Source organism: Enhydra lutris, unplaced genomic scaffold (assembly GCF_002288905.1).
Source record: "Enhydra lutris kenyoni isolate GAN:26980312 unplaced genomic scaffold, ASM228890v2 scaffoldscaffold64, whole genome shotgun sequence".
NCBI classification, from domain to species: Eukaryota; Metazoa; Chordata; class Mammalia; order Carnivora; family Mustelidae; genus Enhydra; species Enhydra lutris.
In genome coordinates this window covers 1158332-1230420 of record NW_019154148.1, presented here as the reverse complement: position 1 = coordinate 1230420, position 72089 = coordinate 1158332, and the positions used below count along the sequence as shown (strand labels likewise).

The 72089-nt window shown below is 38.7% G+C and overlaps 1 protein-coding gene and 1 pseudogene across 1 annotated transcript; one reads left to right on the top strand and one right to left on the bottom strand.

Moving 5' to 3' along the window:
- Positions 1-45044: 45044 nt before the first annotated feature.
- On the bottom strand, positions 45045-46563 carry LOC111158883 (tubulin alpha-1A chain-like). Its single transcript, XM_022521181.1, has one exon. The coding sequence runs from the start codon at positions 46465-46467 to the stop codon at positions 45112-45114; it is 1356 nt and encodes a 451-aa protein (XP_022376889.1). The 5' UTR covers positions 46468-46563; the 3' UTR covers positions 45045-45111.
- Positions 46564-68184: 21621 nt separating this feature from the next.
- Positions 68185-70143, top strand: LOC111158871 (annotated as a pseudogene).
- The last annotated feature ends 1946 nt before the right edge of the window (positions 70144-72089 follow it).

The following is a 72089-nucleotide window of genomic DNA, read 5'->3' as shown; positions in this document are numbered from 1 at the left end:
ATAGGGAGTTGTTTTTATTCTCTGCTTTGGCGCTTTTTAGGCGAGTTTTAGGCTGGAGGGTGTCCCTCAGTTCTTTGTTCTATAAACAGAATGCAATCACTCATTGACAGGCCTTTGTTTATGCTGTAAACACGTTCAAGCACTTATTGAAATAATTACAGGAGCCTTGGAAGTGTAATCCTTTACCTTAAGATCTCTGTTGACTTTTGGATGGTCTGGCTTGTTGCCAGTGTCCATCTATTTTGAAAAAGAACTATCTTTTAAAGACTAGTATTGTAGAAAGAATTGGCTTGAATAGTTTGACTATAGGCATGTATAAGTACTTGTGGAGTCATCTGAGTTTCTAGACCTTCTTAATACCTTCAGAACTTGCCCTAACAATATATATTTAGTATGATATATAGTATATATAATATACATACTTATAACATAATTATATATTACAGTGTATAAATACATATTTTATATATATTTATATTATATATATGTATATAGTACATTTTGAACTAGCTGTCAAAAATAATATGTTAAAATCTGAGAGTGCCAAAAAAAAAAAAATCTTGGGCACTTGGGTGCCTCAGTGCGTTAGAGCCTCTGCCTTCGGCTCGGGTCATGATCTCAGGGTCCTGGGATCAAGTCCCGCATCGGGCTCTCTGCTCGGCGGGGAGCCTGCTTCCTCCTCTCTCTCTGCCTGTCTCTCTGCCTACTTGGAATCTCTGTCTGTCAAATAAATAAATAAAATCTTTTTTAAAAAAATCTGAGAGCACTAGTTAACTTAGTCACTCAAAAAGTCTGTTCTGGACTCCATGCGAAATTGAAAAACTTTTCACATTAATTCCATTTCAGAGAGGCATCTGGAACCTTTGTCAGCACTTCCCACTTCCCACAGTCACCTTGGATGCACGACTGGAACATGGTGCTACAAGAGGAAGAAGAGCAAGATCAGCCAGGAACCAGGTTTCCTTTTATTATGACATTGATTTCACACAGTGACAAGGACACAAAACCATCTTCTTGTGCCCTTTGGGTTTGGGGCCCTAGATTTTTCTGTCTAGCAAGACATTTATTTATTATTTAAAATTTAAGGCTTAATTTCAGGTTGAGTGCTTTTTAAGGAGACCGAGGTTTTTTTTCTCTCTCTCTCTCTGAGGACTACTCAGCTTTCTTTACCACGTGGATGACCTTGCAACAGGCCTTCCTCTTAAATCTCCCTGTGCTTTTGTATTCAGCATTAGTTGACTCCCACCGTAAATTCAGTGTGGCCAATTACTATTCATAATGAAGTTCATGTAAATTGAAGGAGAGCAGAGGTTTTATTAATGAGACTGATCTATTATTAAGACTGATTCGATCATCCTTTCTGTAGAGTGAGATAAAAGTCAAAAATAATATAATGTCGCTTGTCAACAGGCTTGATGAAGAAAACGAAGTTAGGAAAATTTACACATCTCAGTTTTTCTGGGGGCAGTGCAAGACAGAGCAATTTATTTTGAATCCTAGTCCAGTTTTTTATAGCTTCTACTTTCAAAATCAAGATTGGGGCACCTGGGTGGCTTGGTAGGTTAAACGTCTGCCTTCGGCTCTGGTCATGATTCCAGGATCCTGGGATGGAGCCCCACGTTAGGCTCTCTGCTCTCTCCTCCTCCCTCTCCTTCTGTGTTGTCTCTCTCTCTCTCTCTCAAGTAAATAAATAAAGTCTGTAATAAAAATCAGGATCTTCCGATGGTATAGCAGTTATACATAATGAAAATTTTACTCACATACTACATGGAGCTGAACGGTGGTATCTTTCAGATCCATACGTGGTTGATTTCCTGGATACTTATACATTCATATTTTCTTTTCTGCTTTTTCCATGGATATGCTCATGGATGTCCTGCTACGTATCTGGATTTGTAGTGTGCAAAACATGGTCTGGCCAGGGTGTTTACTACCCAGCTTGCATTAAAAACAGCAACAATAAGAAAAACAACACCCCCCCCCCAAAACCCTCAAATAGTAGAATTCGTAATGGTGGTTTCAAAGGAAGTAGGACAGACAAGGAAGTGACACAGTTTGGGGGTGAGGGGGGCCCTTCTCAATGCTCCTCAATCTGTAGAGCGATTTGCTTGGCCTCTTTTAGAATCACCAGTGTTTTGACTATAGTATGTCAAAGCCCTCGTCAGGACCTTTTCACTTTTTCTTGTAAATTATTTCTCTCTCTATATTTTTTTGTGTTTCTATTAAAAAGGATTTAAAAAGTTACAGCCTATTTTAGGAAATGGGAAACAAGCAGAAGGCGTTGAAACTCATTCAGGGATGGATCAGTTAATCAACATTTAAAAAAAATAAAACGACATTGCCGAGGGCTCTGGCCTGGAGAGAGAAGTAGAGGGTAATTGGAAGAAAGCCCGAAAGTGCTTCTTGCTTTTGTGGATGGAAGATCTACACTGGGATGTGGAAAAAGACATGATTCTGATGGCTGCCGAGGTGGGGAGGAGGAGGCCCATGTTAACACTCACGTTTGGTCAGACAGGAAGGCAGTAGGAGAGAGTGTGGTCGTCCTTGGCGCACCAGATACAAATCTTCCCATTTGCAAAGGCCAGAAAATCAATTCAGACTGACTGAATTACAAAAAGGAAAGAATTTATTGACTTATCAACTGGCTTAATTAAGAAAAATTATTGGCTTTAATAATTTAAAATCCAGAGGAAGTATCTCTGGGCCCAAGCTCACAATTAATTATATCAGGAATCTTTCTCACCTCCTGGTTCTGCGGTCCCGTATTGGTTTCCTCCTCAGGGGGGGCTCTCAGAAGTTTCGGGGCCACAGCCTTCCTGTTCGGCAACCCTGATGGGAAGAGAGCACCGTTTCTAAGGGTTCCCACCAGACTCTGCACTGATTCTTGTGAATTTAAATTCATTCATTATATCACTATAGTCAGTGACTACATAATGACCTGACTTCACAGGCTGGAGTGGTACGCCCATTTTTGGCTTAGGTTTTCGGGTCTCCTGAAGGTGTGGGAAAAGGACGTTCCCCAAGGGAAAATAGGAGGCTGGCAACAGAACGGGCTAGAAACAGGATAGGCAACCAAAATGAAACTGAAAAGCAAATGAACAATTAAGAGGTCCACTGCTTATGTTTATAAACAATATAAGGATGGAGAATGTTCCATCCTGAAGGGAATAAGGGTTTTAGGAACAATATAAAACAGGCGTTGATGTCACTATAGGAGAAGCTAATGAACGTTATTTGAGAAATTATAATGTTAATACTCGGTTATGGTAATTAAGAGAATAAATAGCTAAATCAAAGAACATATTTTCATGCAGCTGTCCCAAATAATTAGAAAAATATGTGGGAAGATTGATCCAACTAAAGGATTGTCAGAGTTTTCTAGGGGAAACTTTTAGGTCCAAATTATGATCATTCTTCACATTTGTGGATGATTCTGTGAAAACAGAAAACATCCTTGTAAAACATTTTCTTTTGAGCCTCTAGTTCATACATGTGCCCATCATTAAACTTGCAAAGCAGGCATGAGTAGCTTCATTTTACTCACAAAATGCTGCCTTCTTCGTCAGAATAGCACAGTTTGTCTAGGAGAGAAAAAGGTATTGTCACCAAATCCCTCTAACTCGAACTATAGACACATACTTGTCTTTCTAATAGGGGTGATGTGGTCAACATTTCCAAGTTAAATATTGTTTGTGCATTTACTCTAGTTTTATTTAATTATTTTCTCAATGGTTAAAAATAAAAAGGAATTTCCTGCCAAGTTATAGAAGGATACATAATGCACAGCTTTTGTGTTTTTGATAGTCTCTGTTTAATGTTAAAAACAATGTTGCCTGAAAATTTGATATGCATGTCAGAAAATTCAATGTAACCGGATATAGTTGAGAAGTTATTAAAGATAGATGCTGTGGAGCATAAAACAGAACTTTTCCTGTTTTAAAGCAATCCGAAATCTAACACGGCAAAAATTTCTGTATTTTATGATCATGATTATAATATATTTTATTATATATAATAGTGTTATACTTAAGAATTAAAAACATGTGTGGCCCATGACGATAATATGTAATACATAATTATAATAGTGTGCAAGTCTGTTAGAGTGATGTAAGTCAAATATTCAGGTGAAGGGAACATTTAGAGGAGAAGAAGAAAGAGAGGGAAGTATTTGAAGGAACTTGACACTTGTCCTAAAATTTGAGGGCTTTTATTTCCTTCTTACAGATATGACTGGTCGGCAAGTTTTTTCCATTACAATAAATTGTTAGGGTCCGTGATCAAAGGAGCGAGACTGATACAAAACAAAGGTCAAGCAAAGCTTTATTTTGCGCCAGCACCGAGAATCAAACCGACTGGTCGGGGTCACCTCTTACAGAGAAAGCGAGGGACTCCCAGCCTCACAGACTAACTTTTATAGAGCAAAAGCCATGCGGTTGAGCCTGGCCACAGACAGGTGGCCAATGAGATTGTAACACACAGAGAAAGCTGCACAGTCATGCTAGGTCACACCCGGGTGGCCAATTGAATTATAATTCACCCCATAGTAGCTATTTGAACTAGCCTATCACCTTGGTCAGAATTGGTGCCCAAAAGGCGGGGGGGGGGGGGCACATTCTTTAGGGAGATAGTGATTGGATGTCTCCACCTGGCCTGACTCATCCTTCTATTTGGGCTCTGTTATTTCCACCTGACCTGACCGGCCCCTGTATTTGGGCTCTGTTATCAGGGACTGGTCGACCATATTTTACTGGTTTCCTGGACTTGATTCTAAGTAAGTTCCTCTTGTGGGGGGGGGGAGGGGTGTAGGGTCAGTTTAAGTTTTACTGCATAAACAACAAAATCACTGTTTCACTGAGATGGAATCGCTCTGGCTAAATAGGCCCTTACAAAATAATGTAGGGGCAAGGCATGTATTAGATTCCAAGAGTAGGTTGAAGATCACTGAAGGGAAGGAGTGGCAGGGGAAGTTGGAAGCCCACATGTCTTCACGTGTGATACACAGTGATTCACAATCTAGATTCCGTGTTCAGCAACAGGTTTCAATATGGGGGTTGTGGGGGAGGGTAGGAAAAAACATCTGAGGTGGTGATCATGGTAGAATGGGAGGGAGCTGACAGCGTTCACAGAAAAGGAAGTCAGTTACTGTGACGATGAGGGTATGTTCAGTTTCAGAGGAATTAATATTAGGTGGCTGGGGGATATCCAAGTAGCTGGGGCTGTAACTTAAGAATAATGTTTAAAAAAAAAAAAGAATAATGTTTAAGTAGAAAAAGACTTGCATTCTTCCACTGAGAGGTGATGGTTGAAGGAAGGCTTGAGAAGAATGGATGACATTATACAGTGAAGGGTGTTTGAGGGCAGAGTCTTGGAAGAAAGAAGAGTGAATGGTGGTCCATAGATCGGTGGAGTTCAGTGAGTCTGTACTGGTCTCTGATCTTGTTACCAATCCCTTCTACGTGTGCTTTCTGTCAGAATTTACCACCTTTCTCTCCCATCCCATTGTGGACTTCAGTGTGCACTGAAAGAAGCATGGAGGAGGTTCCTTCTTCAATTGGATCTTCTATCAAAATCAAGTTCTCAGCATGGCACTTAGATTGCTGGTAACTTGATTTATTTTTTGCATTGCATTTCAGACTTTCTACCCACCCCTAACTCACATACATACTTCTTTTTCTAAAGATTTTATTTCTGAGAGAGAGCACGTGCATGCAGTGCAAGAGCAGGGGGAGTCAGGGGCGGAGGAGGAGAAGGGAGAGAGGGTGAGTCGGAGTGGGAGGAGGAGGGGAGCAGAGACACCAGCACATTTCCCGATGAGCAGAAGCCCAATATGGGACTCGATCCCTGGACCCTGGGATCATGATCTGAGTTGAAGGCAGATGCTTAACTGACTGAACCACCCAGGTGCCCCATCACATACATACTTCTTAACTTGTAACTTGAATTACCAGTTAGAGCCTGTGCAGCAAACAGATGGCAAAATCAAAGGGATTAAGGAAAAGTTTAGTAAAGGGAGAAGGTGCAATGGCTTTGGTAGGCTTAAGGGAACTGACACAGTGTGAGGAAGTATGCCAAAGTGGGACCTGCAGGGACAAAAGGAGGTGGAAGTTATGAGAAGGTGGGGAGTTATAGCCGTGGGAGAAGGTCTATAAGAGTTGCCACCTTGGGGAGAACATGGCCATGGCCAAGCATCACCAGGGACTGATGCAGTGGGGTAAATTCTCCGATCTCTCTCTTCTCCCACCTTCCTGCCAATGTCAACCATTAGTAGACCAATATGAAAGCCAGACAGCAAGGGAGGCCTCATGGTACTATCAGTAGGGGTCAGCTTGCCGGGAGCAAATAGCCCAGTAGTAAAGTGTGGAGAGTACATCTGAAAGGGTAGAAGGGATAGGTGCCACACTTGATTTCCTGTTTTATCTTTTTTTTTTTTTTTTTTCCTACTCCCAGTACGGACATGTTATTTTACCCTTTCTTATACTACTTAGACACTGGCTTCTTTTTGCTTTTTGTGATCTCTAATAGATAGGAATGGGTGTTTTAAAGGCACTAAGGACTTGCCAAAAGTGTCTCACCTTTTATTTCCTTTTGTTCTTCCTCCTTCATCTTAAGCTGTGGATTGTTAGAAGAACTTCAAGGGAAGAAAGGCAGAAGGCAAAAAAGACAGATGCTTAGACTAGGAGACTTCCTCTTAAGTCTGTGCACAAGAAGCTGATCCTACACATGATTGAGAGTCTGGCTATTAAATGGGATCAAGAATTTAGCTTGAGGAGCTCTGTATTTTCAGTCAGGTTTTTCCCTTAAAGCCACCAGTAAATATCACATTGTGGTAGACTCTCCTGGCTGCCTACCTAACATTATTACCGTATTTTCCCCTTGGAATCAGACTTCTTTTGTTTCAGTATTTGTAGCCAAGGGCTTTTGGAAAGGCTGGTCCTTCGCAGCACCAGGAGTGAATTTGCATGAGTCTAAGAAGCTAATTGATGTGTGGCAGGATGCTAAGTACTGTATTTATACTTTAAAGACAGGCTGTAGATCATCCATGGAGAATTTCAAATGATTGATATTCAAAACAAATATGGTAACTCTGAGTCCATTACCCACATCAAGAATATATAAGAAGAAGCAAGGATACTCACAGAGAGATTTTATTGGAGAATATATTTGTCTTTTAGGGCTAGCATAACTATATACTACAGACTAGGTGACTTAAACAACAGGAATTTATATTCTAACAGTTCTGGAGACTGAAAGTCCAAGATAAAGGTGCTGGAGGGCTGTTTTTTGGCAAAGCCACACTTCCTGACTTGTCGATGGGTGCCTCCTTGCTGATTCTGCATATGGCCTTTCCTCTCTATGCATCTGGACGGTAAGAGAGCTCTCTGGTGTCTCTTCTTATAAGACCAGTCTTACTGGATTAGTGTTCCACCTTTATGACTTCACTTAACCTTAATTCCCATTCCAAAGGCCCCCATCACCAAATACCATCAAATTGGGGGTCAGGGCCTCAAACTATGAATTTTGGGCCACACAATTCAGTCCATAATAGAGAAGGTTCCTAGTGCTTTACGTCGGCTCACCTCAAGCTGCTGAGTAGAAACCTTGAACAAATTATTTACAGAATGTTGGGGGTGTTTTCCAGGAGGAGAAACAGAACTACAGAAGTCACAGAGGGAGCAAAGTGATCTACATAGAGTAGAAGAAGATAATTCCTGTGAGAACCTGATTAAGGTACCCCCTGATTTGGGAAGCCAGGGACTTCAAGTGAGTCTCGTTGGAGCTATCCAATAAATTGAGTAGAGAGTTTTCATTGGGTATAAGTAATTTCCCAGTGAATCAGTCTGCCTATCATCCATCCATCCATCTACCTATCTATCTATCTACCTACCATCTACCTTAACCTTTGGTGACACCATTGACTATTGGTAGTGAGAGAACCTGGCACTCATATCTATGACAATACCTGAGTTAGTTCCTGGAAATGCCTTTCAAAGACAGAATCTAATACTGAAAACATAAAGGAAAATTCTGATATCCCCATGTACACAGAAATTTACAACTCAGCAGTTGCTGGAGGAGAGGTGGATGGCAGGATGGGGTAACTGGGTGATGGGCATTAAGGAAGGCACTTGATGTAATGAGGACTAGGTGTTGTATGCAATTGATGAATAACTGAACTCTATGTCTGAAACGAAAGATACACTCTATAGCGATTAAATGAATGTACATAAAATAATACATAAAAAACACAAAAACCCCTCTGCCAGTCAATATCAATGATGACTCTAAAAAAATTATAACATAAGAAAACCAAAAGTTTATTATCTGTAATGAATCTCCCCCCAAATGTTTGAAAGACAGGCAAAGTTGATTCACAAGAAATATAAAAAAACTAATAAGGATGTGAAAATATGATTAAACTTGGGAGTGAGCATTCTTCTACACTGCTGGTGGGAGTACAAATTGGTAAAACCAATTTAGGAATAGGTATCAAAGTATGTACCCTTTGGTCCAGTATCTCCAACTTTGCCCAAAACAAATGATCAGAGAGCACCCAGAGAAATTTATGAAAGAATGTTCACCATTGTGTTGTTTATTTTGATGAAAAATGGAAAAAAAATATATTTCCACAGAATATTTATGTGGTAAAATACTATGCAGCTATCAATCATATTTTAATAAACCTTTAGTTTAACAAGACTAATTAAGGTTTACCCCAACTAAATCTCAACTAGAAGGTTAAAAAAATATAGAAGACACACACAGGACACGAAAGACACCACTCATAAGAGAAAAAAGTAGTAAACAGGACTTCATCAAAATTGAAACATTGTTCTCATCTTCATCAATTGAAAAATTATTAGTAAAATGAAAAAGGAATCATAGACAGGAAGAAAATAACACAATATATATATCTGACAATTGCTACCGCTCAACAACAAAAAGAAAACCAACTCAGTGAAGACATGCACTAAAAACTAGGACACTACTTTAAAGAAGATATAAGAATGGCCAAAACACACATGAAAAGGGACTCTATTTATCAGTCATCGGGAAAATGAAGTTATAATTATAAGAAGATAGTACCACTTACCCATTGGAGTGGCTAAAATTAAAATGACGGATAATGCCAAATATTGACAAAGATATGAAAGTGCTGGAACTCTGATGCACTGCTGGTAGGAGTATGAAATTGTATGACTATTTTGGAAAACTGTTTGGCAGTTGCTTATAAAGTTAAATAGACACTTCCCTTATGACCCAGCAATTCCATTCCTAAGAATTACCCAAGAGAAACGAGATCATCTGTCTACAAAAAGACTTGTACAAGAATACACGTAGAAGCTTTATTCATAATACCAAAAACTGGCAGCAAGGAAATGTACACCAACAGGAAAATGGATAAACAAATTGTGATACATATACACAAAAGGGAATATTATTCACCAGTTGAAGGAAATGAACTACTGAAAAAAGCAATACACTAAATGAACTTCAAAACTATTCAGTTGCACAAAAGAAGTCAGATACATAAAGGCTATACGTATGATTCCCAATATGTGAATTTCAAGGACAGGGAAAACAAATCTATGGTCACAGAAGTCAGAATAAATGATTGCCTGTGTGTGGGAAGGGCAACAGCCTGGAGTAACGCATGAGGAAACTTCTTAGCATTGATACAATCATTCTCCTGGTTGAAGCGGAAATTATATGGGATTATAAGATTATCAGAATTCATCAAGGTGTATGCTAAAAATCAATATAATTCATTGATTCTCAATTATAATTCAAGTTTTAAAAAAGGACTCAAACATGTACCATCTGGGTAGGCTAGTCCAAAGGGCCAGAAGTACTCATATTTTCCTTCAGCTGAGCTAACACAGGAAGAGACCACTCACTAGTTGACTCTGTGGGTGTTTCTCTATAGGGGAGATAGAAGCACAGACAGACGATTCTTGTGCCCCAATGATATCCAATCCAACCAGTTCCTGATGCACTGACTATATGCTCACTGAGACTGTTCTCATTGTAGCAATTGTTTCCCCTAGTAGATTTTTTTTGTTGTTGTTGGGGAGGGTAGGTGTAAGTTTCTAGCTAAAAGATGACTAATGTGTATTTTGCTTAGTTCTGCTTAATGGCTCCTCCTTAGAAAAATGACCTTCAACTGACTTCTTATCCTGATTCTGCAGTATCCCTAGCATAGATGCCTACCTACTGAGGCCCTACCTGGACGTCCATGGCTTCTTCTAAAAAAGTCAGTCCTCTGTCTATTTGACAGCTTTGTGAAGAAGTGATTTGATTGTGGTGTACACACACCTTCTCTGATCTCTAATCTCTTTGAGAGGTTTTGGTTTATAATAAGCCAGAATAAGGTCTGTCCCAGTTGTGATGCTGATTTTAAATTTAAGTAGGATTCAGAGCAAGATGCGGGTGTGGGGTGGAGAAGCCTGCCTTCCAATTTGAGATCTATCATAGTTTTGACAGCACATGACTTTTCTGTCATAGTGAGCTAAAAGCCTAATATTTCTATTATTCACTGACATCTTCCTATAATTGGTGGCCACTGCATTCATGGAAATAAACAACATGGGGACACTGTTTTGGTTGGGGAATGAGAATAGGGGAAGTAATAACATGAAAACTACTTGGGAGAGTCAGAGGGGCACTCTTTTTCATTTATTTTCGAAACTGTAATTTTAAAAAAAATTGCCTTACAAAGAATCAAAGGAAAAGTTAGTCTATTATTGCTTTCAGATAAACTGGTAATTTACCATTAAATGAACAGAAAATAAGAATAGTGTGAACATCGATAAAAGCTAGATTTGGGAAAAATTGCTTTTGCAGAAAGAAAATTCTGTAATTTATCCCAAACTCAACTCAACAGATTCATAGCATGAAGTAATCCTTGTCTATTACATACCATTCCATGCAGATGAACTTAGGAGATCTTTCTTGTCCTTTAGAGGGAAATGTGCAGCTCAGACACTATTTTATTCTTACAGGTAACAGACTGTATATAAAAAGAGCATAAAATATTTACAGATATACAATATGCAGTTCTACCTATAGGTGCAGGGGGAGAAAGAGCATTCAACATTATTATTATTATTTTTTTCAACATTATTTTAAAGGTGCTCTTTGGGACATCTTTTAAAAATGATGGAAGCTGCTCCAAGTTGAGAAGATATTTTGATTTTACAATAAATATACATATATAGGTGATTTTATATATATATATATATATATATTTGGATTATAAAAACGTTCTTTCCACATTTCGTCGAAAATTTAGACACTCAGCAACTATGACTATAAACAACACTGTAAACTCAATATCCTGAGACAAGCACAGCTAATATTTCAGTGACTTATCCTTGCTTATTTTTCCCGTCTAGAAATCCTTCTCCATTGGACATTATAGAAAGGCATTGTCCAATGTCCTAAATACCATTCAAAAACATCGCTTTAGGGGCGCCTGGGTGGCTCAGTGGGTTAAGCCGCTGCCTTCGGCTCAGGTCATGATCTCAGAGTCCTGGAATCGAGCCCCGCATCGGGCTCTCTGCTCAGCAGGGAGCCTGCTTCCTCCTCTCTCTCTGCCTGCCTCTCTGCCTGCTTGTGATCTCTCTGTCAAATAAATAAATAAATAAATAAAAATCTTAAAAAACAAAACAAAACATCGCTTTAAAGGGCCACCAGGTCTCGAGATGACGTCATCAGGATTGCGACACCGTCAGCGCTGTGAGGTCAGGTGCCCCTGGAAGAGCAAGGAGCAGCCATGCTGGGAAAGGAGGTAGGACTGCGAGGATCCCAGCACCAGGGGCATGGCCTAGCACCCCATACTTCCACCCCTGTGACAAAGGACCACGTGGGAAGGGTAAGAGGAGGGGCCACATGCTCACCGCCTCGTGCTTTCCCGGGGCGCAGACTGACTCAGTGCCAGAGCCGGGCCCAGGGTTTTTGGTTTTGTTTCCTCCAATGCCAACAGAGAGCCAGAGGTGGACGTCAAGCTCCCCCAGCCTTTAGGGGTGCCCCCCCCACCCCCCGCGGGCTAATTGGGAGTATCCCTGCATGAAGGTCCCTGGGGGACTCTCTGGGGCTTTACCCCAGAGGGAAGGGAGCGGCCTTAGGACACCCAATGCTCAGGTCTGGGTGGATTGCATTGCTGTTTGGAGTGACGCCATTGAGCAGAGATCCCAGCCGGAGGCCGCCAGTGGCCCCGCGTGGCCGGGTTGCTCCAGCCCCACGCAGCCGCTGAGCATGCGCTCCAATCTCTCCCATCCAGGAGGTCGAGGAACCCCAGCAGCCTTGGATTCCATCCTACAGCCCCGCTAGGACAGGGTGGCAAGGCTGCAGCCTTGCTCCAGCTGTTAAGAATAGTCTCTGGCCCCGTATAACCACATAGCCTGAAATGTAATCCTGGGACAGTGAGAGACCACCGTGTGCTACCAGAGAGCTGGGGAGCTCAGCCTGAAGACCTATTTGTGGAGACCAGCCTGTAGCCCTGCTGGGTTGCTGAACACAGCCTGGCAGGGAGCCCAGACAGAGACCCTGTCCCAATTCTGGAGGTTAGGATATGGCTCACGCACCAAGGGAGTTGGACAGATTACAGAACACAATCTCTAGCCCTACTCAACTGTGGGACACAGCTGTGGACCATTCCTGACCAGGTAGCCAGGTCAGTGAACTTACCCTACAGTGGAGCAAAGCCAGTGACCTACAGAATAGGGAAGCCTAACCTGTGCCCTTATTCAACCACAATGCCCTGCCTGTGGCCTTGCCTAAATCAGGAGTCCAACCAGTGGCACCATGTGGTCAAAGAACACAGCCTGAGAACCCACCTGACCATGAGAGATTGTGGAGTCCAGCTTATAGCTAGGCCCAGTCACATAGTCCAAACGTTGCCACCATGCTGCTAGGGTATACAGCTGATGACCCAATCCCATCAGTGGTGATTGCAGAGTTCAGCTAGTGACACCACCTTATGGTAGAACATAGCCAGAAGTCCTTCTGGACCAGGGAGCCCACCCAGCAGGCCCTCCCAATTGTAGAGTCCAGCCAGGGCCCCTCCCTGACCTGAGGGCAGGTCACCCAACTTAAAGTCCCTGTTATTTTTTATGTATAGTTGACCTTGAAAAACAGGGGTTTGAACTTGGTGGGTTTACTTACATGCAGACCTTTTTGCATTAAAGTGCAGTAAATGTATTTTCCTTATGCTTTTCTTAACATTTTCCTTTCTCTAGCTTACTTATTGTAAGAATATGGTATATAATACACACAGCATACAAAGTATGTGTTATTTGAATGTTTATATTTTTGGTAATGCTTCCAGTCAACAGTAGACTATTAGCTAAGTTTTGGGGGAGTCTAGAATTATGTTCAAATTTCCAGCTGCTTGGGGGACCAACTGCTTGGGGTACTCATCCCCTGTAGTGTTCAAGGGTCAAGTGTACATATGCATATATATATACACAAAATTATTCATACCATTTAAATGTAAAAAGTTAAAGCATTTCTAGAAAACAATTCATTACTTAATTTTAAAATTAATTTTCTAATTAAATTTTTTCCTTCTGACTCAGGTAGTAATTTACCTTAATAAAATAATTACAGATACAGATAGAGATTTATGTCCAAATTTATTTATTACAGAGTTATTTGCAATAGTCAGTCTGCAAAAATGTAAAAATCTTCTGAGAAAGAAAGTAAAATAAACCACAATAAGTTAAACCATTGGATAATAGGTAGTTGTTTGTTATTTTCTTCCAACTTTGTTGAGATACAATTGACATGTAAAACTTTTTAAGGTGTAAACATGATGATTTAAAATGCACACATTTGCCAAATTATGACCGCAGTAAGGTTAGTTAACATGTCCATTACCTCAGTTGGTTGCAATTTTTAAAAAAATTTTTAATTTTTAATTTGTTTTTATTTTTATTATTTTTATTTTTTTAATTTTTATTTACTTTTTAAAATTTCTTTTCAGTGTTCCAGAATTCATTGCTTATGCACCACACCCAGTGATCCATGTAATACGTACCCTCCATAATACCCACCACCAGGCTCACCTAACCCCCCATCCCCTTCCCCTCCAAAACCCTCACTTTGTCTCTCAGAGTCCACAGTCTCTCATGGTTCATCTCCCACTCTGATTTCCCCCAACTCACTTCTCCTCTCCATCTCCCCATGTCCTCCGTGTTATTCCTTATGCTCCACAAATAAGCGAAACCATATGATAAATGACTCTCTCTGCTTGACTTATTCCACTCAACATAATCTCTTCCAGTCCTGTCCGTGTTGATACAAAAGTTGCAATTTTTAAAAAAGGTTTATGTATTTATTTGAGAGAAGAAAGTATGGGATGAGAGGCAGAGGCAGAGGGAAATCTCAAGCAGACTCCGCACTGAGCACAGAGCCTGACATGGAGCTCCAGCTCATGACCCTGAGATCATGATGACCTAGCTGATACACGGTTTTGTGCATGTAGTGAGAATTCTTAATATTTCTCTCTTAGCAATTGTATAACTCTTTTCTTTCATTTTATTCTATCTTCTTTAAGACTTTTAAGAAAAATTTGAGCTTGTCTCCTACTTCACTAATATGCTGTTTTTATGTTAGCCAGTTTTACATTTTCTCCTTTCATTCCATTTAAAATTTTTCACTAAATGTTTCCTTTTATGTGTAGTTTTACATGATTTCAGATACATAAGTATTTTTTACAAGAACTAGTACAGTTTCGTGAGCATAATGTCTTTTTGAAACTTGTTGAAAACTCAAAATATTTAAAAAATACATTATCTATACTAATTTAGGGTTTCCTTGAACTCATTAGCCAGGAAATCATTAGTTGTGATTCTGCACAGTGATCTCTCATTTGAACTTCATCATATACTCATAATTAAAAAAAAAAATCCATGAGACACTTGGGTGGCTCAGTCAGTTAAGTGTCTGCCTTTGGCTTAGGTCATGATCCCAGGGTCCTGGGATCGAGTCCCACATCAAGCTCCTGGCTCAGCAGGGAGCCTGCTTTTTTCTCTGCCCCTTGTGCTTGCTCTCTCTCTCTCTCAAATAAATACTTTTTAAAAATTATGTATTTATCTTTACAGAATGAAGTCTGCATGTGTCCCCACCAGTGAGTTTGGTAAGTAATCCACATCCATTTCTGAATACTTTATACCTGCATGAAAATGAAGGTGAAGTTTCATATTGTTAGTTGGTCCTCAACTAATAGATCAGATTTATAGATAGAACTCTAGAACTTCAGAAGTCAGAGGTTTTTGTGGGATGCAGGGAAATACAACACGGGGATCCAGATGCTCAGGGTCTAGATGCTCAGGTGTGGTTGCGGTAGATGGTCTTTTCTCTGTCCAGAAGAGTTTCTCTATGTGTTTCCCTCGGCAGCCAACAGCTAGGAACATGTAGTCAGTTGTATGCCAAGGGATTATGGGGCTCAGATGCTCCTCAGTTTGGCCAAGAAGTTCTTCCACAGCTTTCGATAAGCTCTACTTGCCTTTCTCATTCCAACTGCCTCAGCTCTCCTTAAAGGGCAAGGGTGTGGTTATGCCAGGGTCCTGTGCTTTCATCCTCTCGTCTTACTCATCTTCTTTCACTAGGACGTTGGAGGGGATGTGATGTAGCCCTTCGTCCATTGTCCCATCTATGATATATTTAGTAGAAAGTATAGTTGAAAATCCAGATATTGTTGGCATGTACATCATATCCTTCCCTAGTTTTCATTATTTATGCATTATTTTCCTATTCTGTTCCTCACTGTGGAGTGAGAGGGTGAGGAAATGTCATATTCTTTGTCATAATCACATTAGTCATCATAAACATTCAGTCCTTTGCAGATTCCATCTGCTTAAACTGGAAAATCTAAAACAACAGCAGCAAAAACCAAACCAAACTAAAAGAAAAAGAAAAAAAAAAACCCTGTCATTTTTGAGCTATGTCAGAGTATTTTTAGCTGTTAGTTTCCTCAATGTCTAAAATAATGTGAATTTAGAAGTGGTTTAAAGTGGGATAATTTATATTTAGTCATATTTACCTTATATATGTGACTGTCCTTGATTCAGTTAAGGATTTTTTTTTTTTTTTTTGGTTTTTGAATTAATTTCTATGAAAAATCTTTCAAAGTCATCCACATTACATAATATTTAGTTATAGGTTTAACAGATTTACTTTACTGAAAATAATACAACCGTGTGAAGTTGAGAATGTTCAATCATGGCACATCTAAGGATAAATCCATTTTCCTTCCTGATCTGGATGATGGGAGCATGTCTAACTTAAAGTGTTTCCCTTGTTATCACCAAGCGGTCCTGGAAAATTTACCGGTGGGATCCTGGATTTGTTAGCTGATATATACAAAGTTCCTCAATGTTCCAATAAGGCAGCTATTCTTTAAATAAGCTATTTTGAATGTGTAGAATGTCTATCGGAGTTTCTGGGTATTTGTGTGTGTGGTATCATTGAACTAATGGTCCAAATCCCTGTCATAAAGACAGAGTTTCGTCTGAAGATCAGGGAGGGATAGAATATAATTCTCCTGGTTAACCAAAGTTTCTCTTTGGGCTGAGGCCAGCTTGCAGCTGCTTGCAGAACGTTATTCCCTGAACAGATGATGTGTCTTTTCTACTTATGCTTTGTTTATATATTTTATAAAATGTTATAAAATTTACTTAACTATATTGTGGATACACCAGAAAATGGAGATGGCCAAAAAGAAAGTGGCCCCAAATTTATCCACCCAGAAATATCTCTGGATACATATGTATATATTTACACATACTTCTTTTGACCAAAGTGAGGTCATACTAAAAAAAAAAACAAAAACCAAACCAAAACCAAAAAACTCTTTGTGGTCTGTTTTAACTCACTAATGTTGATGTTTGGACTAAGTTTTGTTTACTTTGTTTACTTTGTAACAACATTCATTTATTCATCAAACAAGTATTTAATCAGCATGTACTATGTAGCAAGCGTCAAGTGCTGAGTACTAGAAGACCTTGCCAAAGAAGACACAGCTCCTGCCTGAAACATTTAACACTCAAGGTGGAGGAAATACAATTGGATTGATACCCCCAGTGTAATTTATTAGAAGACAGAATAGGGACAGAATATAGGTAGGATGTTTCTTTAAACAAGGGTACATGTACTCTAGAGAGGTATGTGAAGGTTTCCCAGGAATACTTAGGCAGCTGATTTTAAGGCAATTCATTTCCAGCTTCTCAACTCGTATTTGTGCTTTCTTGTTCAGTTGGTTTGCCTTAAAGTGTGGTCAAGGTGCATGGGTGGGAGCAGTCACTTATCCTCTGTGCCTTTCACAGTGGGCTCTTCTTCCACTTTAGGGAAAGATAAAACTCTCACCCACTGCTGTCGTAACAGTGTTGCATTGTCCTGGGTGCAAAAACCTTTAGGTTTCACAGCAAAAGCACAATTTGAAATCTTGGCATTGGTGTGGAGCAAGTGAGTAATGGTAGTGCTCACTCAACGAGCAATAGTTTTATGAGAGAAGTCATGCTAAGCAGCAAGTTGACCATTTGAGGTTTTTTTTTGTTTGTTTGTTTTTTTTTTTTTTTTTTACTTTCTAGCATCCCATGGAAGTAACATATATTCATGATCAGAACCTTATATTTTTTTATCACAGGTTCAGAGAGAGTGATCCATTAAAGAATTTTAAGCATAAAGATGATTCTATTAGGATGATCTTCTCTTGGTGATGTTGAATGGAATACAGGTCAGAGATAAAGAGGAATGATTCAGAACTTCCAAATGCTGGAAGAAGCGTTTGTTTATTCTTCAAATGGATGATGATGATCAAATTATAATGGTATTTAGATTGTATTGGATATATTTTAAAGAAAAATGCAATTATATATGTAAAGTGTCAATATTTATGATACAAGACATTTCATCATTTATAATGACTTGATTTTTTAGTGAAAAACAGATGTCATAAAAATATGTGAGGGGGCACCTGGGTGGCTCAGTGGGTTAAGCCTCTGCCTTCAGCTCAGGTCATGATCTCAGGGTCTTGGGATCGAGTCCCGCATTGGGCTCTCCACTCGGCAAGGAGCCTGCTTCCTCTTCTCTCTCTATCTCTGCCTGCTTCTCTGCCTACTTGTGATCTCTCTCTGTCAAATAAATAAAATCTTTAAAAAAAATATGTGAGGGCATACATAGTTTTTCCAGATCCTCTAAGGATGTATGTTTAAAATAGTGGAGTATAGTATAGTTGTTACATGAATAGCTTCTGAAGGCAGAAAAAAAGGGGTTGAGCTCTGGATTTTCCAGTACCTAGTTCTGTGACTCAAGCAAGTTGCTTTATCTTTCTAAGCCTTAATTTCTTCATTAATAAATATGTAGATAATACCTGCTTATGAGGTTTCCATGAAATTTAATGTTTAACTAGAATGAGTTTGCTTTACCACAGGAGATTGAAAGAGAATCATGTTACTGTATTTCTTTCTTTTTTTTAAAATTCTATTTGTCAGAGAGAGAGAGAGAGAGAGAGCACGCATGCACATGTACAGGCAGGGGGAGTGGCAGGCAGATGGAGAAGCAGGCTCCCCACTGAACAAGGAGCCTGATGCGGGACTTGATCGTATGACCCTGGGATCATGACCTGAGCCAAAGGCAGATGCTTAACTGACTGAGCCACTCAGGTGTCCTACGTTATTGTATTTCTTAAACAGATGCAAAAAGTTCAATCTAGCTAGATGCCCAGTATCAATTCCTTTTTCTTTTAAAAAGATGATTTACAAAAAAAATTGTAGTAGAGTGATGGTATCAAAGGGAAGATTCTTTTTCCTGGGGGGTTGTATAAGAATCCCAGAAGAAGAATACAATTCTGACAACCTGGTCATGGGTCTTTAGCATAGGCAGGCTACCATTGGGGTCTTCAAATTGCAGGCCCACAATAGCATGAAGGATTTCCAGTCTGTTCTTGCCAGACATATGCTCAATTTTCCTTTGGTTTGGTTTTCAGAGTTACAGCCCTTAAGGCTTAGATCCCAGAGTATCCATGTGTATCATTTGCCCCCAAGAGAAGTCCTGCCATATCCAGACCTGCTATGTTGGAGATGAGCATTGGACCTCCCCACTTGCTAAAGACCATCCCCATCTTTTTTCTCTCAGAGAAGGCACACCAGAGATGAGGCTCTTGTTCCTCTCACATCCCACCATCATTCCTTCTTCCTCAAAGTAAATATAGCCTAATAATCTTCCATAAATCTGTGTTCCTCCCAAAAGCTCAAGGTTTTCTTCAGGGTTCCAAACTGATATGCAAAAGTTCGGCCATCCTTTCTCTAAGTATATGTGCAGAAAAGAATTACCCCATCAGATCTCAGACTGCTCTCCTTGGAAAGGCTTGTTTGCTAGGTTGGTTCTTGATTGGCATTTGGTTGCTTGGATTTCTGGAGTGTTCTGGTCATTCCGTAATTCCATAATTTATAGAAGAGTAGCTCAATGTGCTTCACCTGTTTGTGCAAACAACATGGTTTATGTGGAACACCTGCTTTACTTCTCAGAGTCTAGAATTCTGGCAGAACCCTAGAGGATGTCTTTGTGACCAGTGTCCAATAAAAATGTTGGGCCCTGAGTCTCTCATAAGCTTCCCTGGTAAACAAAACTGCACACACATGCCACAATTTGGTAGTGGAAGAATTTTTTTTTTTTTTAATTCGTGAGAGACAGAGGCAGAGGCAGAGGGAGAAGCAGGCTCCCTGCTGAGCAGGGATCCCGATGAGGGGTTGATCCCCAGACTCCAGGATCATGACCTGAGGCACAGGTAGACACTTAACCTACTGAGCCACCCAGACACAGCAATGATGGAGGAATTAATTCCTGTGTGACTCTTTTGGAAGGCAGCTATGTTAACCACTATACCACCAATGCTCCTCCTGTGTGACTCTTTTGGGAGAGAACTGTTGGAAGCTAGTACCTGGTTACTTTTGGACTTCACATGCGCCTTTTCCATTTGCTCATTTTTTTTTTTTTATATCTTTTTGCTTTAATAAGTATAGCCATGAAAACAACTGTCTGCTGAGTCCTGTGAGATCTCCTAGTGAATCAGTAAAGCTACATGTGGTCTTGAAGACCCCTTACACATAGAGGAATAGGGAAACTAAACTTTTAATATTTCCTACAATTTTTATACGAGTAACAACAGTAAAACCAAGGCAAAATGCGTGTCTTTATTACAGAAAGTTAAATGAAATGTGAAGGGTCATTAATCTAAAGGAAGTCTCCCTAAAGGAGGTAACCCTTGGTAATCCCCTCATTCCTAATGGTTAGTTGTTACAATGTGGTAGGAAAGGTTTCCCAGAAAAGGGAACCCTTGAGTTCAGGCTTATGTCTTTTTAGGGATGACCTCTCTTTTTATGCAGTAGTAGAATTCTAAGACCACGTCCATGGAATTCTACTGGAACCTGAAATTCTACTTTTTGCTGTAGAGGCTCTCCAGATGGAAACATAATGTAAGAATGCTTTTTAAAAATCCTATTGGCTTTTCTTTTTGATATTATTGGAGTTCTTTGCTGTTTTAAATATTTTTCTGAAAACCTGGTGTATGTGTCTGTATATTTGTGTGCCTCGAAGCTTCAGGAATTGGCACAGTTAAAGAGATCCATTGAATAAATAAAGAATGAAAAATTATAAGGACAGTTGGGGCATTGTTGAATCTGTGTTGCATTTTGCTAACAAGCATATCAGACTTTTCAAAAATAATACCAAACAGAGATGAAAGCTCATGATTGAATATATGGGAAAGTTATCAAATTACATTTTATTTGGTTTGGTTTTATTTTATTTTATTTTCTAATTTATTTTTTTAGATAGGCCCACACTGGGCCTACTTAAAAAGAAAGAAAGACAGAAAGAAAAAAAGAAAGAAACCCCAATGCAGGGCTTGAACTCAAAATGCTGAGATCAGGACCTGAGCTGAGATCAAGAGTCAGATGCTTACCCAGCTGAGCCACCCCGTTGCCCCAGATTGGGTTTTATCTCTTAGTCTCAATGGGTGAGCTGTTGGCTACCTTTTGAGTTTTCACCTATGCATATTGATATAAAATGTATTCAGCTTCAGGCTGGCAAATGTGGACAAATAAGTCTGTGCCCTTACAGAGCAACCCATTTTTTGGTGTGTGGGGGGGTCATTTTTAGGAAGCATTGGTTTGTTCTCAGGTAACTAATTTTTGAAAAACCCATGTTTATATTTCAGAACAACCACTAAAAAATTAAACAAATCAAATAAAAAAGCTTAAACAAAGGTGGCCTGGCACAAAATATTATTATTCAAATATCAGTCACAGACGTCTTCCAAGATGGTAAAAGACTCTTGACATTAATAGCCAATGGCTCAGAAATGACTCAGTGTGCAGGATAGATTAGCCTGAAAATTAAAAAAAAAATAATAAAGTGAGATAAGGGTGTGATATACTTTAGTTTTTAAAATATACGCTATAACCATGCTTAAAAACAACAACAAATCTCATCATATGTATTCTACGGAAGTCATCGTTTTAATCATTGTCATGCCTTTGCGTATTGTACTAATTCTTGTGCTTGAGTCCTTAGTGTTAACAGACTGTCAGGTTTTGCTCTCCTTTAAGACCAGGTATGATGTACCTCTTGTGCCTCCTGTCATTCTTGTGGATTTAGTTTTCTTTCCCCCCCACCCTCTCTCTCTCTTTTGTTTGTTCTTTCTTTCTGGACATAGCTAGTTTAGTGCTGGTAATGCCTCAGAATTATTATTTTGGTTTTAGAGGAGATGACTAGAGCCATTCTTTTCTCTTGAGGTCTTTCCCAGTTGTTTTGTTTTGTTTTGTTTGAGTGTAGCTGACACATGGTATTACACGCGGTATATATGTTTCAGGTGTACAACACAGTGACTGGACAAGTTTATACAGTATGCTGTGTTCACCCCAAGTAGCCACCCTCCGTCGCTGTACAGGGCCGTCACAGGACCATTGACTGTATGCTTTGTTCTGTGCCTTTTCTTCCCAACACTTACTTAGTCTATAACTGGAAGCCTGTGTCTCCCACTCTCTTTTGCCCATTTTGACCATCCCCCTTTCCCTTCTGGCAACAATCAGATTTAGTTTTCTAACACAAGCACATACTCTTGTGCTCCCTCTGTGCATCTAAACTTTGTAGAAATCTTTTTAACTGAGGTTCTTTCTTCTCCCCCCCCCAAATATGAAGGTACTTATGATAATACTTTCCAGAGAGTATATAAAAAGAAATATTAACTTATATTTTGCTTTTTAGACATTCTTTTTTCTTACTTGTTTATGTGTTTGGGTGGGAGTAGCTCTAGATAACTTTTCCCTGTCTTAGCCTTTCTTGCTTTGTAAATAATGAGAAAGCCTTATTTTTGGTTGCTAAAGTTAGTTTTAAGACCGTATCCTGCTAGCCAATCTTATGGACCTCAGTCATTCCTTGTAGCTGGCGCTTTATTTATTTTTTAAAGATTTTGTGTATTTCTTTGACAGAGAGAGACACAGTGAGAAAGGGAACACAAGCAGGGGGAGTGGGAGAGGGAGAAGCAGACTTTCTGCTAAGCAGGGAGCCCGATATAAGGCTTGATCCCAGGACCCCTAAGGCAGATGCTTATGGGTGGTCCCTATCTTTTACGTTAGTTTTATTTATTCTTAAGTATCCAGAGGGCAGCCGAAGGCCACTAGAGGTATATGGCAGTGGTCTACCACACAGTTTGTTGTCTCTCTTCAGTGGGATTTTCTGGACTCCTCACAGCACTCCCAGTGTCTCCTCATCACAGAGGTATACAAACAATCCCTGAGTAACAATCGCTCATCTCTTACAGGAGCCCTGAGTGTTCTCTTAAGATGTCTTAACATCTCTGAGAACATTCCTAGTGAAGAACAATTTCTTCTCCTCAGACATTTTCCAAAGAAGACATACGGCCAACAGACACTTGAAAAGATGCTTGACATCACTCATCATCAGGGAAATACAAATCAAAACCACAATGAGATATCACCTCACACCAATCAGAGTAGCTAAAATTAACAATAGAAGAAACAACAGTGCTGGCGAGGATGTGGAGGAAAGTGGAACCCTCTTACACTGTTGGTGGGAGTGCAAACTGGTACAGCCACTCAGGAAAACAGCATGGAGGGTCCTCAGAAAGTTGAAAATAGAGCTACCCTACAGTCCAGCAACTGTGCTACTAGGTATTTACACAAAGGATACAAGAATACTAATTTGAAGGGTTACATGCATCTCAGTATTTATAGCAGCTTTATCTACAGTAGCTAAATTATGGAAACATCCCCAATTCCATCAACTGATGAATGGATAAAGGAAATGTGGTGTGTATACACACACATATACAGGAATATTACTTAGCCATAAAAAAGAATGAAATCTTGCCATTTGCAACAACTTGGATAGATCTAGAGAGAATTGATAATAAGCAGATTAAGTCAGAGAGTGACAAATACCATATGATTTCACTTATATGTGGAATTTAAGAAACAAGGCAGATGATCATGGGGGAAATAAAAGAGAGGAAAACCAAGAAGTGGACTCTTGAGAACAAACTGATGGTGGGAGGGGAATGGGGGAAATAGGTGATGGGGATTGTGGAGTGCACTTGCTCTGAGCACCAGCTGTTGTATGGAAGTGTTGAATCACTAAATTGTACATCTGAAACTAATATTACACTGTACATTAACTACTTGGAACTTAAATAAAAACTGGGGGAAAAAAAGATGCCCTAACATCTGTGAGAATGTCACCTATGAAGAGTGGTCTCTTTTCCTCAGTGGTAGCCCTCTTCCTTCATCTTTGAGTTGAATATACAAAGAAGGCAACCTTAGATACTTCCTCCTGAAGTAAGGTTAGCTTTTGCTGTTCTACTTTTATACCATTCTTTTTAAACTAGCTTTCTCCTTTCTGAGCCACCTTCTTGTGACTCTGTTGCTCCTCTCATAGACACCATCATATTCTTATTCTCTGCTAAATTTCTTAAACGAGTGCTTTCTACTAATTGCTTCCATTTCCTTATCAACTCATTGTTCTCTTATCTGTACATGTCCTAAGTTTTCTTGTTTAATCAGAGTCTCCAGTGATTTTCCAGTCATCAAATTCAGTGGCCCTGGCCTCCCAGTGATTTGACATGGTATTTTGTGTTTTATTGAAACTCGTGATAACTTATGCTCATTTTCATCTTTGGCTTAGATTTTCCCTGCGGCTCTTGAACTTTAATCACTTCCTTAAGCCTTAGACGCTGCTATTCTCTGTATATACTCACCCCTTGGAGAACTTAGTACCATGATAATCTTGACTTTGAATGCTATCTCTATGCTTTGTTTAGCTGGTCATAACTATCCTCAGTCCTGCTCTGCAACCTGAGAAGCAGGCCTAGAATTTTGTGCAGATAAACACAGGGTAAAGGTACACTGGGTATATACTAAGTGACTACAAAGGTAACATAGCATGGACTTTTATATAAATCCTTGTAAGAATGACAATTTTTAGTGCCTAGGTTGAGAAGACTAGCACAAAAGTATTACATTTTAAATTAAAAATAACTTTCTCTGCTAACTTGCTCAAAGACAAAAGGGATTTTCTTTGTCCTAACATTCATGACTCTCCTTTTCATATTGTGTTGACCTAAGTGCCAAGTGAAATTGAGCACCCTACTTTGATTAGAGTCAGTCAATTCTAAGTAAAAATAAAAAATCTTCAAGGTCAACTTGAATTAGTCCCGGGGGTGGGTAAGGATAACACAGGGAGGGGCATTCCAATTATTATTTTTCTAAGGCATTTTTTTAAACTTCCATTAAAGAAATCAGATTTCAAAATAAATTTTTCTTTAGTGATAAATGTCTCTGAAGATTTAATGTTTATATTATGTTGAAAGTGAAAAAAATGCAACAAATGGCAAAAAATATACGCTTTACCCCAAAGAGCCTGAGTTTTAAAGTTTAAAGTGTTTATCTTAAGTGTTATGCACTTTTTAAATATTTATTTATATTGTTCATGTTTTGTTGGTCTGAAAATTCATGTATCTTAAGTCATTGTTTCCTCATGAATTTTATGTCTTTAGAATGTGAGGTTGTTTTCATGTAGCTTGTTTTTTTGTTTTTTGTTTTTTTTTTCCCCTGTGAAAATTCCTGTGGTCTGGATTTTGGGAGTTTCTCTTCAGAAACTTTGCTTCTGCCAAACACATCTGGGATAGTGCCAGGTTTCTATTACACTCTCATTGTAGAGTTTTCTGCACCTCTAAGGACTGTATGTTTGGGCTCTAAACCCATATGAGGTGCAGGCCTGGGCTTTCAGTTTCTCACCAGTCTTTTCTTCACCCAGAGAAAAGCTCTTCTGTCCTTGGTTTGCTTGAGTGGTGTTGCCCCCTGCCCCCCATTTCTTGGAGGCCATGGTTCCTGGCTTTTTCTGGCATCTAGCCATGGTGGCATTGCAGCTGTCCTCTTCGTGTCCTCATCTTTTCACTCACCCTGCATGGATGTTAACATCAGCCCCTGGGACTGAATTTTATCTCTGTCCCTTACCCTGGTGGTGGAGAATCTCCCTGAGTATTTTGATACAGGGACTATTAGGGAGAAGTACTATCAAGCAGGCTAGATTTATTATTTTACTCTTTGAAACATTATGAATGAAATACCAGATATTTTTAACCACACTGGGCAGATGATCATTCTGTTGATCGCAACCAGTGTGGGGTCTCAATGGTTGCAAAAAAATGTTCTATCTGGGCAGTAAGATAATAAGGCATGGGGCGTATATTCACGGGTGTCTGACTTTGTATTTCCTTCATCATTTCTGGGAGAGCAGTTAATATTCTAAGGGTCCAAAATATCGGTTATGTTAATAGTAGTTAAAAGCCAGAAACATACCTATAGAGAAACCTGTAGGAACAGAATCAGACTTTGAAAAACCAGAAATAATTAGCAAAAGTGCATCCTTTAGGTGGGATGTTCATGAGCAACGTTGTGGTATTTTTGCTGAAATCCTTGGCTCAGGAGCCTGATGACAGGGTTGAGTTCTGACTTTTCATATTTTATAAATTGTGTGACCATGGGTAATTGAACTTTATGCTTCGGCGACTCCTCTGTAAAATGGGGATTGTAACAGGACCCACCCCAGAGTGGTTGTGAGATTTAAGGCAATTAATGCAGAAGGACTAAGAATGCCTGATATAAAGCAGGTAGTGCAGTATTAGCTCATACCTGATGACAATAAGGAGGTTGATTATTTTCTAAGGCAGGGATCATAAGCCTAAAATGCTTTTAAAACACAGTGGAGGTAAATCGAGCACTTCTGTGAACTTATATCAGTCAATGTTATGACCTAACTAGTTTATGACTTCTGTTAAGGATAGACATGCAAAATTAATGGGGAGCCGTTAGAGGGGATGATTGTTCAATTAACACCAAATAAAACAACACCTAGCAAATTTAGGACTAGTGGTACACTTGTAGTAGCATGTCTTATCAATCAATAGATATTTATTGAATATTGAATATATACCTAGTAGTTGGGTTAATTATTCACTTGGAGGAATGGGGCCACAGTGGTTAGTGTAATTTCTCCTGTGGGTTATCTCTCTCCTTTTTGGAGCCCTAAACTGGCTGTGGTCACATGTCACTTGGAGGGTTTGTCCATAGCTCTTTCTGTGCATTGGGGAAATACAATTAAAAACAGAATCTTCTCCCACCCCAGGAATCCCTTCTACAAAGACAGTAGGGAAAGAAAACACTTGTATGACCGAACAAGCATTGAACTAGAATGTGAGGCCTGTTACAGGTGATCCACGAAAGGATTACAGAAGATGGAAAGAACCCTCACTCCGTTGGCCAAGCCAAGCAGAGGCAACTGATCCCACATGTGTTCGCAACAACAGTAACTAGTCCCCAAATAAGAGGACTTGACAGCACCATTTCTCACAGATAGTTCCTCCTTTCTTCACCTGTTAATTGAGGTGACCATCTGTATCAGCTTATTAGCTTTAACTAGAGAAAAACCAGACTTCTCATACCTTTATTACAGGAGTTAGTTTTGCAACTGGAGCAAGGCATCTGCCAAAATTATACTCCTACACTCTAACAGACACTGGGGTTGGGAAGCTCTCTCTGTTGATGTTTGCATTTCAAAGAGAGAGCTACCAGGTCCTTGAGAAAGGTATTCGAAGGTCTGAAGGTGACAAAATACCGATCTAGTTTTCAAAAGGATTTGTATTCTTTTCTAAGAGAGGAGCAAGTACTTACAATGGCAAGTTTTCTTAGTTAGGTGCTTAGAGGAAAAGAGGGGAAGGGGAGCTTCTTTTATTTGTAATAGGAAAAATTAAGTCTTTTATTTTTCTATTTGTCTGTACCCACACACCTGACATGCATCACCTACACAAGGTCAGTCCCCATTTTACAGCAGAGTTGCTGAGATACGGGTAAGTGAATTACCTGATCAACAGTTGACGGTTAAAATTAAGGTTATATATATATTTAAATTGGCAATGGTAGGGAAGATCTGATCTAATTTTTTCTTTCTTGCATTGTTAAAATATGGTACTTGTTTAATGATATGTCTTGGGAAAGAAATGAGGAAACTCCAGATTTCCTTTTGTATTATTTAAGACTCTTCTTTTATTACAAGAACCTTGGGGGAGCAACTCTTGCCTGTTTTAATTTAAAGAGAATTGCTCATTAATTCTTTCAATATGCAGAGCATTTACAGTGTTAAATCAGCCTGGTATTAGAAATGTTTAATTGTTAACCAGCATCAGATTGGTAATATTTTATCCGATTAAAACTTTCTCAATGTTCTCACCAACTGTGAATTTTAGATCAACTAAATGATCTGAAAGAAAGAGAAAGCAGTGGGAGTAAATCCTATGAAGAATGCCCTTCATGTGCTTGGTAGGAGCCTGAGACTAAAGATGAGGAATGGAAGGCTTTAGTGTGTGGTGATGGTGGTGGTGAGGGTGGGTGGGGGCAGGGAGGAGGTGGGGTGGGGAGGAGTGGGGGTGATGAGGAGGATGTTGGGGACCTTCAGACTTGACATTCCTTTTGCCCTCATTTCTTATTTTCTGTTTTAGGAGATAATCTGCTTTTAGTTTCTGCTAAGATGCAATGAGGTTGTTGAGTTCAATGACTGATTTATGGAATCAAGGTTCAAATGGACTCCCTGATTACTCTCTTTTTTAAGTCTGACATTTTATTACATGGGCAGTAACCTTGGCCTGTGTGCTGTTTTAATTCAGGGTCTTATCTCACAGAAACCTTCACTCTGGACAAAGTGAAAACATTTGTTTGGAATAAACAGTTTTCCCTTCTGTTCCCATTTTTTTATAACTTTTATGACATTTTTAAGGCACCATTCTTTACAGACATCAGGCAGTTCAATTTGAAAGTGGCTTTAGTGACCCACAGATATGTTTTGCATCATTGCTGAGCTTAGGGTATAGGCAATTTCCTAGCTTTGCAGATACTCGTGCATCTTGAGTAAGTTCCATCAGAGACTTGAGAACTCTAGACCTATTTTTATAGCTTGAAACCCTTGATGACCTTTTAAAGATTGTCTTTTCAAAAAAACGTAATGATTAGTGACTCAAAAGTGTAAAACTGAAAGCTCAAAGTATGCTTTATTTAATCTAGCTTAGAGGTGTGTTGGAAGGTGTAATTATTCATCTCTCAGCCTAGTGAGAGTAAAAGTACAGCAGCAGCAGCTTTATGAGTGCTCAAGTCAGAATGAGACAAGAAGCTCGGGTCCAAAGGCAAATCATGATTCCTACCACTTCTTCCCCATCACGTCCAAGTCCAGATCTTTTGACTTGCTGGTGTGGTGAGCTGGTTCTATTTCATGTGAAGGAACAAAGGACGGGTGGAATAAAAATTGTTTGCTCTGACTCTGTCTTTTGTGGAGTTTCTGGGAGGTGGGAGCATGGAAGACCACAAGCACCAGTTCAAATGCAAGTAGTGGGGAGTCAGGGGTGTCCCTCAGGGTAAAGACTACTGAAGGCACAGGGCTTGTAGGGGAAATAGAACTCCTAATCCTATACTTTTGGCATTTGCAGGGTTTGTGGGATAGATTTCCTTATTTTTTGAAAAATGTCTATCAGATTTAGGTTGAATGAGAATTGGGTTAGGATTTGAATTAATTAGTTTAGCTGTTCCCCAGTCATTTTTTTAAAAGTCATCCTTGGCAATTGCCCTTCAGTTCAGCCATGAGTCAAAACCACATGTTTCTTGTTGACCTCTGTGCAAGGGACAGAAACCTCATATGTCTTACTCCTTTGAGTACAGAATCTATTTGAAGAGTGATATATTTCAAGGAAAATATTCCCCTTATGTGTATCTTGGTTGTCTAATGTGAAAAACAAAGTATTTTTAATCCTTTATTTAGGAAACAATAGGGATCAAGCTGTAAAGCAAAGAAGTATATTTTCATTTTCTACTCTGTTGTAGACATGGTAACTGGTGGTTCTAGTTACTGTTTTATTCCCATGTTTAAAAAAAAAAAAAGATGCCAAATGGCCAGTTCTAGGTGAGGTACACAACTTCAAGATTGGGCCTTTGGGGCATGGGGAAAAGTAGCCAGATCAGGAGAGACAGGAAGCTAGCTAATTCAAGACAAACAATTATGAAACATTCACTTTTCCCTTTGAAGAGAATAACAGTCCATTCTTTGATCTAGCTATGTATTTATTCTCCAAGTCTTACACTACACATAGTTGTAGAAATAATGGATGAGTCAGCTAGCCGCCTCGTGTAAACTCTAGGATTTGAAAAAGTCTCTCCTTCTGCCTAATTGAGCAACCTGAGGTTAGTATCTGAGTTTTTTCTTCCTAAGGTTTTTCTCTTGTAAAAATGCAAGTAGCCTTTGGGGAGATAATTTATTAGGATTACCACAAATTTACACCTTGTTTTAAATAGGTTTATTATAATTGGGGTGCCTGGGTGGCTCAGTGGGTTAAGCCTCTGCCTTGGGCTCAGGTCATGATCTCAGGGTCCTGGGATGGAGCCCCGCATAGGGCTCTCTGCTCAGCAGGGAGTCTGCTTCCTCCTCTCTCTCTCTGCCTGCCTCTCTGCCTACTTGTGATCTCTGTCAGATAGATTAAAAAAAATTAAAAAAAATATTATAATGTCCTGAGAATTTATTTTGATGGGGTGGAGGTAGAAAGAATTTGAGGTCCCTTAGTATCTAGAAGGGAGGTGTAATGGTTTGGTTTGTGGAGCGGAAAGAACTGAAAACAAGCTTAACCCTTCTCACTGTTTTGCAGAGGACTATTTTTCCCTCACAGCAGTAACGCATGCCAAGCACTTAGCCATGTCACTATGAGTTTTGATGCTGATAAACCTAAGAATTAAGCAATAAACCTATTTCCATAAGATCAGAATTGTAGAACTAGAAAAAAACCTAGTGTTTTTTTTTTTTTTTTTTTTAGTTTTATAAATTTTCCCTTCAAAGTTCTATGATGTCATTAATTTTACTTATTGCTTAAAAACTCATTTGGACTAAATCTTGCTTGAACAGGTTATCAGAATGAATGTCTAGCTTCTTTTCATATGATTAAATGTCCTAGACCCTTCTTTCTTATGCCTGGTGGGGAAAAGGCTCTTGAGGCTGTTGCATTGCTGCCTGGATGTGGGTTCCTCAACTCTTTTTTTTTTCTTTTTTGTCTAACTTAAACTGCGTCTTCCTCTCCAATCCTGCTACTCCTGGGTTTTCAGTCTTTATAAAGAGCTCTGCAGTCTTTCTCTTCTTCCTAGCCCTCCATCTGGCTAGACTCTTTCCTTTTCTACCCCCTCTATCTGATTCATAACTTAACAGGTTCTATCGATTCTATTTTATGTACTTCAATAAATTACAAAAATGATTTTTTTAAAAAAGAATTAAACCATATACAGTGTGTAAAACAAAGACTGAAAGTTTCTGGCTTGCCCCTTGGCATCCCCAAATACTAAGGGGTGATGCAAAATGTGCCTCAGAACTGTGTGCCTCAGGGTAGGAGGCTTAGGTGTGCCCGTGTGGGCTGAAGTCAGGGGTGGTCACATTACACACGTGACCTGTGTGGAAACCGCCTGTGTCAAAGCCTGTGTGGAAATGGCCAGGACAGCAATGGCCATAGGAAGAAGTCGTGCTGAGGGGGGCACAAGAGACATCTGACGCCATATCCTTATACAATTTATCTGTCTTCTGCATATATACAGTCATCCATTGTTTTTAAACAGAAAACTGGATTGTATACTTTGTTCTGCATCTTACAAAAATAGCAACAGTTTGGCTGGAGACTTTTCATGTCAGTAACTAGAGAACCACGTCATTCTTTTCTTTCCCCCGGCTTTATTGAGATAGTGACCTAGAGCGCTGTGAGAGTTTAAGGCGTAGAGCCTGTTGCTTTGAAACGCTTCTATATGGCAAAATGATTACCACTGTAGTGTTATCTAACATCTTTACCACATCACAAAATGGTCGTTTCTTTTTTGTGGTGAGAACATTTGAGATCTACCCAGTTAGTAACTTTCCAGTATACAATATAGTATTATTAGCTTAGTATTATTATCACCATAGTATAAAATAGATCCCTTATTCATCTTATAATTGGCAGTTTGTACCCTTGGCCATTATCTGTCCATTTCTCCCACACTCCAGACCCTAGTAACTGCTACTCACTCGCTGTTTCTGACTTTCTATCTCATTCTTTTAAACAGTTTTTTTCTTTTTCTTTCTGGGAAAGTATCCATTGTGTTGATGTATCACAATGTTGATTACATCATATTTCCCATAGATGGGTAATTGTTTCCAATTCTCTTTTTTGATAGAGCAAACACTGATAGAATGAACATGCTCAAACATAGATCTTTGCCTCTGTGTTATTTATGTAGATTTTCTTCTTAATGTCAATCAATATATTTTAGAGTTGGTTTTTCATGAGACCTTATATATTTCTTCTTAGAATCTTTTCCGTGTATTATAGTGACTTCTGATGGTATGGTATCGAATGTTTTTAGATCTGGAGTTATCATTTCTAATTATTCCTGAAATATAAGAAAGGTAGATTTTTTGTGGTACATTATTTACCTTATATATAACTACATCACTAAATTCTTACTAAGTAAAATGCTTGATTTACGTTACTTTTCTTGGTAGAAAATTACATCGTATGCAAGGGAACATATTGAAATTATTTGTGTCCAGTTTTGACTCTTCTTACCTTTTTTTCCAGTCTTGTTACATTGTCTATGTCTTCTGAAATAATTTTGAATCATACTGATGATTGCGTGTATCTTGGTCCTGTTTTATGCCTTGATGATAATGCCTAAATATACAACTACAAATTCTGTCTCCTTTCCAATCATTAATAAAACCACTCAGTTCTCCGTGTCCCTGTTTATGTTGGATATTTCAACCTTTCACGTACTTGTCAGGTCTCATAAATAAAGAACAATATTCCGTTATTGTTTTAATTTGTGTTTCTCTGATCGTACATAAGATTAAGCATGTTTTCCTGGACAGCTATATGTAGAAGAATGAAACTCTACCATTCTCTTACACCGTACAAAAAGATAAACTCAAAATGGTTAAAAGACCTCAACGTGAGACAGGAATCCATCAGAATCCTAGAGGAGAACATAGGCAGTAACCTCTTTGATATCAGCCACAGCAACTTCTTTCAAGATATGTCTCCAAAGGCAAAGGAAACAAAAGCGAAAATGAACTTTTGGGACTTCATCAAAATCAAAAGCTTCTGCACAGCAAAGGAAACAGTCAACAAAACAAAGAGGCAACCCATGGAATGGGAGAAGATATTTGCAAATGACAGCGCAGACAAAAGGTTGATATCCAGGATCTATAAAGAACTCCTCAAACTCAACACACACAAACCAGATAATCATATCAAAAAATGGGCAGAAGATATGAACAGACACTTCTCCAATGAAGACATACAAATGGCTATCAGACACAGAAAAAATGTTCATCATCACTAGCCATCAGGGAGATTCAAATTAAAACCACATTGAGATCCCACCTTACACCAGTTAGAATGGCCAAAATTAGCAAGACAGGGAACAACATGTGTTGGAGAGGATGTGGAGAAAGGGGAACCCTCTTACACTGTTGGTGGGAATGCAAGTTGGTGCAGCCACTTTGGAAAACAGTGTGGAGATTCCTCAAGAAATTAAAAATAGAGCTTCCCTATGACCCTGCAATTGCACTACTGGGTATTTACCCCAAAGATACAGATGGAGTGAAAAGAAGGGCCACCTGTACCCCAATGTTTATAGAGCAATGGCCACGGTCGCCAAACTGTGGAAAGAACCAAGATGCCCTTCAACAGACGAATGGATAAGGAAGATGTGGTCCATATATACTATGGAGTACTATGCCTCCATCAGAAAGGATGAATACCCAACTTTTGTAGCAACATGGACGGGACTGGAAGAGATTATGCTGAGTGAAATAAGTCAAGCAGAGAGAGTCAATTATCATATGGTTTCACTTATTTGTGGAGCTTAACAAATAGCATGGAGGACAAGGGGAGATGGAGAGAAGAAGGGAGTTGAGGGAAATTGGAAGGGGAGGTGAACCATGAGAGACTATGGACTCTGAAAAACAATCTGAGGGTTTTGAAGGGGCGGGGGATGGGAGGTTGGGGGAGCCAGGTGGTGGGTATTATGAAGGGCACAGATTGCATAGAGCACTGGGTGTGGTGCAAAAACAATGAATACTATTACGCTGAAAAGAAATAAAAAATTAAAAAAAAAGATTAAGCATGTTTTCATATGTTTATTGGCCCATGTGCTTCTGTGATTGTCTATTCATATTCTTTTGGCTTGTTTATAAATTAGATTTGTGGAAGTTACTTATGGAAATTTTTTATTTGCTATGCATACATATTACAAATAGTTTCTTCAAGGGTATCAGTTTAAGGTTCATGGGCAGACAGAATAATCTATTCTAGCTAGCTGAAGGTGGAGGGGAATTAATTTACTTCTTTAGTTTCTGGGAATACCAGCAAACCATCCTCGTTGAAGGCCATAAAATCAGAAGTGGTACAGCTAAGAGAAATGTCCACCTTCCTCTCAGCCCAGTTTTTTTTTTTTTAATGTTCACTTAGCCAACATATAGTACATCATTAGTTTTTGATGTAGTGTTCAATGATTCATTAGTTGCGTATAACACCCAGTGCCCATCACTACACATGCCCTCCCTAATACCCGTCACCTGGTTACCCCATTCCCTCACCCCCTCCCCTCTGTAATCCTGTTCATTTCCCAGAGTCTAGAGTCTCTAATGGTTTGTCTACCTCTCTGATTCCCCCTTCATTTTTCTGTCCCTTCCCCTTTGGTCCTTCACACTATTCCTTATGTTCCACATATGAGTGAAACCATAGGATAATTGTCTTTCTCTCCTTGACTTATTTCACTTAGCATAATCTCCTGTTCCATCCACGTCGATGCAAATAGTGGGTGTTCATCCTTTCTGATGGCTGCGTAATATTCCCTTGAACATATGAACTGCATCTTCTTTATCCCTTCATCTGTTAAAAGGCACCTCAGCTCCTTTGACAATTTGGCTATTGTGGACATTGCTGCTAGGAACACTGGAGTGCACCTTCCCCTTCGGATCACTAGATTTGTATTTTTGGGATAAATACCTGTAGTGCAATTGCTGGGTCATAGGGTAGCTCTATTTTCAGTGTCTAGAGGAACCTCCATAGTGTTTTGCAAAGTGGCTGCACCAGCTTGCATTCCCACCAACAGTGTAAGAGGGTTCCCCTTTCTCTGAATCCTCGCCAAAACTTGTTGTTTCTTGTCTTGTTAATTTTTGCTGTTCTCACTGGTGTAAGGTGGTATCTCATTATGGTTTTGATTTGTATTTCCCAGATGTCAGCCAGTCTTGTAGAAACTCCACTTTTGCCTCTACCAGTTGCTCAGTGTCAGCAAAGCCAGGACCCAGTATCAGAGCACCAACTATGGATACTGTAGAATATCAACTGGCTTCATAACTGTTGTTGCTAGAAGAGCCCATTAGCTTCATGATCTTCAAGTCTGCCTTCCAAGTCTCCTGTTGGTGTATGTTTGATGGAAACTAGTCAGAAATCTATATGCTAGAAGAAGGGAATGCTGGGAAATACAGATTCAGCCAGACAAAGGGGGGGTCAACAATATGGAGAACTGTCAAAATGGGGGACGTTTAGAGGTCTTTGGGCAGCAACAGATGGTAGATTTCCATTACACCCAGGCTGTCATTTTGTGCAAAGCTTTGTTTTTGTTTTTAATCATACAGAAGTTTCAAACATTTTGATATTTATGGTTTACTCATTCAGTACAGATTTATTGGAGCCAATTATGTTTCTATCAGTGTGCTTTTTAATGGAGATAAAATGGCGATCCTGGCTTCTTGGAGTTTTGCAAAATATTCTTAATTTCTTATCACAAAAATAAATTATGCATTGCAAAATTGATCCTTTAGACAAAGGGAGGGAGTGGTGAGAGCCTCTTCTGGATAAGTGACCCACTCAGGTAGGTTAGCTGAGAGTTTGCTAATGAAGTGGTACTTGATCTGAGATTTGAATGATGAAGAGGAGTCAATCCACAAAGGTGCCAGGAGGGTATCTTAGGTGAAGCAGATAATGTTTTCAAAGATGCGGTGCAGGAGGACCCTTGGCAAGTATGAGAATGTGAAATTACATGGTTGTGATGAGGTCTAGAGAATGAGAGAAAATGTGGTTCTTTAATAATGCTGGAAAGGTAGGCAGAGGCCAGACCAAGCAGGGCCTGTAGCCAAGATAAGCTTTCTGGGTTTTGTCTTAAGAGCACTGGGAAGCCACAGCCTCAGGCTTCAGCATGAAAAATAGTTTGGAAGATTTAAGTTTACTTTGGTTGGACGAGTTAGAGGAGGCCCTTGCAGTTGTTCCGGGAACAGCTACCCACAGCTCATAGAAGATCTTGACGAATGGTGGCTGAATGAATGAAGTAACGAAATGACAACGTTAATCCCGATAGGGCTTTTTAAGTAATAATAAAGCAAAAATCAAGCTATCTGGAAAGCATTCAGTGGCATTTGATGAGGAAATCCAACATAGAGCATAAAGAAGCAATTTGTTAGAGATTAGCAAGGCATAGGATCAAAACTATTTCTATTAGGTGAAAATACTCAGTGATAACAAAAAGCATCTATGCAACATATAGTTATTATGTTTGGTTCAGGCTATTCATTTTGATAATTTAACATATTAATTGACTGGCTAATGAGATTTACCAGTAACAACATGTAAGCAGTTTAGTAGAAATCTATTCATTTAGATCATCAGGTTGTATAAAAGCTTCCTTAAGGAAACGCTCAGTGCCTACCAAATATATAGTTAACTGTGCTGGTTAATAAGGTCCTTTGTACAAAGGCAATAATCGGTCAGGCCTTGACTTGACTTGTTAATGAACTCTGGCTGAATATATTAAGAGATTTGGAGTTCCTTAGGAACAGCGGTTCTTTAACTGAGAGCCGTACCTGCTTGAGGTTTCAGAGGGGCTTAAGCAAGCACAGAGGCTTATTTGAAAGAACTAGAATGTTCTTTTTCAATGTTTTGAGTTCTGGTATGGCAAGACCTATAGGTATTCACTTAGATGATCTAGTAAGGAGGGTAACTGGGCAGGGAAGCCCTTGGAAAATCACGTTCAGTGGATTTAAAATGTAGGCTGAGGAAGTCAGCGTCTAGCACATGGGATGTGACAGGGGCCTCAACTTTTGCCTCCATCTGGGGTTGACTGTAACCTGAGTGTTGCATTCAGAAGGTTGGAGAGGAATGAGGGTTCTTTTAAATGTCATACGCTCTAAAGCCTTTGGCCTTCCTCAGTCCAGACGCCCAGAAGGTTTCTAGTACTCTCTTTGCACTTATTTTTTTTTTTTTTAAAGATTTTATTTGTTTATTTGACTGACAGAGATCACAAGTAGGCAGAGAGGCAGGCAGAGAGAGACAGGAGGAAGCAGGCTCCCCACGGAGCAGAGAGCCCGATGTGGGGCTCGATCCCAGGACCCCGGGATCATGATCTGAGCCGAAGGCAGAGGCTTTAGCCCACTGAGCCACCCAGGTACCCCTCTCTTGCACTTCTTTAGGACAAACCTGGATGTCATTTACAAAACTCATGTGAGGCACTGGACTTCCCAAGAACATCATGTATCCCTAGATCCCCCAAGACCATGACGGTCATGCCAGGAATCCAGGGGTCCCATTTCGAAATGGCAGTTAATGTTGACATACAGGAAAAAGGGGCTGTTGGCGATTGATCCCATGCTTCTTTAGGCAGTCCCACATCGTGAAATTGCAGATTTTTTCCTATAGTAAGGATCCACAGAGAGTATCTTATTTGGGGGTCTTAATTCACTGGTAAGGAGATTGAGGCCTCTTGGAGGCCAAGTAACTTTTTTTTTTAACTATAAAGCAGGTAGAAGGTAGACTATGAAAGGAATCAATTTGTAACTTCTGCTTCCCTACTGGATATTGAAATAAGAAGGAGATGGTCTCTGCAGCCATGTGACTATGAGGATTTTTCGGGCCTTACTAGGTTGCTTTCCCTTGTGCCAAATTCTGTTAGTCCTTCCATACCAGGCAGCAGAATGGTCCCTGAGGGCCAAAGAATGGCTTTCTTTCTTTCTTTTTTTTTAAAAAGATTTTATTTATTTATTTGACAGATAGAAATCACAAGTAGACAGAGAGGCAGGCAGAGAGAGAGGAGGAAACAGGCTCCCCACTGAGCAGAGAGCCCGACGCGGGGGCTCGATCCCAGGACAAGAATGGCTTTCTAAACATGAGGAAAATAGTCCTCTATTATTGAAAAAGCTCACTTGCATGAAAGTGGCTTTAAAGGGGGAAAAAGAAAAAAGGACTTTGTAAAAAAGGAATTTTTGCCTTTGCAAAAGATATTAAAAACCAAGCCTAAAGGGAACACACTTTTTTTTTTTAATTTAATTTACTTTTTTTTTCAATGTTCCAAAATTCATTGTTTGTGCACCATCCCCAGTGCTCCATACAATATGTGCCCTCCTTAATACCCACCACCAGGCTCACCGCTCCCCCAAAACCTTCAGTTTGTCTCTCAGACTCCACAGTTTCTCATGGTTTGTCTCCCCCTCCGATCTCCTCCAACTCACTTCTCCTCTCCATCAAGGGAACACACTTATGTCTTAGGAGTCAGAAGGGACTTTAGTGATGTAATCTATGACTTTTTTGGTATATCCCTATTGCTCAAAATGTTTTTGATGTCAGTATAAATAAATGACCTTGAATTAAAAGCTACCAGCACATAAATGCACATTTACAAACAGCACAGAAGATGCCCCACACACATCCTGAATTCTCTTCTTTATCAGCCATACAACCAAGACAAACTTCTAGTCTTATGTCCCCAAACAAACAAACAAACAAACACAAGCCAAGTGTAGTTACCTAAATTATATTTTTATATTTTCTTTGAAATGCCATCCAGGGAACCTTATGCTGGATCTAGAGGCAACTGGTAAGACACAGCAACTATTGTAGCTGGAAAAATTCCATGAACTCTTATTCATTCTTCCTTTTCTTCTCTTCTTCCCCCCCCCCTCCTGCTCCTTGTCTTTAATCTTTTTGCCTTCAAGCTTTGTCCAAAGTAACGTCATCCTCCATTTCAAGTTCTTATTATGTCTTTATTTATTTTTTCCTCTTAATCTTAAGTAGTAACTTCTTATTCCCTTTTGGTGGGGGGATCCTCCTTGATAGAAGCAAGGTGCTGAGTGAGCCCTCCAAGCAGAAGCTTCCTTGGGTGTCAGCAACTCATGAATGACTTCCTTCATGGTGGTGATAAAGAGGAGATGTGGCAGGGGTTCAGAACATTTGATTTCTCTACATTGATCATAGTCTTATCACTGAAAGAACAATATCTCTTTATTACTCAAGATTCCCTTAATCCATTAGACTCTCAAATCTAGATTCTTCCTGAGATCTTCCCTCCAGATTTAACTGGTTAGAACTCAGGTTTTGCCGCTGATTTCTATTTACTTCATTTGCATAATAATATCATTAATGGGACAGCTTAAGCTGTAAGCAGAGCAGTGGAGAATGGTACCTGTTCTTCTAAGCTGTATTAGTGTCCATAGATACCTAATTTTTCTGTCCTTTCAGATACCTTGGATGGTGTCCCTCTCAGCTTACTGCCCTCTCAGTTGGGCAGGGCTGTGTTTAATCCTGGCAAATGAGTGATGTGTGGAGATGATCTGAGTCACTTTTAGGCCAAGGGATTGATTTATCAAAGCAAGAGTCTCTCTTTCTCTGCCCTCTTGGTCATGGAGACACAGGATGAAAGCAGCCTGTTGGCTGACCTGCCATAGGGAAGACAGAACCTTGGAAATTCACCTGGACCCAACGCAGACTTTCTGTGAGAAATCAGCCTTTATTACATTACACCACAGAGACTGTGGGACTTAATCCTGCCGGATAACTTGACCTATTCTTGTCACTATGCTGGAACTTGTCCTAATTAGTTAAACTTGACATGGTGTTCTTGTCTCACCAATGCTCAAGATCCCAGGAATATAAACCCCCTGCATAGATAGCCTGTTTCTCTATCTTGTGTTCCCAGTGCCCTGTTGAATGGCACCTATTTTCTAGGAATAATCAACACATTTTATTTCTGCTAAGTAAACATAAAGCAGTAAAGTTAGTCATAACTTTCAGTCTATAAAACCTGTTATTCCATGTTAAAAACTTATTTCAGACTCATCATTTTTTCCTTCAATGCAGTAAATTTTTCTCTTAATCAAAATTACCTACCCACCCCTAAAATTATGAATTCCTCCAGAATACATAAGAAACTGTTTTGTCAATTATATTTCTAAGCTATAGCAAGGGATTAGTTATATTATTGATGTTTCTGTGTAGTAATACCTGGCAGGTATGAGCAGCACATTGTAGGCCAGAGCTAAATTCAGTAGGTGGAGAAGTCCCAGTATCTGCCTTCTGCAAACTGGGGTCAGTTGTGCAATTCAGTCCAAAGGCCTGAGAACCAGGGAGTTGATGGTGTAAATCCCAGCTGAGGGCCAGAAAAGAGGAGGCCATCTGTCCCAGGTCAGTCAGCAAGGTAGACGGGGGTGGGGGTGGGGTGGGGGAGGGTGGGAAGGTGAATTCCTTCTCTCTTGGCCTTTTGTTCTGTTCAGGCCCTCAAAGGATTCCACCCACCCTCAGAAGGCTTACCTAGTCCACCAACTCAAATGCTAATCTCATCTGGAAACGCCCTTACAGACACATGCAGAAGGAATGGTTAATCTGGATACTCTGTGATGGGTGAAGTTGACATATAAAATGAACCATCATATCATATTATTTAAAAAAAAAACCACTTTATTTATTTGTCAGAGAGAGAGAGGGAGGGGGAGAAGCAGGCTCCCTGCTGAGCAGGGAGCTGAAGCAGGACTTGATCCCAGGACCCTGAGATCATGACCAGAGCTGAAGGCACATGCTTAACTGACTGAGCCACCCAGGCGCCCCCCCCATCTTTTAAAACATTTTACCTTATTATTTTATTATTATTATTTTTTAAGATTTTATTTATTTATTTGACAGAGAGAGGGAGAGAGAGAGAGAGAGAGAGAGATCACAAGTAGGCAGAGAGGCAGGCAGAGGGAGAGGGGGAAGCAGGCTCCCTGCTGAGCAGAGAGCCCCATGAGGGGCTCGATCCCAGGACCCTGAGATCATGACCTGAGCCGAAGGCAGTGGCTTAAGCCACTGAGCCACCCAGTTGCCCCCTACCTTATTATTTTTAGAATTAAGCCGGCAGGTATGTTGAGATAGTTGTTTTTTTGTTGTTACTGCTTCTCTTGTCACTGTCACTATGTATTACCCATAACAGAACAGGAAACAGGTACAGACAGAAAAGGAAGACAAGTTTCAGAAAAATTCCATTATTTGGCCAATGTCCCATGCTTGGTAAGTTGCAAAGCATGGATATGGAATCTGGGTCTTTTGAACTCTAAATTCTTTTTTTTTTTTTCTTTTCTGTTGGCAAACCTGAATGCCACTAAAGGCAGTGCAGTGAGTCTCCTTACCACAACTCACTGATCTTTCTAAATCTGTGACATTTTGCAGATGTTGAGGAGGTAAAGCAAGATGATTCTGTTTTTCTCCTTGCTGCCAACATATGTGCTTGAGCTGTGGCACAATCCATAGTACAATCTTACACTGGGTATCGCTAGGTTTCTTTTTTCCCCCTCTTAGTTTTCACTCATCCTAATGGCCAAAATCCAGTGTTAATCTTTCTCTCTTAGTGTCCTTTGTCGAGAAGTATTTTCACCACGGGACATCTTCTCTCACTTCTTTACAGGCAGCTTTTTTTCTCAGTAGTGAGCACACTATGCTAAGGGATATGTCAAGTTTATTTTATCTTCTTTGGGTATTTGAAGTTGTAGTAAAAGGACCAACTACCTAGAGGCATCACCCTCTCTGGTAGGGTTCTGTGCTGCTCTTAGATGAATGAGACCCATTTAAAAGCACCTTTGCTGGGCTCCTCATGAAAGGACTCTTACAATATTAAAGGTTTAAAAATTTTTAAACTTTCTTTTTAAGGTCATTAAAGCTCTATTTTTGTCAGAGCAATGTATGTCTATGTTAAAATGTTTTTTAAATGACAGTAATTTATAGTAAATAAGTTTATTGTCCTCACTCCATCCTGTCCCCAGTCCTGTTCCCCAGAGGCAATGAACTTCAGTTGTTTCCCTTTTGAGTTCTTCTAATCATTACCTCCATAACTGCAAATAATATACTTCCTTTTTTAAAATTTTGATTTATGATCATTGGAGAATAGCTACTTCATTCCTAAAAATGAGAATTTATCTCCCTTGCACATCTCCTCCCTCTGTGCCTCTTCTCTCTTCTATTATTTTTCTAAATTGTAATATTTTAAATTTTTTTAGGGTATGGAAATGTTCTGTGTCTAGATACTTAGTCATCAAATTTGATTAAATGATACACTTAAGATTTGAGCATTTCATGAACTATAAACTGTATCACAAAAATGGTTTTGAAATGCATGTGAAATATATTACTTAAAAAAATTTGTGGGGGGAGGATAATTAACATGCATGTTATATTAGTTTCTGGTGTACAATATAATTCAGATTCAGCAATCTGTATATTACTCAGTGCTCATCATAGTAAGTGTGCTCCTAATCCTCTTTATCTATTTTACTCACTCCTTACCCCCTTCCCTTCTGGCAGCCACCAGTTCTCTGTTTTTAAGAGTCTGTTCTTCTGTTTCTTTTTTTCATTGTTCTTTTGCTTTGAGTCTTGAATTCCACATATAGGTGAAATCATCTGGTATTTCTCTTTTTCTGTCTGGCTTACGTCACTTAGCATAATATCCTCTCGATCCATCCATGTTGTTGCAAATGGCAAGATCTCATTTTTTTATGGCTGAGTAATACTCCCTTCTTTACATCTCCCATGTTCTCTTTATCCATTAATCTCTAGTATTTAAAAATTAATATAATATTTTAAAATATACAATATATTTTAAAAATCTATTGGTTCTTCTTCTAACTTCCAGTCATATCCATATTTTGCATATTTATGTATTTGTGTATATATATCTATTTTGCATCTGTTTTTAGTAATCTTTGAATCCTTCCTCCATAAGATGGATGTTTTAGAACTGTTAACTTTTCTTACTTATTGCTCTTTCTATCGCTTAGCTTCTGAAAGCTATACCTCTGCTTTTGTATTTTTCAGATTGAAAGCATTTATGATTTATTTTGTAACCACAATTAATCTTGTTAATTTCTATATGGCTCTTCTATATAGTTTTCATTTTCTTAGGTTTTTTTTTTCTAATTTGTTTTCTTTTCTTCAAGGTTTTCTTTTCATTTTTGACTTTTTTGCAGTTTGAATATGTGTATGTATAAACTTTTTTGGTATTTATCCTGCTTGGTATTTTCTGAGCTGTATTTGTGGTTTGGTGCCTTTCATTAATTTTGGAAAAAAAAATTTTGAAGCTTTTATTTATTTATATGACAGAGAGAGAGAGAGAGAGAGAGAGAGAAAACAAGTTGGGAGGGGTGCAGAGGGAGAAGCAGACTCCCCACTGAGCCAGGAGCCCAGTGCAGGGCTCAATTTTAAGGACCCTGGGATCATGACCTGAGCTGAAGGCAGACAACTGACTAAGCCATCCAGGTGCCCCAAATTTGGAAAATTCTCAACCATTAGTACTTCAGATGTTTTATCTATTCCTTTTTTTCTTTTCCTTCTGTAATTCTTGTTATGCAGATATTATACCTTTTATAATTATACCACATTTCCTGGATACTCTGTTCCATCTTTTTATTTTTGTTTTTCTTTGCATTTAAGTTTGGAAGTTTCTATTGACATATCTTCAGGTTCCTTGATTTTTTTCCTTAGCTGTGCCCAGTCTACTAATGAACTGAATCAGACATTCTTTCTTCCTGTTGTATTTTTTTTTTAATTTCTAACATTTCCTTTTGATTTTTTTCTTAGTTTCAATCTGTCTGTTTATACTACCCATCTGTTCTTGCCTGTTGTCCACTTTTTCATTAGATCCCTTAGCATATTAGTTGTAATTATTTTAAATTCACGTCTGATAATTCCAAAATCTCTGCCACATCTGATTCTGATGCAGTCCCTTCCAGGTAAGTTTTTTGTGTTCTTTTAGTATCCTTTGTAATTTTTTTGTTGAAAGCCAGTCATGATGTATTGGATAAAAGAACAGAGGAATAGAGACCTTTAGTGGGATGCTTTATATTTATCTGGCTAGAAGTTAGTATTTGTTTACTATTGATAGCTTGTGGGTGGTGTCAGAGTTGAAAATTTTCCCTGGTATCCTTGTTTTTGTTTTCCCTGTTGTCTTTGTTTTTTCCTGGGCATTCCTGAGTGTGATGATTAATTTTATGTGTCAGCTTGACTGAGATACAGAGTGCCCAAATATTCAGTTCAACATTATTTCGGGCTGTGTCAGTGAGGGTGTTTCCACAAGAGATTAACATTTTAATCTGTAGACTCAGTAAAGAAGAGTGCCCTCCCCAAAGTGGGTGGGCCTCCTCGGTACTCTGAAGGCCTGGAGAGAATAATAGGTTGAGTAAGAAGGAATTCTTTCTCTCTCCCTGACTGTCTTTGAGTTGGGATATCCATCTTCTCCACTGATACTGGACTTTTATACCATCAATTTACTTGAATCTGCTTTTTTCTCCTAGAAATCTGTTGGGCTAATGACCATGCCTTTTTTTTTTTTTTTTTTTTTTTTGGCATTGTTACAGGGCTATTCATTCTGTATGTTTATGGTACTCTTTCCATAGAGTTTTTGATGGAATGCAGATGCTTACTTTTCCTCCTTGAACCCAGAATTTTGGTTATTCATAATTCATCTTATTTATCTAAATGAGATTTAAAAAATTCATATAAAAATTCAAGCAACACACAATCATATAGAACAAAAACTTCATATGTGCCTTTATCTCTTACCTGCTTTTCCTTTACTTTGTTCCCATTGGCTGACCTTTGCCGTATATAACCCTCTTTCCCCACCCGCTGCCCTCCTCATGTTTAACCACTGTAAATAGTTAGGTAGATAGCTTTGTGGCCTTTCTTTTTTCCAATGCATTTTGAATCAAATGTAATTATAAAGATTTGTTTCATTTTCTAGTAGATGAGATTATACTTTATATGTTGTTTATGTAGTTTGCTTTTTTGGGAAGATTATTAAATAATATGTTTTAAATATTGAGGCATAATTAAATACCTTTCTTCCCCCAAATTAGCTGATACAAATTTGGATTTTATTCCTCGGTATAGCTATATTGTATGTCATAGGTCTGATAATATTTCATAATTATCTGATAATCATTTTGTAATTTAGAACCTACTTACTTTTTTTTTTTTCCCCATTTAAGACAGGGAATACTTTATTCAAACCCATCAGAGAAATGGACAGCTTGGGTCTGTAACAAAGCGTTGTGTTTTAAAGCATAGGTCAGTAATTATATATGAGAGTATACATGGCTACATACAAATTAACTGATCAGAGCACAACTTTTCAATATTCAAAACAGAATAAGCTTCCCTGTAAAAGCAGCACCTTTGTGACATTTTTAACTTTAGTATTCCTCTCCTTCTTCTTCACCCTCACCTTCAACAGAATCCACACCAACCTCCTCATAATCCTTCTCAAGGGCAGCCATGTCCTCACGAGCCTCAGAAAACTCTCCTTCCTCTATGCCCTCCCCCACATACCAGTGAACAAAGGCACGCTTGGCATACATCAGGTCAAACTTGTGGTCCAGGCGAGCCCAGGCCTCAGCGATGGCTGTGGTGTTGCTCAGCATGCACACAGCTCGCTGGACTTTGGCCAGGTCTCCACCAGGCACCACAGTGGGAGGCTGGTAATTAATGCCCACTTTGAAGCCAGTGGGGCACCAGTCCACAAATTGGATGGTACGCTTGGTCTTGATGGTGGCAATGGCGGCATTGACATCTTTGGGAACCACATTGCCACGGTACAACAGGCAGCAAGCCATGTATTTACCATGGCGAGGGTCACATTTCACCATCTGGTTGGCTGGCTCAAAGCACGCATTGGTGATCTCTGCTACAGAAAGCTGTTCATGGTAGGCTTTCTCAGCAGAGATGACAGGGGCATAGGTGGCCAGAGGGAAGTGGATACAGGGATAGGGCACCAGGTTGGTCTGGAATTCTGTCAGATCAACATTCAGGGCTCCATCAAATCTGAGGGAAGCGGTGATGGAGGACACAATCTGGCCTATCAACCTATTTAGATTAGTGTAGGTTGGGCGTTCAATATCGAGGTTTCTACGACAGATGTCATAGATGGCCTCATTGTCTACCATGAAGGCACAATCAGAGTGCTCCAGGGTGGTGTGGGTAGTGAGGATGGAGCTGTAGGGCTCAACTACAGCTGTGGAAACCTGAGGGGCTGGGTAGATGGAGAACTCCAGCTTGGACTTCTTGCCATAATCGACAGAGAGACGTTCCATCAGCAGGGAGGTGAACCCGGAACCAATTCCCCCTCCAAAGCTGTGGAATACCAAGAAGCCCTGAAGACCTGTGCGCTGGTCAGCCAGCTTCCGAATTCGGTCCAAGACAAGGTCAATGATCTCCTTGCCAATGGTGTAGTGCCCTCGGGCGTAGTTGTTGGCAGCATCTTCCTTGCCTGTGATGAGCTGCTCAGGGTGGAAGAGCTGGCGGTAGGTGCCAGTGCGAACTTCATCAATGACTGTGGGTTCCAGGTCTACAAACACGGCCCGGGGCACATGCTTGCCAGCACCCGTCTCACTGAAGTAGGTGTTGAAGGAGTCGTCTCCTCCCCCGATGGTCTTGTCACTTGGCATCTGGCCATCGGGCTGAATGCCGTGCTCCAGGCAATAGAGCTCCCAGCAGGCATTGCTGATCTGGACACCAGCCTGGCCAACGTGGATGGAGATACACTCACGCATGGTTGCTGCTTTGCGTCTGCCGAGCAGATGGTGGAGAGGAAGAGGAGAGGTTGTTGCTTCTTACAGCGCGACTCTTAGGTGGTCGATGTAAGAGAACCTGCCTAGAACCTACTTACTTTTAATTAAACTATGCCACTTGAACATTTTTGTCTTTTATAATGAATTCCACAAAAATAGAAATTCTAGGCTATTTAACATCAAAGCATTTCAACTTTTATTATTCCTGTTTTGTAAAAGAAGAAACTGAAGCTCAGGAATATTGTGATTTTCCAAGGTCACATGATCCTCCTCCCTGTTTCCTGACTCGCTCATCAAAATTAGTCCTTCTCTCCTATTTTCTCTTAGTAAATGTCATTCTGTACGTTCCCAAGGCCAGAAACCTAGAGTTACCCTAATACTGCCTATATCCTTATATTCTATATTCAATTCATTCCAGGAAGGAGGGCAACTCAGGTGTTGATTTGGACATAACTTTTATGTATCTTTAAGGTGAAGTTGTCGAGAAGACAACTGGGGAGTTGGAGTCTGGAATCTAAGGAAAGGGTCCAGCTGGACCTGTTTATTTGCAAGCCTTCTGCACACAGGTGAAAAATGAGCCTTGAATGTGAATTAGACTTTTTTTTTAAGCTTTTATTTATCTGTTTGAGAGAGAAAGCAGAAGAGAGAGTGAGCAGAGGGGAGGGGAAGAGGGAGAAGGAGAAGCAGACTCCTCCTGAGCAGGCATCCCATTGTGGGACTCAATCCCAGGACCCTGAGATCATGATCTGAGCTGAAGACAGATGCTTAACTGACTGAGACACCCAGGCACCCCATGAATTACTTTTAACAAGTTCCTACGTCCATGAAAGGATCACTGCCTCTGAGAGAATTTACTGTCTTCCCTGACTAAAGCAGGTCTTCCTGCAGTGAGCTAACATACCACCATATACCTTCCTTCCCTTCATGGCACTTTACCGTGGCAATAATCTCACTTCTATTTGTGTGTTTATTAATATAGGTTTATCTCCTGGGCTAGACCATACATTCCATGAGAGGTACCTGTACTGTGTTTAACATTGTTCCCTTGAGTCCTCACTTTTTAGGGAAATCTCCAGCATAGTACTTAATAAATAGTTCTGGAGTAAATGAAGAGCAAAGAAAGGCAGTGAAGTGGGGTTTTGGGAAAAAGGGGAGGTAGTGGGATATGAGCAAGCAAAGGGCAAATAATCTCTATCGTCTTCCTTACTTAGCTCAGGTTCCTCCTAGTGAGGATATGTACCTTTACTGAGCTGGAACTGTAGGTATTAGAGAGAGTGAGATTAAGAGTGTGCAGTAGTGTTATGCCTTTGAACATTTCTGTACCCTATTTTGCATATCTCTTTATGGGTTAGGTTTTGGTGTGATAGTATACTTACAGGAAATCATTAATTGTGAGAGTGAAAATATAAGAGCTTTGCTTGCTAAAAAATATTTTCATTGGCTGGGAAAATTTTCCTAGTGTGGGAACATTCCTAGGATGGCCTTTTGTATATTCACTTGAATAATTTCTGATGATATCAAATAGATCTTTTGTAAAGTACTTGCCAAAAAGTGAATCTCTGTTCATTTAAAAATCATCGATTTGTGTGCAGGGAAAATTGCCTGTCATGGTTTGAAAGGATTATTTATGGTTTCTAAACATTCATCTTTTCCAACTTTCATATATTGCCTTTACAAAATGGAAATTTAATTCCATTAGAATGTTCTATTGTCCGATATATACACCTTGTTATAACATGATTACATTCAATTGCTTCACTTGCTATATTAGAAAATGACAAAATACATCAAGTAGTTTTTAACTTTTTACTATAATATGTACTGGTGACTGTGACTAATGCTATTGGTGATCACCTCAAAAGATAATCACTAGAAACAATAATGTTTTGCACTGACCCAAGAAAAAGTAGTTCATGGTAATATAGAAGAGAGTAATAATGGAAAAATGATTGTATAATATACTCTCTAAGGATAAAGGCTTGCAAACCGGAAAAAGAAGGGGAGAGTTTAAATGACATCTCTTTGTATTTGAATCTTAGAAATTGTTTCTTTGGTTTATCTTGGATTTCATTGAGTTTGATGTTAAACACACATGACACGAATAGAACATTGTATGAATGTGATTTTTTTTTTTTTTTTTTTTGTAATTCAAAGTTCTGGAATTCCTGACTTCTTGACGTATGTTTCTGTATTAATGTGGTGCTGGTTGGGGGTAAGGGACAGACTGAAATGTGACAAAATGGTCTCAAAGGTGCCTTGTACCTGAGAAATTGTGATACAGAGATGCAACCATTCTGAAGGGTACCTGTCAAATTTCAGAAATTGGCTCTGTCGTGCTGTTCCGCCAAATGCTTGCTTCATAGGAGGAGACGCCATCTGCTTGAGGCATTACTCACACTGAGGGATACATGAACAGTAATTAAGAGGAGATGCAGCATAGGTTGTTAACAACTAAAAAAGACTTTGGAAGAATTTGACACTATGCATGAGCATACAATTAGGAAGGACACTCAGATGCAGAAGTTTGAACTTAAATGTATACCTCAGGTATTCAAATCTGAATTTATTTTTGAAGACCAATTTGTGTTTTTTTAGGCAAGAGCAGTCTGTAGAATTTTAAACATCTATGTCTTCCTTTCTCTTTTGTCTTCTTCCACACCTGAGAGTGATGATTTTAGTAACGTTGCTCTGTTTTTTGGCCATGACCTTTGAGTAAAATCTGTGTGGTTCCCTATAGCTACTTTGCAGGAGCAAGTGCCTCTGGGGTGGGGCGGGGAGTAGTTTGTACCTTTAGCCTGTTCACTAACAAGGGCTTAGACAGGTCATTGACTTTATAAGGAATGAGGTCACTGATACAAACTGTTTTATCTTGTCCTTCCATTGTATTTTGAGAGCTTCATCATAGAACGAATGTATCTTTCCTTCAGCTTCTGCTGGTAGCTTCAAGTGAAGGAATCTTTTCCATCAGGGAAGAGATTTTATTTTCAGATAAAATATACAACAATGGCCAAGTGTTGGGGTTATTATAAAATTTGTCAAACAATGGCACATTTTATTAGGATGTCATAATAACTCATGTGAACTTTAAGGAGATGTTGGCAGTTATTCCTCAGTTTTAATGACAGTGGAGATATGTTGTGATCAAAAGATTTTAAAAACGTTATTGTGTCAGCACCAGAAGAACTTACCAGGGTCTGTGTAAATACTTAGGAGATTTATTTTTGCAAAAAAATGGCAGTTTTTGTAATGTTTGATTATTACTCGTCTTTCCTACTAAAACGTAAAACCTGTTGGTATTAATGATGGTATATTTTAGTTTTTGAAGAGAGTGTATTATGGGAAAACAGTTTATAGTTTTAGCTTTTTGATGGAATGGACTAATTCAAAGAAATGAATCACACATTTATTTTGAATCATATTTTCCCCCAAGAATTAGTCCGCAAACTCCATGAGGGCGGGAGCCATGACTGTTTTGTTCACCTGTGGCCTTCCATAGCCTGGGAGAAATAGTGTCCTCAATAAATACTTGTTTGTGTAGTAGAATGGGTAAGAAATAAAGGGGGACTGAAGACCAGTATTATTTAGTAGATGGCATATGTAATGAAGACAATCACTGAGTTCTTGCTGAATGCTCAGCATCATGTAATGTGTTATTCAGATATAAAGTTTAGGTTTCTGCTGCTCATTTTAGACAGGGGAGAGGAAAAATCAGGCACAGTAACAGAAAAAAACCTTATCTGCTATGATAAGGTTAAGCTGAAGAAAAAGTCATTACCATGGATGACAAGAACAGACTGATGAAGAGACTGTCAGGGTGGTTTTTATATAAGTACTTTGCTTTGCGAAATAGGTGTATTTATGAAGGGTTATGTTAGTTGATAATAAATTCTCACAATTAAGGGGAAATTACTACATAAAACAATTCATACTGAAGAATTATAAACGTGATAACAATGATTTATTCTATATGTAACTGAATCAGTTTTCTTTCAGAAGAGCATAAAATGTAGAATAGTAATGGAAAAGACACACAGTGTTACTTAGGATAGAACTAAGATCTCTTTTAAGAGATTTCTTTAAAGAACTAAAGATTTCTTTTCTGTTGCTGTATGGAGCCTTCCATCTTGGAATTCTTATCGAGTGCTCTCAGTATCACATCTACACTTAGAAATAGAATGCAAATTTCATTACATGAGGCAAACCAGACTAATTTCCTCAGTCTTTTCTAAGGTGGTGTCTTACTTTGTTTTTTCCCAAGAGTATATTGACCTGAAGTCAGGTTGGGCCCAGCCAACTATCCATAATATATATTATGGATAGATATGTATATATATGGATAGATATGTATGATAGATATGTATATATATATAGAGAGAGATGTGTGTGTGTGTATATATATATATATATAGTCTGTATTTTATGTATCTATATGTATATATAGAGTCTACATCTCTCTATATGTCTGTCTCTATCATCTCTGTCTCTCTATCTGTGTCACTCTATCTACTTATCCACATCTCTGTTTAAAAATCCCTGGAGAGATTCCTGAACTTAGAACTTTACCAAGAGTTTTTCAAGAATAATTAGAACTAAGCTAAAGTCATTACTGATGAAAGTATAAGAATATGTAAAGACCTTTAGTGTAAGATTAGAGTTTCTCTTGTTTCTGGCTCTGGTGGGAACTGTTCATTCGTGCAGATAAGAAGATAGTTCTGACCATTTCCCGATAGCCCTCCTGGGTACTTGGCATGTGACAGATACTTAACAAACACTCATGGAAATCATCAAATATCCACCTTTCAAATGCCCACGATCGTTTTGTGTATCATACTCAGACTCCCAGGCTTACCCATAGGTTGTATCTTGTGATGCTGACATATTGCTTTAGGGCCCTTATTTCCTAAATGAGTGAGTACTTATAGAGTTGTAAAAAGAGTACTTGCTACATTATAAACATTTAATAGGTGCTGTTAAATGAAACAGTAGGTAAAGTTAGTACCTACTCTAGAAAAGATAGAGTACTTATGATATAGTAGGGTTTAGGGAGCAGATAGAAAATTCATTGATGTTTCAGTCGTTGGGCATTAGGAAGCAACATGTTAGTAGGCGTGAGTCTAGATTGTAGAGTATAAGCTAAAGAGGCGACTGTCAAGGACCCTGAAGAGACCAGGATTTTACCCTACCTTCAAGCTGACAGTTTAGTCACAATTTCATGGATGGTGATCAGTGGACTTCTGGACTCAGTTTTCCTGTTCACAGGATTTGTGGTCAGTTCTACTAGTTCTTTTGACTTTAGTCCATCCAAACTGCAGATTGAAAAGTCATTAAAAGATTTGGTTTAGCCACATTAAGTCTGGAGTGTAGCATGAGCTGCTGGCAACATTGGTAACAATTTTTTTTTTTTAACAGCCCTCTCTCACATTTTGATGGATGTTAGGGTTAGGGTCCAACACCCTATTTTTTTTGTGGAGGATTTTTAAAAATTCCTCTTAATAGGGATCCTAGCATTTATTGCTGGCTTCAAGAGTTGAGTCATAGAAACTCTGCTTTGACTCCTATTTATCATTTTGGCTTTGACTCCATTTCAAGTTGATAGAGATACCTATAACGTATTTAAATTTGTATCCTTTCTCTTTATACTTTGTCATCATCTCTCTCTCTTTGGAGTAGAAAGGGTTAGTAAAGTGTGAGGTGACCGCATCATCTTGGCCGATTTATACTTTAAGGGGATTTTAGAGCTGTGATTTTAGGCCAGTATCATCTTCTCTTATCTCATTTAATAATGCACATGAGCATTTCTTTCTAATTTGGTGTGATGGTCTTTGCGCATGGTAACTGGTGTATCAGCTGAGCGGTTCCAGTGGTAGGAGAGTAGTCATTTTGATATTACCATCCAGCTGTAGTGGATTAGCATAAAAATTTATCTCAAGAAAAAAAAATGTTATTACTGCATTTCCTCCCACAGTAGGAAAGTTGAGCTGTTTTTTATTTTTCATGTCTCCAAAATGGAGCATCAGCCATCTATATTAGATTAAGTATTAGGTTATAGCATTAGAACAATTCTTCTTGGGAAATTTTGTAGAAAACAGATGGTTGTTAGTCCTACCCTGTGGCCAGAGAAGGGATAAAGTCATCTCTTGAAGTGTCTCCCTGTCTTAATATGTTAGGTGTGAGATGAAGGCAGAATGCTGGTTCTCCTTACCACTCAGAGTAGATGCTGCTTTCTTCATTCAGTTATTCTTTTTTTTTTTAAAGATTTTATTTATTTATTTGACAGACAGAGATCACAAGTAGGCAGAGAGGCAGGCAGAGAGAGAGGAGGAAGCAGGCTCCCTGCTGAGCAGAGAGCCCGATGCGGGGCTCGATCCCAGGACCTTGGGATCATGACCTGAGCCGAAGGCAGAGGCTTTAACCCACTGAGCCACCAAGCACCCCCATTCAGTTACTCTTTACAAGGGAGACTTTAGCAATTAAAGTTCATCACCTAGTATAGGTCACAGCTCAGTTCGAGTCAGGTTTGTCACCGTTTTGAAAAATTTGGATCATTTATGGGTAAAGCACCTGTGGCATTAGTACAGCTGTTTATTCCGGAATTTACTCCATTATTTTATCCAATTTTCAGATTTTCATATTTGTTGAATTTCACTTTTTTAAATAAACATTTAGTACAGCTTTAACTAGTATGTTGGTGAACTATACTTGGTTTTATGAATATAGGGACCTGTTTAACTACACATGGCATAGTCACATCTTCTATTTTTAAAGTAGACATCAGTCATTTGCCACGGATTCTTTGTTGCCTCAAAGAGACATTCTTAGCAACAGTGTTGTCAAGGGAACACACTGAAACTGTTACATAAGAGAATGTCTCTTTGAGGAAAATCTTTTAAAATGATATTTCTATGTTTTCCCAGATTGTGTGAAATTATAATTTACAAGCAATTCAATTTAAGCAAATAAATTATCAGCAGTCTATGTAATGGTATAGTTCTGGAAATATCTGCCAAATGCAGACATTTTTGAGTTTGAAGTTAAAATAATTAGATATCACTAATATAGTGCAAAGACCTAAGCAAGAGGATATTTAAAAACATGATATGATGTCAGGTTCCCTTGTTAAACATACTAAATTTCAGTGAAATCTTCAATGTGCAAATGACTTAAGTTCTTAGAAGAATTAAAAGATGGTAATGTTCTGTATTTCCATGTTGAGAGAACATCTGAGGGAGAGAAAAAAGGCAATGGATACCTTTGAAGGTTTACATTTCAAAGACCTTAGGAACTGAATAGGAAGTATTATTAAATAGCAAGTACATTACTAATGCTTTCAGGCAACCATGTTAACAAAGAGCAGTGGAAGACTAGAATGGTCACAGACTTCTGTCTTTAGCACTTGCTTGCTGTCTTTTTAAAATTTATCTTCTAGAATTTAAGGCTATAACCTTGAATGAAGAATGCAGAGGAAGATATCCCGGAATATAGATCACATATGTTTTGCTTAAAAGTGTGTATTGGTATGCATTATGTAATAGAATATTTGAATTTGAGGGGAGTGAAGAGATCCTTCAACAGATGAGGAAATGTGCCAAGAAAGGCAAAGAAACTTGCCTAAAGTTACTTAGGAACCAAGCCAGAAATAGAACCTAGTTTCCTGATTCTCCGTTCAGTGCTATTTCCATGATACTTTTGGCTGAGGGAACTTGGGTTACCACTTTTCTGTGATTCCTTCCCATCCATTAGCACCACTGATCTCCAAATGAAATGTCAATTCCATCTAGCATTTTGAATGTTATTTAAGTCAATCCTTGTGGGATGAAAGAAAAAAAAATGTAAGAAGTAAAAAAGACTTTTTTAAAGAAACATATAGGAATTCTCAGTAGGCCTTTATGATACACCAGGAAATGAAAGACTTTCAAATATAAAGGAAATATAGTCCAGATAGATTTTGAGAGTCAAAACTATGAAAAGGGATAAGTTTTGGCTGGAGGCAAAGTGAAAATAGGATGGTATTCTTAGTGGCTTGTCTTTGAGAACATCAGCGTCTTGACTGGCTTTGTTAAGTAGACTCGCATAGTGAATGAATATCCATGACTGACAGAAGAGTATTTACACTCTTACCTTTCAAGGCAGCAAAAAAATTGATTGCTTCTCATCAGTGATCAATTTTGGTTCATAATTTTATTCACTTGAAAAGACTATGTATTATTTTTTTTCCTCAGGCTATTTTAAAGATTTATTTTTTTGTGCTTTAAGTTTTCAGCAAATTTAGTGGTATGTGCCCACATGAGATGTTCATTGTAATTGTCCTGCTTCATGTTCAGAGTGCTTTTCGAATCTGTGACAATATATTTTCATCACTTTTGTTTTTATCAGTTTTGACACATCTCAGCTAGTATCTCTTCAGATCTTCAAATATTGTTTCTTCTTCATTTTCTCTTTCTCCTCTGGGCCTCCAAATACAGGCATGTAATACCTTTTCACCAATATGCCATTCATCACTTGCACATTTGTTTCTATATTTCCCATCTTTTTTTTCTTTTCCAGACTGTAGCTTGTGTGTTTCTTGCAGGTCACCAATTCTCTCAGTAGCCATATTTCACACTGTTGTAACTAGAATACTGATTCTAAATTATCCATTAGTTTATTTTTGTTATGCCTTTAGTTATTTGCTGTATTCTATTTACTTGATTATATTGGATGTATTTTTCTTTTTTTTTTTTTTCAGCGGCTTAACCCACTGAGCCACTCAGGCGCCCTGGATGTATTTTTCTTAATGCTGTTGTCTCGTGATCCCCTGAGTGACTACTTTGCTAATATTTATTGAATATAATTTTAGGATTATGATAATGTTATTCGTTGCAAAAGAGAATTAATATTTGTTTCTGGAAGGTAGATAGGGATAGGGACATTCGCAATTCTAGCTCATTTTAATACCATCAAGGGTGGAAATAATTAAACACTGGGCTTTTGTCTTTATGAAAATTATTTTATTTCTAATTTCTAATTATGTCTAGGTTGTCAAACTTAGCAGTGCCAGCCCAGTGGGTGGCTCATCAGATCACTTCTCGCCACCCCACCAACCTACTCTTTGTTGTTTCTTGATTTTCAGTTTTTTGTTCTCGTAACCTCATGAATGGGACTGAAAGTTCTGCTGAGCTTATCAGGGTTTTCTGTTAAAATGGGCACACATGCTTAGGAAACAGCAGTCATCAAAGTCCAAGTCCTCAGTCTGAGGTTCCTTCTTTTCTTAGATCTTGTTCTCCTAAGTCTTCACTGCCTTCGTGGTTCTTTGATGCTGTTATATAGATTTTGGTTTATTTTGTCTGAAATTTCTGTTTTCTTTCAGGAAGAAAATGGATTGAAATGATCTAGTCTTCCATTATTAGAGGTGAACCTCCCCAATTTTAACTTTGAAATTTATCCCATTTTTATGTACTTGAAAAATTCTCAATTTTTTAATGTTAAGACTTCTGGGGAATGAGGCTACCATGCATGTATTTTTTTCCTTTTTAATAGGAATTCAAGCTATGACATACCAAAAGAAAAACTTAACAGCACTTTTAAATCCTTTCAATATTTGCAGGTTGAAATTTAGTAGACTCTCTTGGGGGTGTGGAAAATATACTATGCTATGTCTTTCTCATGATTCATTTATTCAAGTAATATCATTTTTATTTCCTTATTAAATATTTTTATTGGGACATATTTTGTAATTATAGAGTTTTTCTGTTGTTAACATACTGTTGAACATTGTATAATGTTCTTCAAATAGAACACTGTAAAGAATCAACTTTTACATAATTAAAACATCTCATTTCCAGTTTACAGAAAATTACAAATGAAATCAAAAGCTATCTGCTATTATAAATAATTTAAATAATTTATTAGTGTATATGAACATTACATATAACTATTTATGTGTATATATATAAATTTTTTTTACCATACTTTAGATTTACAAAATTGAATTACTCAGAATCCTTGGTCCATGATACTCTTTTATTATTGACTCATATAGTCCTTATAATTAAGGTAGTAATTCATAATAAATTAACATCCATAAATTTGATCTGAAAATTAGAACAATAACTATAACTTCCATGTATTTATTTCCCTAACCTCTCTTTATTTCTGTCCCCCTCATGCTGCCACTTTCCTGAACGTGTGTTTAACATATATGCCTACATGATATACTGCTTTATTTTAGTTGCTTAGTTATTTTTTCTAGACTCTTGACTCTTGACAGCATGCTGGTTATTGTCCTCTGGGACTCATTTTACTATTCTGTTTTTCTACTAATATTTTTGCATGAGGTGGAGTTTACCTGTTTTCAGTAATGCATAATATTCTACTGCAAATTTATTTATATACTCACCTTTGTGAGCATTGAATGTTCTGTGTTTTATGATACAATGAACAATTCTGCTATGAAAATGAAAATCCTATCTTGCATATATATATCTTGCATATATATACAGGATCTTCATTGGTTATATTGATACTAGATTTCTGGGATTTATAATATGTGAATGTTCGTATTTTAAAAATATGATTGGGTCCAGCCAGCCTGTTATCATGGGCTGGTTAGGTGTGGGTTCCACTGAGTCTCGGGTGTACTCTTGTTGGGTCACTGGGCTGGTCCCTGGGTGGCAGCACTGTTGCTGGACCATGGTAGGGCAGTGCTGGAGTGAGCTTGCAAAGCTTTTTCCAGGACAGTAGTCAGGTCCGAGACCATCAGGCCTGTTATTGGTGGTATGGAGGGATGTGGCTCATTCTCAGTTCCCTTGCTGAAGGGGCTGATGGCATGACTGAACAAGTGGCACTATAGCTGAGTCCACAGGGGGACTGGGGCCACAGTCAGTGGTTCTGCCTTCTCATAGTGACCTTCTTCAGTCTTGGGCTTTGTCAGAGTTATACAAACTCTTACTCGGGTCCCAGAGCTGGAATAAAGGCACTTGAATGGAAAAGCTGCCAAATACTTGTTTTTGTCAGAGGATGTGGGCTGGGAACTTCCTGTTCTGCCACTTTGCTGATGTTACCACATAAGAAATCTTATTGATGCCTGGACTCTCTAATGCTTGTTTTCTTGGATTTGTTGATTTTTGCTTACTGAATGTATATAAAATGATACCTTACTATGGCTTAGATTTGAAGTCTGTGATTATTAATGAGATTGGGCAAACCTTCAATTCTTTGCCCATATGTGTTTCCTCTTCTTTGGAATCCCTTTTCATGTCCTTTGCCTAATTTCTCCCATTGGGTTATTTGTCCCTTTCTTACTGTTTTGTTGGAATTTTCATTTGTATCACTGACACTAATTCTTGAGTTTGATGTTTGCAAATTTTTTTTCCCAATGTATACCCAGTGTTTTACTTTCTTGATATGTCATTTGATAAAAATTCATATTTTAAGATATCTTTAGAGGATATGGAAATTTTTTTTTAATGAAGGAATAATTTTTCCAGATCACTGGGAAAAATTGCTTCGCACTTGGGTATTAGAGGGCTGTGAAGCACCAGCATCTTTCTCTCCAATGTTCACTTTCATTCTGATGTCTCCAGAAATGGGTACAAACTAACCATAAATCTCAAATGTTATTGCTAAGCGAGCTGAATTGAAGCCTGACTTTCCTGTATCTTGGACCCATGGCTCATTCCTATCTAAGAAAAAGAGAACTCTGTGTTAAGGCTCACAGCAAAAGAGGCAGAGCTCCAGCATACGGGCCCAGTAGGCATTGGTGGGTGGAATAATTACGCAGCTTTTATTGCAGCTCTCAGCCAGGTCTAGAGATGGTTTGCAAAGGCAGCTAAGTCCATGTGGGCCACAAATAGCTAGTAGGAATTTTATGCCTGGCGTACAAATGCACGGCCTCATCAGCTGCCTCCAGTTCTGTTCCTATTTCTGTGAGCTGTATTCAGTACCAAGAGAAGGCCCTGTGGAGCCGCCGACTGCTGGGAATCACGTGGTTTGGGCGCTGAGTGCTTTCTACTCCTGTCCCAGTTCCCCAGGCTCATATGGGCTCTGAACGTGCTAATTATAATAACTCTGACAATGGTTTTTTTATTTCAGAGACCCGGATTTTGGTTTTACCCTTAGGAGGTTGGAGAAATTTACTAAAGAACAAAAAGAATGGATAATCTTAGTATATAGTGAACAGTGCAAAATGTTAACGAAATTATTGTGCATCCTGTCTAAAGAAGGAATTAAAATAGGTTGTACCTTATACATTTGCCTTCTGGAATGGCCTTATTTGCAATTTGAGAAGAATATCTTAGTTTAAAAATGTGCTCTGGATTTATTATTAGAACAGGAATTTTGGGAAGAGTTAAAGAAAAAGAAAAAGTCAAATAGACAAATTAAATTGGAGGCAGAAACATGTTCTGAAAGAAAAAAAAAAGAAACACGTTCTGAAGAGAATGATTGAAATCTTAGAGGTCTGACTGACTAGATAGGACAAATTAAAGAAAATAAGTACCCAGTCAACTACTCTTGAAAGTGAGACTATAAAAGAAGGATTTTTTTCCTTTGATTGTTCTAGGATAGGAGAGGGTGACTAGGGCCTAAAGAAGTATAGTTGGAGCATAATATCGGGGTCACAGAGAGTACATTGACATGGTTATGCTGAGGGACCCCAGATCTAACAAACTCTTGGAAAATGTCCTCTTAAAGTTATAAACAGGGGGTCTTTAATGAGAACTAACCATATGGATACAGAATACTTGGACAGATTTGAAAGGGAATGAAGGAAAAAACCAGCCTTAAAAAAAAAAGAAGATGTACTTAACTTTCAGTGGGAATAGAGTTATGGCCTCAGTGGTAGATCTACTGCAGCCTGGGTTCAACGCTTGTATGATGGGACAGTGCTTGGAATGACTTCACTCAGAAGGTGAAGGTCAACAAGGTCTGTTCTAACAGCAGATGTTTTGAGCAGCACCAGAACTCACTGGCTGTATGTCTCTTATGATGGGCCCCTTGTAAGACAAGACCTGGAGAAAATTGTGTCAGAAAAGCAGATAGTTGGGCTTAAAAATGAAAAGATATGAAAAGCAAAACAGATACTGAGATCTTCTGAATAGCCAGCCATACATGTGGTAGAGAAGGGAAGGAATCAATTTAAGAAGCAAGTTGAACAATTTTGAGCTTTCTTAGAGTAGCAGAACAGCAGATAAAAATACAGTGTCAGAGCCTTCTTCCTTGTTGAAGAAAAATATGTGACAGAAAAAGTGTTGCTTAAAGTCTGGAATATTCAAAAGCTAATGAAAGGCAGGGTCTGCAGAGGGTGATTCTTCAGCAGAAACCAAGTTGGGGGTAATAAGAAAACTGACAGTTGTAGGCTGTCTCATAAGCCTAGGACATTCCATAGCAAGTGACATTAGTCACAGTGGAGCAGTTCTGCCTCCTGGACAATTCTCATCCCAAATGCAGTGCTGGGGGTGGGTGTGAGGACAGGATGTTGAGCCTCAAAAAGCAAATAAAATGAAAAAGTTTTTAATATGGTGAATAGGATTGAAAGAACTTCACTGAGTCCTAGTGACTGGGTCTGTGACCCCTGCAAGTTTCAAAACTTTGCCAGAAGTTTCTTTGAGGATAGAGAATGCAAAAGTAGGTTCTCCTCCTCTCCATACTATGGCAGATGTCACAGTTACTGGTTTTGGACCATGGACAGGTAAATAACTGATGAGCTAAAAGTCTGGTGACTAGAAATTAAATTTTTCTGCATTTGCTCTCCTTCCCTCACATAGCACTGAACCTTTTCTACAGTCTTTGGGAGCACTCTGTGCTGCTTTCTGGGGACTTTTTTTTTTTTTTCCTCCAGGGGTAATCACTTTGGAGCTAGGATTAAGCTGTTTTTTCACTGTGACTCCAAAACTTTTATGGATCCTGCTAACTTTTTATATTTTCTCAGTGGTGGGGCCATAGGCGAAAGAATGTAACTCCTGATATCTTGACGGGACCATACTCATTATCATGGAACACAACTCAGACAACCACTCAACTAGCTAGGACTTTTCTAAAGAATACAAGAAGCTCTTAAGAAAAATAAATTCTTTTGTTAATTATTATTATTATTATTATTTGAAGTTTTACGTATTTATTTGAGAGAGAGAGAGAGCAAGAGAGAACATGTAGGAGCAGAGGGGAGGGGCAGGGGGAGAGAGAGAATCTCAAGTAGACTATGCCGAGCACAGAACCCAGCCCAGCAGAGCTCGATCTCATGACTCTGAGATCATGACCTGAGCTGAAATCAAGAGTCAGGCACTTAACCAACGGAGCCACCCATGTACCTCTATTATTATTATTATTATTAATAATAATAGTTATTATTATTAATAATAATAATAGTTATTATTATTATTAGATTTTATTTTTTTAAAAGATTTTATTTATTTATTTGACAGAGAGAGAGGGAGAGATCACAAGTAGGCAGAGAGGCAGGCAGAGAGAGAGGGGAGGAAGCAGGCTCCCTGCTGAGCAGAGAGCCCGATGCGGGGCTCAATCCCAGGACCCTGAGATCACGACCCGAGCCGAAGGCAGAGGCTTAACCCACTGAGCCACCCAGGTGCCCCAATTATTATTAGATTTTAAAAACCAGGACGACAATGTTGGGAGCTTAATTTCATGCTGGGAACTTCATAATGGGGAGTACTTATGTTCAAATTTAGGTCATTTTTATGTTATTGTTACTGTATTATTAGAGTAGTTATGTTTCTGTTTGACTTCCATGTGTAACTTCTTGTAAACTATGATGGACCCAAATTAGAATGGGAAACAAAATAAGGTGTAGATTTTTAGCCTAAGGTACAACAGTGCTTTGGACTCTTTATTTTAGTATTCTTACCAACTCATATATATTTTTTAATTTACTGAAACACTTTAATTAATTAATTTTTTAAAATAAACATATAATGTATTTTTATCCCCAGGGGTACAGGTCTGTGAATCACCAGGTTTACACACTTCACAGCACTCATCATAGCACATACCCTCCCCAATGTCCATATCCCCAGCCCCCCTCTCCCGTCCCCCCTCCCTCCAGCAACCTCAGTCTGTTTTTTGAGATTGAGTCTTTTATGGTTTGTCTCCCTCCCAATCCCATCTTCTTTCATTTTTTATTTTCCTACCCCTCAACGCCCCCACATTGTATCTCCACTTCCTCATATCACCAAGTCATATTTTTTATGGGGAAAAAGCTAAATTGGCCACAGTGGAGCAGTAGTTGGTCGTTGGAGAAGAGCCTCATGAACCAGGAGAAGACTCACCTGAAGCTCATCTCTTTCCCAGAGGGAAGCAATAAACTCTTCATCCATTATTTCCTTGAGGTCTGCAGTCTTGGACAAGGTCAAGCTCAAATGAAGGTGAAGGTATTGGGAGGCCCATTTGGCCACTCATTCAAATAGTGTTCTTCAGTTCAATACTATCAGTAATAAAGTTAAATTTTCATATTCACTTCCCTGACTCCTTCATCTGTGTTTCAACTCTGGGAGACTGCAGAATGAGATTATCATCCTGAAATCCCAACAGATACTGAGAAATACCAATGGATGCAGAAAGATCAGGGGATGTGATAGGAGTTCAGTGTCGGAGATGCCTTTCACTGGGCTTCAGTCATTTAGCTACAAGAAAATTTGCGTCATCAAAAGCAAAATAAAAATAGTTACTCATGACATATCGCCTCCTTTCTCGGTGCAGGGGATATGATCTCAAAGGCCTGTAAGGGCCAAGTAGGTGAAATGAAAGAGTAACAGATCATGTGTTCATTGTGAGGATGGTGGAGATAGTTGGGATGTTGGGGGATTACGTGAACTGGAGAACATGAGCCCCCTGCCAGAAAGTGGAAGTTGTTACACATGCCAGCAGGCTGTAGCTATGGAGGAATTACCAGATGTTATTTTTAAGAGAAAGCAGAAATAAGTATTTCTGTAGAAAATTTTTAAATTTTTAAATGTTGCCTTAAATTGAGGGGAAAAAGCTTTCTCTCTTAGTTAAAATAGGTCTATAGACTGGTTGTGGTTTGTGCACTGTCATAATGGAACAAATATTTTTTCTCAGCATGTTGGGGACCTGCCCCCCAATGCACTTAGATTCAGGGTTTTTTTTTTTTTTTTTTTTCAAATCAGGAATTTACTTTATCCTAGTTGGCTAAGGCAGTTCAGTCTCCTTTCTGCTGTATTTAAACTTCTGCTCCACCTCTTTTATTACCACTGATTTAAGAATTTATCATACATTGCCTTAGACCAAATGTAGAGTTTATGACTCCAGTGTTCATGGGACTTGATTAGATCCAAGGAAGCACATATGGTGAAATGTGCCATCTCAACGTTTTGTCAATTATGCCAGTGTACTTGTGCCAAGGAAAGTGATTTCTCCCTCCTAAAGACATATGAGCCAGAAAGAACTTCTTTGATTTCTTGTTTTATGTGACATTCTGTCTGCAATTAGCAGGCTTCCAGATGTTCATGAATTTTATGTTCAACTTGTATAGTCATTTATGTTTCCCACCAGAAAGCAGAGTGGTTTATGTTCCAGAAATTCCATCGAAAAACATTTCTTCTAACTTGAACTTGAAACGACTAAATATTTCATGGTGTAACTTCTAATTATAAATGTTCTGTGAGATTAGAGGACTTTTATTTTTATCTGGATAGTCTGAATTTTATCCACACTCATTGAACAAACATTTGAAAATATTTCCTTCAGTTTAGAGCTGCTTGGGGCTTTCATTTTTTTTTTTTCATTGATAGGATTTTTCTGCTCGACTCCTAAAACTGTACTTGAAACTTCTAATCTCATTTCCAAAAATCACATTTGTTCTCTGTTTTAATTATATATTCTACTTCTCATAGGCTAGAGATTCTGAGAGGCCTCTGCAACACTTAACATAGTGTTAGTACTAAATCATTCTCTCTTGAGATTCAGAGAACAGTTATCCAATCTATAGATCAATTGTTTTAACTGGTTTCCCTTTTTAAGAACCAAACACTATCACCATTATCCAGCATTAAGACATGGCGGTGTCTCTTATGTTACCTGTAAAACTGAAACCTGAATTACCACTCTTGTTCTAAGCAGATATCAATTTAGCACAGTCAGGTTGGATTAAGGTAGGGAAGCAGCCAGATTTACCACAGTCCTTTGAAACAAAGCAAGTTTCTTCTAAAGTCAGTTTTTGTTTACATGTGCCGCAGTTCTAGGATACCAAAAATCAAAACTTCTTTGTATATAACTTTGTTAATGTTCAGATGCAGAAAGCTTTAACTTTGGGAGGTATCCCTTGATTTTTTTTTTTTTTTGAATGTTATTTTACAATATTCTTACAAAGAGTACTAACCTTCAAGGGATGAAGAACAATTTTCAATACAGGTTGTTTCTTTTGAAGAAAGTAATGAGCAAAATTTTCCTTATATTGAATAAAATCTCCCTTTCCCTACTTAGTTCATTAGTGCTAGTTCTTCACTTTAGCATATGATAAATTTAATTCTTCCTCCACATATGCTTTCAGTATCCTACCTTGGTCTTTCTCTTCCTCCTCTTCCCCTTCCCCACCCTCCTCCTCCCCCTCCCCCATCCTTCATTTTTCTTCTTCTAAAATGGCTTTATTGAGGTATAATTTACATGCCATGAATTTCTTCCACTGTTAGTGTGCATTATAGTAATTTGGGGGTATGTTCATTGGAATTGGGTAATCATCATCACAGTCCACTTTTAGAATATTTTCATCACCCCAAAAAGCTCCTGTTTGTAGTTTGTAGTCAGTCCCCAGCCCTAGGGCAATCACTAATGTGTTTTCTCTGTATATAGATTTGCTTTTTTTTTTTAAAGATTTTATTTATTCATCTGACAGACAGAGACCACAAGTAGGCAGAGTGGCAGGCAGAGAGAGAGAGAGAGGAGGAAGCAGGCTCCCTGCCGAGCAGAGAGCCCAATGCGGGGCTCGACCCCAGGACCCTGGGACCACGACCTGAGCTGAAGGCAGATTCTTAACCCACTGAGCCATCCAGGTGCCCCTAGATTTGCTTTTTAAGGGGTTTCATATAGTACCATATAATATGAAGTCTTCTGTATCTGGCTTCTTTTAGTTAGTGTAATGGTTTTGAGATTCATTCATGTTGTAGTATGTATCCCTAGTTTCTTTTTAATGCTGAGTAGTATTCTGTTGTACAGCTGTTTCACATTCCTTTTATCTGTTCACTCATGGACTGGCATTTGGATTATTTCCAGCGTTTGGTTATTTTGAATAATACTTCTATGAGTATTCATGTTCAAGTCTTCATGTAGACATATGTCTTCATTTCTCTTGAGGAGATACTTAGGATTGGGATTACTGCTTTGTATCATAAGTATGTGATTAACTTCTCAAGAATCTGACAAATGTTACCATTTCGCATCCAACCATAATGTTATGAGTGTCACAATTGGCTTCTGTATCTTTGCCAATGCTTAGAATTGCCAGTCTTTTTAATTATAGCCTTCTTATTGGGGTTTCAGTTTGCACTTCCCTAATGACTAATGATATGGAATGTCTTTTCATGTGTGTATTAGTCATTTATATATCTTCTTGGGATAAATGTCTTCTTTGATGAAATGTATTGCCCGCTTTTAAATTGTGTTGTCTTCTTATAATTTATTTGGTAACGCTTCTTTACGTATTCTGGATACGAGTTCTTTGTTAGATATAGTATGTGCAAATATTTTCTTCCAGTCTCTTTCTTTTCATTTCCTAGTGTAGTCTTTTGAAGAGTGTGTATAATTTTGATGAAATTCAATTTATAATTTAATAGTGACTTTGTAGTAAATTTTGAAATTGGGTAATATAGATCTTCCAACTTTGTTTTGTTCTTTAAAAATTGTTTTGGCTATTTTAAGTCCTTTGCATTTTCATATAAATTTTAGGGTCAGCTTATAAATTTCTACAAAAAAGTCAGGTGGAAATTTGATAGAGGTGACATGGAATCTGTAGATCAGTTTGAGGAGAATTATCATATTAACAGTAGTAAATCTCCTGTAAACATGGCCTCCATTTATTTAGATTGTCCCTGACTTTTGCAGTTAAAGCTGTGGTTTCAGTATACAGGCCCTACATTTCCACTGTTGAATATCTTAACTCAGCATTTTATTCCTTTTGATACTCTTATGAAGGCAATTATTTTCTCAATCTCAATTTCCATTTGTTTGTTGGTCTTTGGTTGAAATTGATTTGTATTTTTCTAGTTATTTTAGTTGTCAAAGTAGGATGAGGGAAGAAACCTGAGCTTGTGTTTTGGGCTTTCTTTCCCTGTTAAATGGCCTTGTAAGGGCTATCATTTTCTCAAGAGCACGGAATATTGATGAGAAGTTGAGTTACTTCTCATAGAATATATAAGTATTTTCAGTTCAGAATATTCAGTTCAGAATATATAAGTATTATATTTGGAAGTTGTATTCTTGTTAGGTGGGTCAACAGTAGGTCTGTTAAGCTTGATAAACATCTCCCAGTCTTGATGAGGATGATAAACCAGAGAGGTTATTGAATGGGATACCCATTCATCAAAAGGCTGTGAACCCTGGGGGTCCTGTATACAAGACCATCATTCAACAACCTGAAGAGTGAGAAAATTTGTTACCTTTCAGTGGTTATCAAATGTTACTATGACCCTGTGTGGGTGAGTAGTCTCTTTGTTACACTCATGACCTGCCTAATTCCTATGGCCCTACCATTCTGCCCAGGAAGGAAGCATATTCTGTGCCTCATACACTTCCTCCTTCCCTTCATCAGCTGTAGAAGATCTTGCCCTTATGTGACCAGATAGTTAACTCTCACCTAAAATTTTTTCTTAATTACTTATTAAATTGGGATTATTATTTTTCTACTAGAGTTCCTAAAATACTTAACTAAAAGGGAAAACAATAAGAATCTTTTGTTCCCTGACCTCCTTGTCGAATCTGGAAGAATCTTTGCACATTATTAAAGATTAAATTTGGCAAAATATAGCAAAAGCCTGGGCATAATGGTTTAATAAAGGCTGGTTCAGTTTCTACCTACCTATCCCTCTATCTACCTGTCTGTCTACATGAAGAAGTCTGTATTCTGGAGGTGATGAGGGATATTTTGGCTATTCAGCAAGTTGCCAAGAAGCTATAGCTCCTTCTAGCTGCTGTGCCACTATCTTTAGTATATGAGTCTGTCTGTATAGTTGCAGTGTCCTCAAGCATAGTGCCCATTTTCCTGGTTGGAAGAATAGGAGTGCGTAGGGGCCAAAGGAAACATGCTGAGTCTGTCTCCTTCATCAGGTTTTCCTGCTGAACCTTCTTATGTGTCAAATTTGTGTCGCTCGACCAATCCTAGTACCTGGGAGTTGGAAAGTTGAATAGTTAAAGCTGGGAATGTTCTCAGCCAGGAAAAAAAAAATTGTGCTCCTGTTGGCAAATGTGATAGTTATTACCAGTGATTACCATATGTGACTCTTGTACCCTTCTGGGTATTGTGAAGCCCATACTCCTCAGTCTCCTTTCCATGTGATCAGTGTGGCCAATGAAATACGAAAAAAAAAAAAGTGACAAAGGTCACGTAAAGGAGAAAGTAAAAAATTCATTTAAGGGGTGTCTGGCTGGCTCAGTCAGTAGAGTATATTGACTCTTGATCCTGGGGTCGTGAGTTCAAGCCTGACGTTGGGCATAGCGCTTCCTTAAAGAAATAAATCCATTTCAGTTTCCTCAATCTTACCTTACCTGCTGGGATCATCCAGACACTGTGTTTCAGACAGCACACCTACAAGAATGTGGAGCATTTATCAACCGTTGCCAGTCCATGTGGTACAAATGGTATGATCAAGAAAGGAACTTTGATTAAACAGATTTGTGGTCTGTTACTGCAACATAGCCTAGTCTGCTCTAAATAATGTACTAAAGAGAAGGGGTTAGTATATATTGGCCAGGCAAGTAGCTGGACCTGCAACATTCTTCCACAGAGCCTATTTCTACTGAATCACCAGAGCTGTGCTGGACATCACTTTCCTTTCTAACTAATTTTATTACATTATGGCCAAATTTTAAATATATACAAAACCAGAGAGAATGATATAATAGCTCAATGTATCCAACAGTCTGTGACCAATCCTGTTTATTTTTACTCCTACCCTCTTCTCCCCACCCAGATTACATTGAATTGAATCCCAGTGATCACAGAATTTCATGTATAAATGTTTAAGTATATGTCTCTTTAAGATAAAGTTAACCATAATACATTTTAACAGCTAAGAAATTAACAATAATTCCTTAATGTTATCAAATAGTGTTCACATTTTACTTACTGTTTTATAGGAGGTTTTTCTTTTTTTATAATTTATTTGTTCAAATTGAGATCCACGTAAAGTTTATAGCTGTGATTGCATGACATGTCTTTGAATTCTCTGTTAATCTAGATATTGATCTAGATGTTTTCCCCTCTACTTCTAAAAACCATTTTTTTTTGAGAGTTTCCTATAGTTTGGATGTTGTTTGGTGCCCCCATAGTGTCTGTCTGTCTGTCATCTATCTCTTCGTTGCATTTTCTGCTCATTTCTAAATAGCTCTAGAGACTTGATTAGATTGGAATTAATTACTTGGCAGGAGCATTTCATACTTCTACTTTTATCTGCAGGCACATAGTATCTGCTTGTCTCTACCCACCCCCTTTTAAATGACTGACCACCCTAGAAATATCTTCTGTTCTTGACAGCGAGGATGCATGAAGCTTTTGGTACGATTCCGATGGTATTCCCAGGGCTGTCCTCTCAATTTCAGCACAATCAAATTCTCTCTCTCTCTCTCTCTCCTTTATCACCTTTCTTGGCGTATAATTTACATAAACAAAAACCATACATTTTAATTGAACAGTTTGATAAATTTTGACAAGTGCAGACATTCATGTAAGCATCCTCATAATGGAGGTATAGAAGAATTTTATCATCCCCAAATCCCTTGTCTTCTTCCTGGACAATTTCTTCTTCCTGACTCCATGCAACCAGTGATCTGCTTTCTCTCACTATAGATTAAAATTTCATATAGACCGTCCAGAATTTCATAAAAATGGAATTATGTGGTATGTACTCTTTTGTGACTTCCTTTTTTTGCTCAGAGTAATATCTGTAAGTTTCATCCATGCTGTTGGGTATATAAGCAATTTTTTCCTTTTTATACTTGAACAGAACATTCTCCTTTGGCAATGCCAAAACAATTTATCCATTCACAAGTCGACGGACATGTGGATTGTTTCAGGGTTTTGGCTACGAAAAAATTGCTATAAAAATTCCTGTACAAGTCTCTGAATGGATGTATGTTTTCATCCTATAGTGTAAATCCTAGAAGTGAGATAGCTGGGTTATAGTATTGGCATATACTCAACTCTATGAAAATGCCAAACAGTTTTCTAAAATTACAGTTGAGAAGTGTTATAGTTCCATGCTTCACATTTTTGCTAACATTTGGGATGTTAGTCCTTCTAATTTAGCCATCTAATGGGTGTATAATGGTATCTTATTTTGATTTTAATGTTTATTTCCTTGATGACTTATGTTATTGACCTTTTTTTCCCAAGTACTTATAGGTTTTTATTTTTAGAAAAAATATATATCTTTTGTCTACCTACCTGTCAATCATCATCTATTTACTTGCAGTTAGGGAGAGAGAGTGATGGCTGGGCCCATGTGGGAGGATTTTCCTTGATGCCCCAGATGTTTCCCAAGAGCTCTGCCCTCTAAATGATTGGACTTTGAATGATTTTCTGTTGTGTGTGGGCTCTGGGAATTATTTATCTTACGAATCTTTGTTTTTTTTTTTTCTCTCATGAAATTTAATCCTACAGTTCTCTACATGCACCACTTAGCTCTCAGCAGCTCTCCCTGGACCCTGTAGGGCCTGAGCTGCTCTGGTCACACCAGCTTGCTCCCAACACCATATCTGCCACTGTCCAGCAGGAGTTTGAGCAGTTGGGTGCTCAAAGTCACTAGCTATGGCTGTACTTGGAAATTTGCAGTGACTCCCATGACTGTCCTCCATAGAATGGCCAAGTTTCCATTAAACAGAAACTGAAACAGATGCAGAGATCAAAGCCCCCTACGATCACAGTCATGTTAAACTGCAGAATGCTGAAAATGATTATATTGGTGCCAATTTAAGATGGCACAGAAGAGGCACAGAAGAATTATATCTTAACATAGGGGCCACTTCCTAGTACAGGTTGCCATTTCTGGCCCATGGTTTGGCAGAGAAAGACCAAAGCAGTTGTCATGCTAAACTGAGTTGTGGGGAAGGAATCTGTTAAATGTACCCAGTACTGGCCAACAAAAAAAGACGACCAAGAGATGCTGTTTAAAGAAACAGGATTCAGTGTGTAGTTCTTGTTAGAAGATGTGAAGTCATATTATACATCTACTCTAATTAGAAAACATCAAGAAACGGTGGGAAGAACTTTCTAAGGCAGACTTATGTCCTGCTTTTGCTCATTTACCAATCAAAATAATGTCTGAAAAATACCATGGGGATGGGATAGGCCTAGAAGAAGAAAAACTGACAAGAGACAGCTATGCAGGGCTGTCCTCTGAAATGCAGGGTACTATGGAGGAGAGAGCAGCGGGAGTGTTCTACAGCAGCATATTCGAGAGGACAGAAAAACTAACAGGGCTCAGAAGGTGCAGCAGATGAAACAGAGGCCAATGGAGAGTGAACGAGAAAGGAAGAGTGTTCCCAACTTTAAAAAAAAGACAAGCAAAGAAACAAAAATTTCCCCAAAAAACATCTCTGAAGGAAAATTCTCCTTATTGTCACAGTGTGGCCGACATTGACAGACGCCTAAATATCCATGACTTGAGAATGTTCTGCAGCTAATGTACCTTTTGAACCATTAATGTGCAAGACCTGAGGCCTACTCCAGAAACTCCAGATGTGAAGCTCGATAAACCTGTAGATTGCTTCACATCCATCAGTTACAGATTAAACTCTACATCCGGGGAACGGAGAACACCACCACCGGAAGACTTTGCAGAAGCCTCTCAGTTGAAGCTTTCACTGTGAGTATTAAAGTTAGAAAGATGTAAAAAATATATTAGGAGAGACTACTTGCATTGCCATTCCAACTGTGTTTTTATATTTTTTTGGTAGCACTCAGTATTTTTATTAAATAGAAAAAAAAACCCAAATTAGCCTTTGGCTCATATTCAAAGGAATTTATGCAAATTTCTAGAAGACTTCTTGTGCATCATTTTCTTCTTATTCCTCCTTCCAACCGTTCTCTCCATCTTCCCTCCCCCACCTCTCTCCTCTCTTCCACTTGCTGCTTCTTTCCTAGTTTCCTTCTTGGCTCTACAACTTCCAGGCACCTTATTCCCCCCAAACTCTGATCTTTGTTTCTTTAGTTTTACTAGCTTTTTTGCTCTGCTTAGGATTCTCTTTCATGATCCAGAAAATTCTACCAGGCAATTGTCTTATATATTTTGCCCAGTTCTTACTTGTTTCAGGTATGAGGTTGGGTAGGTTTCTTGGTACCCCAAATGGCCCATAGAGAAAATCCAATGACTCCTTTTTTTTTTTTTAAAGATTTTTTATTTATTTATTTGACAGAGAGATCGCAAGTAGGAAGAGAGGCAGGCAGAGAGAGAGAGAGGAGGAAGCAGGCTCCCTGCTGAGCAGAGAGCCTGATGTGGGGCTCGATCCCAGAACCCTGGGATCATGATCTGAGCCGAAGGCAGAGGCTTTAACCCACTGAGCCACCCAGGCACCCCAATAACTCCTTTTTTTAGGTATCCTTCAGTTTTTTATACTCAGCTGAACCCTCAAAGATTTACAGAATTTACTTGCTCTAATTTTTTTCCTTCTCCTTCACATATAGTAAGTGTTCCTAATCTTCATTTTTTTCCTTTTGGCTTTATGTAATCTTTTCTCCACTTATTTTTGCAGAATTCTGGTATCTTTCTTCTCTGAAGAAATAAACAGAATCCAGCATGAATGCCTTCAATTTTATTCCCCCATCCCTGTATGTCTGTTAAGGCATCCTGTTCCCTATTTTAAAGTGTGGTGACCTCATATGACCGATATTCATGAATTTTGTTTTTTTTAACAGTTTGACTCTATTCAAAGAATCACATTTTCCTTACTCTACTCTTCCATTTTCTCAGTTACCTTGTGTTCCAACATTTCTTCCATCTATTGGCATGTCTTTATTTTGCCATTTAAAATTAATGCAATAGGATGGGACTGGAGGAGATTATGCTGAGTGAAATAAGTCAAGCAGAGAGAGTCAATTATCATATGGTTTCACTTCCTTGTGGAGCATAAGGAATAACACGGAGGACATTAGGAGAAGAAAAGGAAAAGTGAATTGGGTGGAAATCAGAAGGGGAGATGAAGCATGAGAGAGTGTAGACTCTGAAAAACAAACCGAGGGTTTTGGAGGGAAGGGGGTGGGGGGTAGGCTAGCATGGTGGTGGGTATTAAGGAGGGCACATATTGCATGGAGCTTTGGGTGTGGTGTATAAACAATGAATCTTGGAATAATGAAAAAATAAAATTAAAAAACTTCCAAAAAAAATAAAATTAATGCAATAATCTCCTCTTAGATTTTCACCTGGCTGTTGATTGCCAGTTTTCATCTT

Excerpts from the sequence above, each read along its gene's own strand:
- LOC111158883 (XM_022521181.1), bottom strand. The coding sequence starts at position 46,467 with ATGCGTGAGTGTATCTCCATCCACGTTGGCCAGGCTGGTGTCCAGATC.